Source organism: Aythya ferina (genome assembly GCF_964211825.1).
Source record: "Aythya ferina genome assembly, chromosome: 4".
NCBI lineage: Eukaryota > Metazoa > Chordata > Aves > Anseriformes > Anatidae > Aythya > Aythya ferina.
This window is the reverse complement of record NC_140300.1, coordinates 10,303,787-10,366,928: the sequence shown is the minus strand read 5'-3', so window position 1 is coordinate 10,366,928 and position 63,142 is coordinate 10,303,787. Positions and strand designations below refer to the sequence as shown.

At 38.5% G+C, this 63,142-nt stretch overlaps 2 protein-coding genes across 2 annotated transcripts; one reads left to right on the top strand and one right to left on the bottom strand.

The window, feature by feature from the left end:
- Positions 1-21,863: 21,863 nt before the first annotated feature.
- On the bottom strand, positions 21,864-26,822 carry ADRA2C (adrenoceptor alpha 2C). Its single transcript, XM_084517822.1, has one exon. The coding sequence runs from the start codon at positions 26,706-26,708 to the stop codon at positions 25,383-25,385; it is 1,326 nt and encodes a 441-aa protein (XP_084373948.1). The 5' UTR covers positions 26,709-26,822; the 3' UTR covers positions 21,864-25,382.
- On the top strand, positions 26,707-31,972 carry LOC311436758 (uncharacterized protein; the record flags this gene model as incomplete). The annotated part of the gene is made up of 2 exons (XM_084519219.1): positions 26,707-27,173; positions 29,095-31,972. The coding sequence occupies 2 exons, from the start codon at positions 26,707-26,709 to the stop codon at positions 29,126-29,128; spliced, it is 501 nt and encodes a 166-aa protein (XP_084375345.1). The 3' UTR covers positions 29,129-31,972.
- Positions 31,973-63,142: the final 31,170 nt, after the last annotated feature.

Genomic DNA, 63,142 nt, shown 5'->3' with positions numbered 1-63,142 from the left:
TAATTTTAAAGGTCTCGATAGATATTCCAGATTATATTTTTATGACAACATCAAAAGTACTCAATTTTAAGGCATAGCCCTAGTAGAATAAGCATTCCACAAACACGCAGATGGCATTTCAGCCCTGATACATATGTAATTGTCAGGTCAGATAAAAAATGGGGAGAAGGAAATAGCTGTTTTAAAATAAATGTAGGGAATAGAGATACAGTAATCATTTAAAAAGATAATTGTTCTGATGCAGCACCAATAAATGAACAGAGCTCCTGGTTTCCACTCAATCATAAGAAAATATTACTTCCTCTAGAAGTTAGATATGAGGCTAGGGAATGAATGTGTATCTTGATAAAACAAAGAAGAGCGGAGGTAGTGCCAAAGCAGGGCTGGCAGGACCTGTCTGTGATACTTAGTACACCTTTTTAAGGACTCTTGTTTCTGAATGATTTTATTTTTGTGATGGACAAAATAACATTTTTCCATTACTTCATTTTCTGAAATGATAGAAATACTGTAGTTTATATTTTCTAAAAATATACGTACACCACAGAAATCATGTATCTCAAAAGCAGAAATGTATCAATGTTATAAGCAACTGAAGCCAGGAATATTTAATCCAAGTTGTTGTGAACCCTCAAATAAGTGGTGTTACTAAGCCTACCTGTGATATGATCAAAGGATAACAATGTACAGAGATCAGGAGAGTGATGTCCCAGTCACATATAAAATACCTTGAAATTCAGAAACTTTTTAGAAGTCATGGTAAGTAAAAAAAAATAATTAAGTGATAGCATGCACAAATGCTGGTGATCCAATCCTGAGGATCAAAAGTTTATAATGACTCATTCTAGCTTCAAAAATACTGATACGTATTATTTTACAAACACTGCATGCAATGATTCTGTGGTGGTTTTAACCTGGCTGTCTGCCAGACACCCACCCAGCCACTCTTTCACTCTCCCTAATCAACAGGGAGAGGGGATAACGTAAGAAAAGAAATTTTATGGGTCAAGATAAAAACAGGGAGATCACTTACCAATTACTGTAGTGGAAAAAACAGACTTAAGTTGGGGAAAACTAATTTAATTTAATGCAAGTTTGATTGTTTTGGGTAGTGAGAAATGAAAGCAAAATTAAAACACCACTTTCCCCTCATCACCATTTTTTCCTAGGGTCAACTTTGTACCAGTGTGGGGGTTCTCCATGGGCTGCAGTGTGGATATCTGCTCTGGCATGGTCCTCTCCATGGACTTAAGGGGAGAAGCTTTAAGTCTTACCATGGTATTACCCTGGGCTGTAGGCAAATCTCTGCTCCAGCACCTGAAGCACCTCCTCCCACTCCTTCTTTCCTGACTTTCACATTTGCAGGGTTATTTCATACACTTTTTTCCTCATTCTTCTCTCTGTTATATAGCATCTTGCACTTTCTTAAATACATTTTCCAAGTGGAGCCTCCGGTTTGGTTGATGAGCTTAGCTGTGTCCTTTGATGGGTCCATTGCAAAACTGTCTGGAACTGTCTGTGTCTGGCATAGCACACCATCTAGTCTTTTCTCATAGAGGTGATCCCACAGACAACACTTCCCATGGACACCCAAACAAAACTCATTCCAGGTGTGCCCCTGTTTTACAAACAAATCAATGAGTCCTACTCAAGAAATGAGAGATTGTTACTATCTATACAGCGATTAGATCAAAAAAAATGGGAAAAAAAAAAAAAAAAAAAAAGAGTTACTCTCTGATCTTGAGTCATTGTGTCTCCTGTTGCACCTTAAATGGGACACAAGTACTCTCCCTTGGCACAGTTCTCTACCTGACTGTCTTCCATCACCAGTAGAACCGGATGGGTACAGAAGGAGCCATCTTCATGGGATTTGTAGTCTTGTAAGAAAGAGCAGACTTACGTTAGTGTAGTGATTTGCATAAAAGCCTATAGATACCTTAGTCATCTTGTCATCAGGCCCTGTATGACCTGATGTATAAGGTTGAACATAGGAAAAGACTTGATAATTTCAGAACCTAGCCACTAAATATGAAATACTCAATTATCTGAAATGGAAGGTTGCATTATGAGAATTATAGTGCAATGTATAGCAGAATCTCCTTGTGGTTGTTGGCATTTTCTAATCAAATCAAATCAGTGTGAATCACTTTTACTCCCAGATCATCTACTTCAGTGCACATATTTAAAGGCACAACAAAAGGAATAAGAAACTCTACCAGATGCCTCCAACCAATTGTTCTATCCTCCCAGTGTGGTGGCTTGAACAAACCATGGCATCCCAGCTCTTTTGATTTCACGTGGTGGCATTGACCTTTATAAACAAGATGCCCCCTCCTCCAGGGGTTAAAGATATGTAGGAGATGCTGGTAGAGGAAGTAATGTTGCATTGTACAGGCTTTGAACAGCATGGAGCATATTCTGAAGCGTCCTAGCTTCAGCTGGGATAGAGTTAATTTGCTTCCTATTAGCTGGTATTGTGCTGTGTTTTGGATTTATAATGAGAATAATGCTGGTAACACAGTTGTGTTTTAGTTCTTGCTGAGCAGTGCTTACACTAAGTCAAGGATGTTTCAGCTTATGCTGTCCTGCTTTTGAGGAGGCTGGGGGTACACAGAGAACTCAGAGGGGACAGAACCATGACAGCTGGCCCAGGCTGACCAAAAGGATGTCCCATACCATAGGACATCGTGTTCAACAATAGAACCAGGGGGACTTGGCCATTGGGTGCTACCATTGTTCAGTTGGCTGATGGTGAACAATTGTGTTGTGCATCACTTGTTTTGTGCAATATTTTTCCCCTTTTCTTTCCTATTGAACTGTCCTTATCTCAACCTACAAGTTTTACTTTTTTTTTCCTTCTGATTCTCTCCCCCATCCCTCTGCAGGGGGAGTGAGTGAATGGCTATGTGGTGCTTAGCTGCCTGCTGGACTAATACCACAACATGGGGTGAAATAGCTGCACTGCAGTATGACTTTGTTTCATTATTTATGTAATTGAAAGCTATGTTTCAAGGAAGCAGAAGGGAAGGTGCCTGATGTGTGATACCTCAGTTGCATTTAGTTTTTGTTTGTTTGTTTCCGAAATTTGAAATCTTATTTACAAATTAGAGTAGATTGCAACTCTTGTAAGATCTCAAAATCACCAGTCACAGCAGTCCAGCTTCCCATTCAAAAGAGAAACAATGAATCAGAGAGGTTTCTCAGATGAATGTGCATGTTTATGTGAAATGTTTTCCAGTCTTACTTGTTTGAACAGAAAGAGGATAGAGATCAATTGTCTTGCATGCCTGCTGGGAGGAACAAAGTGAAATAGATTTAATTTGGAACAGAGAAGATTCTGGCTGGAAACTGGGGAAAACTTTGTAACTGGTAGGGAGGAAAGAGTCCAAATCAGGACAAGGTGACATTGAGTGCTTTCAAGAAGAGGTTAGGCAAGCATCTGTGAGAGCTGATGCAGGAGCTATTATGCTGCACCAATTCAGAGATGTGGTCTAAACAATCTTTTGAAGTCTTTTTTCTTTCCTTGGTTTTATGGTTTTCTCTGTGCAAACCATAAATAGCTAGTGTTTAATGTACAAAAAAAGAGTGTTTTTTCCTGGTATGAATTCAATTATATATTTGGGAAAAAACAAAAACAAAAACAAAAACAAAACAAAACAAAACAAAAAAAAAACAAACAAAAAAAAAAAAAAAAAAAAAAAAAAAAAAAAAAAAAAAAAAAAAACAGAATTAACCCTCCAAAGCAAATTGTGTTAAATCAGAAAACAGCTCTGATTTTGACAAACCATTTGAACCTGGGCACTCATATCTCCTCAATGGGCCGCGTGACTTCTGAGCTGAGAAAGGATATTCTCTATGTGAATATAAAGCAGAAAACACTCTACCGTCAGTCAAGCTTCAAAGACTCCTTGTAAGACAGAAGTACTTGTGATGATACCAAGTTGCACGTGAAGCTGTGAGTTTCTCCTTTTCCTTTCTCAACAATATTACCATTTTATTGTCCCCCTTGCAGCACTTATGTGCATATCTCATGGATTTGAATTTCAGTGTTACAAGTCCCAGAAAACATAACAATACAATTGTCAACTCGGTACATTTACTGTGGCAATACCACTGATGTGCCCAAGTCCCCTAGATTTCTCTGCAACATGATTTTCTTTCAGACGACTGCAGAACATTATTAACCATCTTTTACAACCAATTGATAAAACAAGGTGACTCAGTGGTAAAGCCTACAGATGTGTGAAGTCAAGGAAGGCTGAGAACTTTTGCTTCTGAGTAGAACTGGCAATTTTCAATTTCATTAACTGAGATTTAAATTTTAATATTTTTAATCAAACAAAAACAAGTGTGAGACCTAAAAATAGAGCTGTGTCATTAAATATATTGTGATCTGACAAAAATTTTGTTCTGATAAAAATGGCCATCTGCTCTAGTCTCACTTTTCTTTCTTCTGGAAGAATTTTAGGTACATCTTAAAATAAGCTGAATTAGAGAATTGTAAGTTTCTACCCAAAGCAAATTGTGAAATAGAAATTTTCTGTGTAACAAGGAATATTCTCATCAGTTTTACAATTAGTAGAAAAAAAAAATAAAATAAAATAAAATAAAATAAAATAAAATAAAATAAAATAAAATAAAATAAAATAAAATAAAATAAAATAAATCATTCACTGTGAAAACCATTTAAAACTGCATTAAAATAGTAAAACAATGTTTATTCAAGTAACTTATTTTAGAGCTGGGTGAACTAGTCATAGAAAAGACTATTTTTATTGCTATTTATGTTTAATGTGAAAGAAACAAGACGCTTCCATATAGTTGGGACTTCATTGTTAGGCAAGATAAATATAGAAAATAATTCTTTGTTAAGGAAAAGAGGATAAAAAGAGATTTAATAGTATATATCCATGTGCATAAGGATAGTATAAGGTGATTAAAGGAACTGCTTGAAAGACTTTGGCACAAAGAGCCTTTTGGAATACATTACTAAAAAAATTCAAAACTATCAGGAATGACTCCGAGTGTGTCCTTCCATGTGGAGCTCTCTATAAATGTACAGTGTCTAAAAAATACAATTATAGACTGACACGGGGAAGACTGCTCTCTCTCTGCTAGCAAGTAACTTGAGAACCTGACTTGTGTAACTGGAGAACCAGACTTGTGCCACTCTTAACCTGGGGCAACTCATCAGGCTTCAGTAGAGTGATGCTGTGTGAAAAGTGTAGCAGTGAACAAAAAGGTCCTTGGCTTGTAACACCCAAGTTCATTAGTTTAACACCACTGGCCCTCAAATATTGTCACTAAACCAGACACTCACTCTGAGAAGTCTCATTTTTCTAGCAGAATGTGGTTGCTCTGATATAGCAGAGAAAGTTAAGTACAAATATCACTGGTGACTGAATCTGTATTTATGCTATCATATTTTACTTCACAAATTTAAGTTATGAACAACAACAACAAAAAATATTTTGCAGTATTTGCTTTTGTATGGTACAGCACAAATGCAACAGTTTTGCCTTTCTCCTGAGTGCTTGCACAGATTCACACACAGGATAAGGTTTTACTTCTCAAATGGAAATGGTTACAAGAGGAGGAGGCAAACATAAGGCTTAGAACAATAAGCGTGATAATGAGCAATCTGGATGCTGACCACACTCACTGCCAACAGCTTTTATGAGCATTATCAAGTCAAAGGGAAAATGTGCTAAGGGGAATAAGGATGAATCAATGCGTGGAAAACTGAGGGCAGTGTAACACATACTTTGATCCTATGGCAACTGAATTATTTAGATTTAAGATGGGAAAATGATCTGTCTGCATAATTAACTAGCAATCTCAAAACCAAAGAATGTTTCATTTCCTTACTTCATTACCTCATTCAATAGATAGAAACAGTAGCAGTAACATGATCACCATAAGTGATCATATATATATATACTTAATAAAGTTTCTTTTAATATACACAAGCAATCCCATTTGCAAGGTGAACAATATAGAGAGATGGAACTGGCAGTACAGCTTGATATTCTCAATAATATTATTTATATTATTGAGAATAATAATAATTTGGCTTATTTTATAATTATATTGGCTTATTTATAAAAGCAACAGTGGGACAAATCATTCAGAAAGGGTCTCTTGGACATGCCATCAGACTGCTGGTGAAATCCGCTGTGCAGTCTGTTCGGTCAAACAAGCTTTGCACTTTTCATGGTAAATTCAATCCAGTCAGATCTGGGGCCACAGTCATTATTCACAAAATGTATGGGAATATATTAATATCTCCCTCCTCCCACCCTCTCTTCAGGGCTGTGGATGATCACTCTTCTACCCTTGGAGTCTACCTGCTGCATGACTGACAGCCTTGCTAAAAGCTCTCCGCGTGTGTGTGTTCCTGCCTGCCTCTTATTTGTTTTTGTCAAAACTGTTCCCTGCTGAATAAAATTACATGCTTGTTGGGCCACAGAAAGTGTGGCTTTCTTCCTGCTTTAGCCTAAGTATTAAAGAGTGCAGGACTGAAGGTCAGGTTTCCCCTTTCTGTTTGTGAATGCTGTAACACTGGAGGTTCCGGGTTGCACTCACTCTTTACTCTGGACAAATTGGTATTTAAATTATTCCCCATATGGGGGGAGTTGGAATAAAAGAGTTACCACCTGTGAATGACAGAGACACTGTACTATCAGATTGCCCTGCAGAACCGTTGTCAGAGCAAAGTCATGAGAAATAGGGGTCAAACTACTGCAGTGAACCTGAGCAACCAGAAAAGAAAGCACAGTTTCTACCCCGAATTTATTTCATCACAGGAAATTGACCTTTCCTGTAAATACCAAGGAAAGAGAGGTGCTCTCCCGAAGCCCAATTAGCTGCTCAGTACCCTGAGAAAATGTCTTTCCACTCCCTGCTAAGGATTTTTCCAACAGCTTTGCATGTGCTTTTGCAGACCCCCATTTTCATTACATGTGCTCTTTGCTCTCATGGAATATGTAAGGGAGATGATGACTTGATGTGAGGGTTTATGAGTTACACTGGAGTTCAGCACAGTACAGATTGGAGTACTGTGATGCCAAGCCACTTCACAGAGCTGGCTGTCAATGAATGATGCCCCTGACTATATCCATGAGTGTTACTACTGCATCAGCATAAAAGTTTCCTGTTTTAAAATTTAAATCCTTAAGTTTATTTGTCTGTAGGATAATTTTGCTTACAGCTTTATATTTAGAGCATGATTGAGGGGTTTACTAGGATTATATATATGTCAGCATAAAAATAAATATTACTTAAGGACCATTTAAATGCACCAGAAGTGTATCCTTGATTGAATCTCACTTCATGGCCTAGGAGTGCATCTTCTGTGGGATTGATTATGCACTCTTGAACTAGCAGGAAACATGCACACAAGAGCACATGGCATAAATAAAACTCAGATGCAAAAAAGGTTCAGAACAGAGCTCTTGTTGGGGATATTTCCTACAGACAGCTCTTTGCATTGCCTTTGCTTAGAAAGGACACATGATCTTACAGAAAAAGAATTTACTTTCTAAGCACATTGTGTGCTTGGAAATGAAGAGAACTTTGTCTCTGGCATCTTTGATGGCTTGTCAAATATAAGTTGCTGTAAGCGTGTGAAATAATATTCAAAGAAATAACCTAAGTCTGCACCTTCTTTTCCTTTTATTAATGTGATAACCCCAAATTATCCCTCCTGCTCAAGTTTCCATTTCCTTTTGAGTCAAGATCAATTATCCCTGCAGCTTTTCAGCTGAATGCAACAATATTTCAGTGTACTACTCACCTATTTACACACTGTACTGCTCTGAAGCTCAAATGCACACACCTCTTGTCTGTCAATCAACAGTTCTTTAATAATTATGGTACACAAAGAAATGCTGCTGTCATATTCTACAGGACACATCTAAACCTACTTTGAAGCCTCTTCATGTCCTCTTGACCCTCAGAAAGCTAAAGCCGATTTTGATCCACTAATTGGGAAAGAAGTAAATTTGTCTTCAGCATATTCTTTATTTAATTTGCAAATATTAAAAAAAAAGTTTCCAAGACCTGTCTGGCTAGGAAAGGAGGTAGGATTACAAACCGTCTCTTCTTTCATTGCCACCAGCTACTCAAACAACGTTTTTTACAATGGCATAGTTGACAGCACACACCTGTTCCTACCAGCATAAGTACAATGCATCCCAACAGAAGGAGCAATGTCCCCGAAGCAGTTCAGTCTGTACATTATGACTGAGGACACATTTGCCCCATGCTGAGAACATGGTATGGAGATTCCTGATGTGCTCACAGGTTTGCTTCGATGTGGCAGGAGACAAACAGGCTCATGTCCTGCCACCATGGCTAGAACCAGGCTTCCTTCCTCAATCCAGCATGAGTGTGGACAGAGACAGTCCTCCACAGACATCATGTAGGCATACTTTGAAAGCCCCTTTTCATTTTCTGCTCCCTTTTCAAAGATCAACTTACCTCCCCAAGCAACCATCTCTGAAAATGCCAGAAAGCTGAAGGCTGCCCCATGGTCCCATCCAGTGCTTGCCCTTTTTCCATGGGAAGTGGTGACACGAGGAGGTGCAATGACCTCTTCAGTCATGGAAACTGCTTCCTTTGAAAGCCTTCACTTTCATTGCCAGGCCACAAGCCCCTTTCCAGTAGATCTCCTCAGTAGCCCAGGGGAAAAGTAGGTGTTGCTGCAGCAATGTGCAACTTGCTGCTTACTTGCAACGTGCTGGTAATTAGATTTGGCCAGGGTATAGATGCTAGTTTGTAAAATCTTTATAAAATGAGCCACCAGAAAAGGTATGGAGAAATGTAAGAATGTAAGATGCTGCAGTGAGAGTGGAATTTACTAGGTGAAATTTGTTACTAGTATAGCTCCAAAGAAATATCCCAGCAGGCCAACAGCCTTTTTTTTTTTTTTTTTTTTTTTTTTTTATACAAGACTTTCAGAAGCTTCTGGTGACAGAGAAAGGCAGTTAAAGGGAACAATTAAATAACAGTTGTCCTAAAGCCAACTGGAAATTGCCTTTGATATCAGAATCCATCTGTGCCAATAAGCAAAGCCTACTGGGGAGAAGATGAAACAGAAAGAAATAAAAGTGTCATGACTACTGGCGAACAAGTAGATGAAATTCAATTAGCTTAGCTTGAAACATGCATTCACTATTGTAAATGAAGTTTAACTTTCCTCCCCTTAATACAAGAAGGAAAACTGTTCTATACATCCTGCCCTGAGAACAAAATTTCTGCGGATTTTTTTTTTGGGGGGGGAGGGGACGACCTTTCCCCCTAAAACAAATATTTTATTATTATAGCTTGAAATCTCATAATGGATTTCAATATAAATCTATTTTCAGTAATAAATATTTCCATACCGACCAAGGCAAGGTGAAAGTATTTTGCATCATGTAGTAAATGTATGTACTAAATGTATATACTTTATTCAAGCAAAAGTACTCATTAATGTCTATACAGAACACAAGAAATCTGGAAATGTCAATTTTGTACAAGTTTCTAAACCAAATTTCTGAATATGTATCCTCGTGAATGCTTTATCCTCCACATCTAGCTCTGAATTTTGTGACCTGAAATGGTTGCTTTAATATTATGTAACAGGCATTCCCTCTTGAAGCTAATAAAAATGCCTCACTAGCTGTTACTGCCCCAAATCCTTCTGAAAAATAACATTCTCTTCTTAATAATGATCTTCTCAGCTGCTTTTTAGAAGATAAAAATATAAAACAATCTCTGCTTCAGTAATAATGATCTACTTATTTTCCATATCTCCTTTTTTAGTAAAATACTTTCACCCATGCATGTGATTAAAAATCAACTCCCTGATCAGTTGGTTTTAGAGCTGTCACAAATTTTTCATCAAGAAATGTACAGTAAATGAGCCTGAACAGAGTTTACACTGATTGAATGATAGTAAATGCTTTATTGATAGAACATATTATGAAAGCAAAAACTGTTGATGGCAGAGACTGAATAAAATAAAAAAAAAAAAAAAGTATTATTTTATGACAACAAAAGATTCCACAAAGTGATTTAACAGCTACAAAACCACAATAATAGAAATTGGTTATAATCCTAGCATGAAGATTTAATGTAGTGTTTTTTACTTGGAATCAGATGCAAGGAACCAAAATTTTAAAAAGTTGTCAAGAGTTATTTTCTTTACTCTAGATTGAAGATACCTGAATTCCAAACTTGAGTTTTCTGCCATGCTAATGGAGTGGCTCTTTCTAAAAATATTCAGTGCTCATAGTATGAACAAGCAACTGCTAAATTGTAGTCATGTTTGGGCAATCTTCCCCTTGGAACACTGCAGTTTATTTAGTTAACATTTATGAAATCTAGTTTCTGACAGAAGCATTACAAAATTTACTCTTAGAAAAGAATAAAACCAGAGGCAGAAATATGGCTATTGTCTACCCACATCATCTCCTACATGCTCAAATGGGAATCACAGTAGCATGGAAACTAATGATATCTTGGGGAAAAAAAAAAAAAAAAAAAAAAAAAAAAAAAAAAAAAAAAGCACACAAAAAACCATACCTCTGCAACAAGTGATTTATTACTCAGTAACTCATCTGAATTTTTCTCTGTTTCTCTTGTTTGGATTTTAAGAACTTATTCAAGAAAAAATAGTCTGAAATTCTATTTTTTTTTTTTTACATTTCTCCATCAAAAAATACAAAAATAAAATAAAATACAGAAGAATGAACACAGGTATAAAGGAATAAAAATTGAGGGGAAAAAAAGGGCTTTAAATCATATAACTTGGAAGAGTTTGTCCCAACCTCAGTGTTACCCATTTGAAAAATCTGAAAATGTTATAACACCAAAAAAAAATTGAAAGAAAGGCAAAATTACATTGAAAGCTAGCTCTAGTTCTGCTAGGTAGCTACTGGTATAAAAAGGGGTTCATATTCGCTAATTAGGTGCTTGGGCTTTTTTTAATTATTCAAATGTCTTTGAATACTTAATATAGCCTGTGGGGTGGCTTAGAGGAAAGTCTTACCCATTTGCTAGCACACAGATATACATAACCAAGTCAGTCCTAGGAGAGTAAAGGTTTCATAGCTCAGGGAAATATAGAAAAAGAACCCATACGCAATGCAAAGAACCTCATCCTTGACAACTTCAGGAGTAGCTGGTTTCTTTCCTTCCACTGACCAGACTAATAACACCATCCCCAACTCTCAAGTCTGCTCAAGATCCAGGTGTTGCAGTAGAAGCCTGTCTCTTATCTCAGGGGATGTCTTGCCTGGTCATGCCAGACAGCATCATTAGCTAATTTGTCTCAGCTGTGTTTTTTATTCAGCTGGGCAATATCTCAATGCAACCCACCCAGTCCTGTTCCTGTCCTTTGCAACAGCTTTCTGTATCTTTGAAATCTGCTACTACCTATCATGAAAGTCTGTGCATTCCCTTCTAGCAAAACCCTCTATCAGCTTTGGTGTTCTGCTCTCATGCAGAGGAGGCATCAGCTGTTAAGGCAGCTGAAGACATTAGTGAGCGTGTTAAAATAAACTCTGTGTTACCATACGGAGAAGAACTCCTTCCCTTTTCTCCCTCTGAGCCCCAGAATCCAAGTTCAAATATAATGATGGATTATTTCTAGAGGAATTATGAGTAGTTGGCCCTTTCAAGATAATTGCTCAGTGTCAGTTTATTTCCATTTCATGAATGAATGATACTTTCTCCTCCACAGTTCACAGGATTTACTAATCGATACTGTGAGGCTACTCTGTGGTAAAAGAAGGCTGGAGATATGAATTCTTCAGTATTTACCTATTTGATTTTATTTTGATATTTTATTTGATATATTTGTTTCTACTGGACAACATATACTGCAGTCATAATTCCAGCAACACCATAACACATAGATTCTAATAGCCCAGTAGACCTAGACACTAATTTTGTCATTTGTTCTGGGAGTTGAAATGTCACATACTGGTTTCCAGCACAGAACTAAAACTTCTCTAAAACACTAGAGGAAAACCCAAATCATCTGCAATAGAGCAATTCGCTTCGCTACTGATGAAATGATGTTTATTTAATGGGTTGGTTTCTCCTAGACACCATTCAGAAGATGAGGTCCATGGACTAGTAGCCACCTGTTGGACACTGCAGAATAGGTACCCCCTCTGCTCTTTCTAAAATGTTACTGAAAATTATTCCCAACTATACTTAAAAAAAAATAAAAATAAAAAATACAACAACAACAACAAAATCACTATTTTTCAATATTATAGGTCTCTGGACCTAAAAGATTACAAGACAGCAGAATCTTTTTTACCTCAGGGAGGTGTCGTTGTGAAAGATAGGAGAGAGCTTGCTTGATTTTCTGAGCTCTACCATCATTTAAAGCAATTGCACTGCAGGACCTTCTATTTGAAAATAGGAGTCTGTAAATGGCAGCTTACAGTCATTTTGTTGCTTTATTTTCTTGTATTCACTGCACTTTTGCAGCGGGGATGTGGAAAAGGGAAGAAACATAAGAAAGATGGAGGAAGAAAAAGAGAAAAGGACATTAAAAAGGTAAAAAAATAACTAATGGGTATTAAGGGGGAGCAGTCAGGGGCCTATAAAACCAATATCTCATTATTAAGGAAGGCAATTCAGTTACAGCCAGTGCATAGACAATTACATTCTTGCCAAGAAACCCTGAGGCTATTCATGGAACTATTTACCTGTGTATGTGTGCGTGTCATTGCTCCTTAAAAAAGGAACAAAAATTGAACTTTAAGACAAAAGCTTTAAAAACATATGGTAAATTTAGTTATACATTAAGTCAACCTAAGGGATCAACTTACATTTTTAAAATGCTAAATATATATAATATGTAGTATTTCTCCAAAATCCAATTATTTATTTTATTATTTGAGTTGAATTTTTAGCTAGCATATAAAGAAAGTGCTCAACATTTGTTTAGAGCTTTCACAGTTTAAAAATGGCTTATTTCTGATATTTTAATCTTGGGGCATATGTAGTTCTCATTGTAGGATGTGCAACTGCTTGGGAAATAGTTATAAAAATAACTTCAAAGAACACAAACAGAGCACACTGATTTAGAAACCTCATGAGTGCAGCTTTCTGGATATATGTAGACAAAACGTTGACATTTATCATTCCAGAGTTTTTTCCACATTCAGACAATTTGTCATTATTTGTATCCTGAGCAGGAATCATGCTTCCAGGCACCGAGCTTGCACATAAGAAACTCCAGAGCAAGAGCTGCCTTAGAAACATCAAAGTCTCAATGTATACATTGATCCCAGAATCACAGCTCCCCACGAGATTAATGCCTTCATCCCAGTGCTGTACCCCAGCCAGCAAGAGGATTTGTGCTGAGTATTTATGAATAATATTAACTTAAGCTAAGCAGGAAAATGTAAGGCAAGGTTTCCTTTAAAAATCTTTTTTTTGTTGTTTGTTTGTTTGTTTTTGTTTGTTTGTTTTTGTCCATTAGCTACATTAAATAATCAGTTTTGTAATACCTTCTGTAGATATGTAAAAGAACAACAAACTCAAAGTTCTTACAGTTACTTCAGTGTACAAGTTTGGGGAAGCTATGAAAGTTAGATATAAAAGTAGACACTGACTATGCATATTACAACATTTAATTTTCAAGCATTTAAAAGAGAAGCAGAGGACCAGCGAATTCCTTAACAAATAATACCTCAGTGACTACTCTCAAGTTTTTTATTACAGGTATTTCTAATAGTAATGGTCTAGGGCTTCTATAGCACATTTTTTGTCCATAACTTTCAGAGTTATTTATGAGCTAAGTAAAATTGTTCATATCCTATAACAATACAGATTATATGACAGTTTCAAAGTGCATAGCATACTAGGCTGGAGACCAGGAATGAAACTAAACATGAGTCCTTGTTCAGGCCTGAATAGTGCCTCTGCTGGTAACTTTTTATAAAACAGAATTTTAAGTTTTGGGTCTAAAACTGGCATTATTATTCTATCTGAGTAGTATCAAAACCTAAATAAAACTGTTGGCTTTTTAAAGTGTTTCTGAGGACAGAGGAGGACCTTCAATAGTTTTCTGAAGTTTCTGAACCTAGGCGGGGCCATGACTATTTCCAAGCACCCCTGAAACTATATAAATAATAGTAGAGGTGGGCAGAAAGAAGTGTTTGGGTTTGATAACTAAAAAGAACAGTACCATTGAACAACAGTAGCAATGGGACCTCTACCCTGTTGATCCCATAAAAGGGTCTAGTGAGGAACAGATGTCGTTCATGGATCATGTTTTTGTTGATTTCCCATTTCCTCACTCTGGTGGGCTTCAGCTGAAGGGGAGTCCATCAGCTAGGACTGCAGCAAGGCTCTCCTCTCCTCCTGCTGTAGATCTGACCCTGGGAATCCTATTATCCTATTTCTTTCTGGATTGGACACAGAGCAGATGGATACTTTATGTTGCATTCCTGTAAACTAAATCAAGGATTATAAATATTTATTAAGAACCTTTTTTAGCTTTGCAATATATTTAGTATCAGTCTCATAACTTATATGTAATATACAACTATGCTGCCATAACCTACAAGAGCATCTGCATTGTAACTGCAGGGAAACATGACTTATATTTTGAAAAGAATAAAAGGATTTACAATTCTGGATGTGAAAACGTATCCATGACTTCAGCAGCTAGCACGTGATCCTCTGAAATGCCACTTATGTCTGCAGTATGGTCAGTTACTTTCCATGAAGAAATGAATGAGAAATGAAGCAACAAATGCCATGATCAGAGATTCCCATTAGTCAGCATTTATGTCTTCAGTTGAGTATGGAAACATGGTTATCTCCTTGTTATTTTTCCTACTCATGACAGAAATTATATAAATCATGACGTGGTGCTTTATGATTTATATTCTACATCAATTCAGACAAAGTAGATCACAAAGACATATTTGACTTTCTGGACATAAACATAGTGTCTTGTATTTAGGAAAAAAATTTTTTTTTTGGTCTTGAGTTCTAATGAAAATACCTGTAAAATAGTTTTATATGTGTATGCGCTTCTACTCTGTTAAGGATTGATGCAGAGGTGGAAAAGGAAACATGCTATAGGTGTCAATAGTTATTAAATTAATTCTAAATAAATAAGAAAAGGTTTTGCCCTGGACCCACAAAAAAAAAAAAAAAAAAAAAAAAAAAAGTGTTAGATTTGCACAAAGTGTTCATTTGCACATGGCAGATACAAAGTTTTAGAGTCCTAAAGGTCCAAACAGCCTAAGGAAAAGATGAGCAAAGTTTGCCCACTTATAGCAACGCATGTGTGTCTTTCTATATATAGGCTATTATTTTGATGCTATCCAGTTATAAGTACTTTCCTTTTGTTTATTAGTGGGAGCACGTATTTCTTACAATCCTAGCTTTCCTACAATCCTAGTTCAGTTTGCAAGGGAACTCAGGGTGTCTCTAATTTATCATTGAGTTCATATTTATCATTGGGTTCATATCTCCTGATATGAACCCAAGCCAGGTTATGCAGGGCATTATCCAGTCAGGTCTTGAAAGCCTCTATGGACACAGGCAGCACAGCCTTTCTGGGCAACTGAGATTTTTTATTGTGACATATATAATAAGGGATAAGCAAGTGCATTGAGTTAATTGATTTGTGCTCGATTAATCACAGAATGAAATAGTTAATGTACGTTCACAAGTCCTAATGACTATGTTTACTATTTTTATTCCTAATGTTTATTTTCACATTGCCAAAATAGAAAGGGAACAGTTATTCTTGTCCTGTCTTTTTGTCTGTTTCTCCTCTGAAAAAAAGGGAGAGGAAGAAGAAAAAGAAAAAAAAAAAAAAAAAAAGTTGTTTCCATCAATAATAGTAACTGTTACCACAACAAAAATCTAGTTAATACACACAAAAGTTGTGACAATTTTTGAAAACATGGTAACCCAACGGCAGCCTTGACCTATGTGACTATCAGCTATCCCAAGCTGGAGATGGCAGAATTATGTAAGAATGAACAGCAGCTGAACTCTTTCTTCAGGAACAGACAGGTTTCTCCTCCTTCAGCATTTACCATGCATGACTACTTTTTAAAATTGCTTCTACCTACTTTGCTACTTTAATACCATATGTAGGGAAAACCCCTTCCCTTAGTTACAAAAAGTCTCCCACTGAGTTTGATGGAAATTGACTGGCTTTTCTGAGGGTGGTAAATACTGTCAGGAAGCCTTCTCAGTACAAAATGTTCAACTGGCATTCAAGGTCTCATGATTTCCCACTTTGGTGATCATTTTACCTGAAAAATATATGCAGAGTTTCTCAGTAGCCCAAAATATTAGTTCCCAAAAGGTATGTTGCCTGTTAGGGGGTCCATCCTGCCTAATGTTATAGTAATGTATGTTATTTCTTGACTCTATAATATTTATATTTCATTGGGCTGTAAGTAATTTTTGGCTTTCTGAAGACATAGGTTCAGTAATGTCAAGGGAATTGACTTTCAAAATATGAGAAAAGAATGATTCAGTGATCCATATTATATCCCAACACACCTGGCAGATCCCAAAACAAATGAGAGAGATGTAAGATGCCTGTCTCTCTCTCTGATTCACTGCCTCGGTTTGAGCCTTGACCCATAAATGAGTTTGGTTATTTCAGTGCCTAGCTTTTTGCCATTGTGGGTCAGATTTTTTTTCTTCTTTTCTTTTTTCTTTTCTTTTCTTTTCTTTTCTTTTCTTTTCTTTTCTTTTCTTTTCTTTTCTTTTCTTTTCTTTTCTTTTCTTTTCTTTTCTTTTCTTTTCTTTTCTTTTCTTTTCTTTTCTTTCCTTTCCTTTCCTTTCCTTTCCTTTCCTTTCCTTTCCTTTCCTTTCCTTTCCTTTCCTTTCCTTTCCTTTCCTTTCCTTTCCTTTCCTTTCCTTTCCTTTCCTTTCCTTTCCTTTCCTTTCCTTTCCTTTCCTTTCCTTTCCTTTCCTTTCCTTTCCTTTCCTTTCCTTTCCTTTCCTTTCCTTTCCTTTCCTTTCCTTTCTTTCCTTTCCTTTCCTTTCCTTTCCTTTCCTTTTCCTTTCCTTTCCTTTCCTTTCCTTTCCTTTCCTTTCCTTTCCTTTCCTTTCCTTTCCTTTTCTTTTCTTTTCTTTTCTTTTCTTTTCTTTTCTTTTCTTTTCTTTTCTTTTCTTTTCTTTTCTTTTCTTTTCTTTTCTTTTCTTTTCTTTTCTTTTCTTTTCTTTTTCTTTTCTTTTCTTTTCTTTTCTTTTCTTTTCTTTTTTTCAGTAGTACTTCTGGAATACAGAAAAGGTCCACCCCTTTTCAGTATAAATCATAGGTTGGAGTTATGCCCTGAGGGTACCTGTTCAATACACAGGAAAAATAGGCATCTCAAAGTGTGAGTATGAATCCAACATTTATGACTTCAAAAAAAAAAAAAAAAAAAAAAAAGTCCTTAGAAAAGAGTGATGCTAGTGTCTCCTCACAAATTAGTTTTTTTTCTTATTCTGTGAAAGCCAAATGGAATGGTCTGCCCCCAGATGGAGGCAAGCAAAGAGAGAAATACTTGGTTTGTGTATCCTAGCAAGATTCATGTGCAAGTTCTGTGGGCATGCAACATTCACAGAGCCAGAAGCAGATCTCTAAAGCACAGGCAGAACTTCATAAACGTTGGAGTTTTGCAGGGATCTGAGTCAATAGTGGATTCACAATGAAAGGTCCACATAAAGTAGAAGCTTGTTGAGATTTACCTACCTCGATGCCATTAATCTTTTGGTTTCTCATCAGCAAAAAGGGCATGGTAGTCCCTCTATTATGCATAAAGGCATTGACAGACTGAGCATAACAAAGGTTATGAAGTATTTAGATACAGTGATAATGGAGCTCAGCGCTGAGTGCCCAGCCTCCAGGAGCCTGGAAGTCTCGGCTTTCTGGCTCCTTCCCCAGCAGCCTGCCCAGGAGCTGGCCAGACAAGCCACCTAGCAGTCAGACCAGCAGGAGCTGATTCAAGATTCCTGGTTCCCATTTTATATGGGGCAAAACAGATACATTCTTTAAGGAAAGATCTGATTTCATCAGCCTGGTATTTTTCTGAAAAGAAAAAAAAAAAAAAAAAAAAAAAAGCCATTCAAGAATCTTTAATCTTTAATCTGTTGTTAACTGTGTTTTTAAAACAGCACATCATGCACCACTGACATACCATGTGGCAACTCAAAACTAGCAGTCTGATGGACTGACTTAAAGTCTCCCTTTAATCACTGAAAGAGATTGCAGCTAACATTAAAATAATATTAATATTGAAATATCAATACCTATCTTAGGGAATGCACATTTATGGACATGTCAGAACTTTGCACGCACACATTTATCAGGGATAAAACTCTCCAAGAATAATACAGTATGGCTTGCAGTCAAGGACTTTTAACATCACCCCTTGCATGCTTCCACTTGATGTACTTCCATACAGTGTAACACAGCATGGAAGCACCTCGCAGGTAGTCTGCTGGGGAATCCTCCCAGAAGACCTGGGAGGAGGGCAAGCACTAACTACCCTTTGTAGATCAGACACTGAGGCATACAAAGCAAAGGCTCAGCAAGAGTCTGCTGTGTATTGCACTCAGATTGCACACAGGGACTGCTTTAAAGGCTGCAAACAGGGAACAGAAAGATAAAGTGAGACTTCTCTCCTGCTATGTGTGAAGTGACTCAAGAGGCTCACATTTTACTATTCTAACCTTTGCTGGACACCTGAAATTGTGCCTCTCTGTTCCTTCAAGAGCTCCAGCTGAACAGCTCCACACCCTGCTTGCACCAAAATCCAGTGAGAGGCTCACCTGAGAAGCTCTCAGACAGGACATCCCCAACACAGACAAGATTAAGCCTTTTCCTTAATTCAGCTTTTGCCTTTTCTTTCATAATTTAGCTGGAGTGATGGGTTTCTTTTCAGGATGTCTCATATTCTTCCCAATGTTTGACATGTATTTGCTTTCCAGACAGAGAATGTCCTTGTGGAACGAGAGTGTTAGTCTACTGAGAAACAAAGAGCTGGATTAAATAAAACATTTATGTGCCTAAAGGAAAAGCATTTCAGCTGCATCACCTTTATAAATAGTCTGTTGGTGAAAGCACTTGGTAAGGAAGTGGGAGACCTCAGTATTAATTTCTTTCTCCAGTGGACTGAGTTGAAAGGGATGCTGTGCTGAAACTGTTCCCCCTTAGAAATCATCTTAGATTTTGGGTCAATGGCACCAAGAACAAAAAAAAAAAAAAAAAAAAAAAAAAAGGAAGCATGTCCCTACAACCTCAGGTTTGCCTCTGTATGAGTGTGCCATGCATTCCAGAACCAGGCAGGTTTTTATGGCCCATGCCATTTGCTAGACATCACACCAGAAAAATTACTTTTTGTGGCCTGCTTTTTAATTTATTAGAAATAATGTAACAGAGGTAATGGAGGGAAATATAAATCCTCATTTTTACCTGTTGCCAATAGTGTACAGCTTTCTCTGTCAGCAGAGAGCTATCAAGAAAAAGTATCACAGAAAATGAATGACTGCTGTTCTCAAAAATGCTGAAACACTTAAAACTAATTGATTTTGATGAAACAGGCAGCTACATTTGATTTGTGTACTTTACATTCAGGACCTTTCATAAAACATTTTTGTTAGAAGAGGTACATATAGACAAATTGAATTAAGTGCTGCTTTACTTTTCATTAGATTTTTCAGAGAAGCATAGTAAATTGCTTTATAGTAGAATGCCATTTATTGACAGAACAGCTCTTTTTTACTAGTAAAAACAGTACCATTAATGCAGTCAGTTAAAAACAAACTGCAGTTTTGCTTGAATTTGTTTTCCAGGAAAGAAAAAAAAATAAAAAGGATCAGGGGGGAAAAAAAGCAACCTAGGACTAGGAGACCAGGTTTCAGTTCCTAGTATCTTCCATAACTACACTTTTTTTTTTTCTTTTCTTTTCTATTTCTTTCTTTTTCTTTCTTTTTTTTTTTTTTTCTTTTTTCTGTAATATACTGGAAATCTTTCTTTACATTATTAACTGTTGTGCAGTTGAATTAAAAATCGTTTAAACATTTGGGATACTGTGGTGAAGGACATGACAGAGAAACTACTTATATTGTCTCCGGTAATATTCTTAAGGACGTAACTTAAAAAAAGGCAGTGCACCAACTACAGGTTTCACTTAAATTCAGACCAAGCATGACGGTCACTGTGAGCCCAAGATACCCCAGCCTTTCCTATTAAAAACAGTAACAGAGTTATCACCCTATGGGAGGATCTGGTAAATTCTCTGAGAGACCTGAACACTTTCTGCTTCCTTGAGAAGCAGTATTTCTGCTACTTCCATGTCATGTACCTCCTTAAGTCTTTCCTTGGAGTTCAAAGTGATTGGCAAGCTACAAAATTAAAGCCAGAACGTGACCTGGAGAAATTTCACAATGCACTCTTCAAACTGCTAATTACCCCTTTCTCACATGCCTTAAATGACAGACTCTTCGTTTGTGTCCCAAAGCAGAGGTATATAGTAAAAAACAATACTTTCTGTGAAAAGTAGACTGAATTCAGTACAGCATTATTATGATACATGGCCCTTGGGGTCCACATGCCAAGTTGTATTTTGACTTAGTTTCAAGGACAGAGGACAAACTTAAGCTAGGTTTTGAACACTAAAGTGAACAATCTCCTCCTCCTACAGCATCTTTTATATGGCCTAGTTGACCCACAGATCTGGAAGGTAAATGAGCACTGGCTAATGTGCGAAGAAAAAGCCTCCAGTGTGTTTGCCTAAGGTACAAAGAGGGTAAGCAAATACTAATTCCTCTGGTGCTCTGGGTATTTAATTACTCTAACACGTTGCACTCCAAAGTCTAGAGCCTCTAGCTGCCTTCTGCTCAACAAGATCACAATGAGTGATTGTGAAAACAAACTCGCAGATAGCATCTGCCTTCACTTTGCACAAATTGTAGGCAATCCTTCCTTGTCTGTAGTTATACATTAAAGCTAGAGTATTCTGGAGTGCATGATTTTACTGATATGCCCTAAAAAATCCTTCTACTTAATAGATGCTGGTCTAACTAATACCAACTTCCACAGACCATCAGTTTTCTTCTCTGAAAAACAGATGCAATCAGAAAAATACTCTCCATACAACTCATCCTGAACATACAGTATGGTTTGTTGCTCTGTTGTAATGAGAAATCCCGACCCACGCCATCAATGGATTTGAACAGTATGTGAAGCAGAGAGGACTGCTTTCCATCAGCTGTACATTTACAAACATATGTTTACTTATATTCCTCAGGCACATTTACTTGAAAAAAAGAGCAACGTCTAAGGAAGGAAGCTCCTAACATCGTTGCCCACACTGAGTAGTTCCCTCATTCACAAGTAAACTCTACTGAAGTTTCTGGGATTACTCACAAAGGGTGATAAAGCTCAGTGTGTGTAAAGCTGTTAGCATTGCAGTCTTTCATCTCAGTTTTACCTCCCAGAAACTGTCAATGTTCTTGGAGCAACATGACTCTTCTGAAGAGAGATCACACAGAACAACAAGGGCCTGATTCTTATTTTAAACAATAATTTAAAGCTGTGATCCTGTCATATCTCCTATATATAAGGAATCTTCCATCTGCCCCAAGCCTTGCTGATTCTGCAGGTCTTACTCATCCAAAACTCCCACAGAAGAGAGTTGAAAGACAGCAGCATTGAGATCTTACCCAAGCTAAGTTGTATTGTTCGATATTTCAATAACCAACCAATAGTGGTACTGTTCAGAAAATTGGTTTTGAAAATGAAACATTAGCTTCTCACTTGAGACTGACAGAAAATATTCTTCTTGGAGAAATACGCAAATGAACAGTTAAAGATCAGGTGCTTGTTAAAATCAATATGGCTTTATAGTAACATTTCGTTCTTCCACAATAGTAGAGAAAAAAGACTGAGTGTTTCAACCGGCTTATCAGATATGATCAGAGATACAATTGGACACATTCAGAACATAAAATATCTTCTCTTCTTTTCTTAGTAAATCCTTCATTGACTGTACTTTTCCTGGAAATGCTATTAGCCAACTTACAGTGGAAGCACAACCACAGTGTGAATTGCAGAGCTGATAACTTTTTATGAAATGTTAACAACACATGACATGTTACAAACAAATTCCAGTCTTCAGCTATTACAAGTAATAATAGAACACTAATTAAAAAAATAAATCAGCCCCATTTTACTTCCTTGAAGCATATTCAGTAGTTACATTAAAAACAATATTTATAGAAATCCTCTGTATTCACTAATTTGGAGGGAAATGCACTTAAAAGGGGTGTATACTGCACATCTTTATTGATGAATACTACTTTTTAACTAGCTCAGAAGAAATAAGATCCTCTGGAGGCATTGAATCATATGAGTAACTGTGACGAGAAACAAATTAAAACCACAGAAAATGCCCTGTTTTTAAGTACGCTGCTGTACATAGATGTTCAGTATCTGCATCAATCCCTTTTTAGGCATTTTGAAAGGCAAAAGAAAAATAGAAGCATTATTTCCTTTATGTTTATTATAATTACAGAATAATTTTATAGCAAAGAAATTACTTTTAAGGCACATCAGCCATTCCTTACACACTTCACCTCCTCTTAAATCTGTTGATTAAATTTCATTTCCATAGACTCCTTGATTTTTCTGAGGAAAAACAAAGGGGAAGGATTGTTCTTACAGGCAACAAATCGTATTTCAAAAGCAGTGCAACAGTGAAACTGTTGTGTGTCTGCAGACCGGGAAATCACTCTGAATGAGCTTTAAGTGACAAAAACAGACCCTTATCTCGGTAGGAATGGGTATCTCTAATGAAGCCGTCGAGTAGCTCAGAGGTAGTAGCTATGTACCATATGTTGCTTTGGTTGCTCTGGCAATTATATAGTTTATTCAGATTAGACAAACCTGAACTTTTTAGCTACGTCATTACTTACAAACAATCTGAGCTTGTCTCAGCTCTTCTTGATGTCAGATTAAAAAGAATTCTCCATTTTACAAAAGAGAAAATGGCTTATAGTTTCCTCCTCTCGGTCAGTCACTACTTTTTCTCATATTTGTCTGTTTCAGCTACATGCTTGTACCAAAACATTTGCAATTTACAAAGGGACACTGCTGAAAATAAGTTTTAATATGCCTTCTTTAAGTGCATATGTCTAAGCAAAGCTCAATTCCTTTTACAGCTCCAAGCCTTATTTCCAAGTATCCAATAAGTTATGGGTTTAAGACTCTGAAAGTGTCTGTTGTTTCTTTAGTGAAACCAAGCTAACTTCAGATGCATTTGGTGCATTCATCCTTACTTAGGCAGAACTCCCACTTGAGTTGGCCCTGAAGTTAAACTGTTTATTCAATTAACACCAGAATAGTAACCACCGACAACTTGCTTTTCCAGGTTTAAGTGAAATGAATGAAAAACTGATGAAACAAGCAAAGTGATTGCTCTATCATTTCCACTTCTGCCATAGAGATTTCAAGAGAAAAGAGGCTACAGACACTTTTCAGACAGAAGAGAGGGATTAAAGAAGGGTGTATATAATGATTCCCAGGTATAAATTTGATGTAGCTGTTTCAAGCAGCCTGCTGTATTAGATTAGATTTTGTTCTATTTTTCAAAGAGCTGTTTACCATGGAAAGGTTCTTTTGAGGCAGATGCCAAATTGTACTGCCTATGGAAGGAGTGATACACATAACAAAATGGAGCAGTATTTACCCCTGCAAACAGAATACACACCTTGCAGCAACACAGCTGGAGAAGGGATGTAAATGTTCAGCTGAGTCTTACACACTCAGTATGCATTCAGTGAGGAATATACAGACACCAGCCCCTGTCTCTCATTCTCTTCATTACAGTTTATGACATTTAATAAATCCCTGGGAAATGCAGCTTGCTTTAATAATAACTATTCAAACATTTTTCCACCCCTCATCCCCCAAAAAATGCAAACAGGAAAAGGGAGAAAAGGCAGAATTAATTTTAAAGGTTTGGAACAGCTGCACCTTCATTTTGAGATGTGTTCACACAAATCATTGACGATCTGCAATGTATGCTCCTCATTTATATATATATATCTGTGTGTGTGTGTATAAACGATTTAGTTGCTATAAGACCATAAATATGAAGGATTTAAAGACCTTTAAAGTGGTGTGGTGATTGCTCTTCCTCTGAAAATCTGCATAGCAGAGTGCCTCTGACTGCCTGTCTGAGAATGAGAGCAGCACCCATCCAGCCCCTGAGATCAGGCTTTTGAGGGCAGAAAGCTCCCCAGAGAACATGCAAGTTGAGCTAACTGGAAATTTGTCATTTTTCTTTTACCTCAGAAAATGTTAGTTCAGTTCACCAAAATGATTTTGTTTTAATGTAAGTTGGTTTAGGAAAGAATCCTTGTCTTAAACAAGCTACCTGCTGCAGGATAGTAAGGTGCTTAGTCCACTGATCTGAGACTGATGGAGTACAAATTTACTGCCTGGCAATCCAACAGGGGGAAATAAGGTCATGGGATGCATGTGCTCTTTTTCTTATTTCATGAAAATATACAAGACTCCCAGGTTTGTCCCAGTGACACATCAAAAATTAAAGGAAGATAGGAAAAACATTTCCCATCCCCAACTCTATATGAAAAGACCCCTCAGGAAAAAAAAAAAAAAAAAAAAAAAAAAAAAAAAAAAAAAGAAGAAAACAACAAAAAAAAAAGAAAACCCCATGCTTGACTTAAGCCCTGTGTAAAATCATCATTCAGAAGGTTTTAACAGTACAAAGGTTTATTTAGAAAAGAGTTTGGATTGTTCTTTAGGGTTTTTTGGCAAACATTTAAATCCTTTCATAACTGAAAAGACTGCCAGTGCCTGGTACCTAGCACTTTTCCCCAAATAAGCAGCAAAAGCCAATTTCTTAGTGGGACAAGTCCACCACAGGCCTCAGCTGCTCTGTTTATAAATACTCTGATCTGCTATTCCACCACTTAATCTTTTCCTCTTGATGCCTCTGCTTGTTTTCCCATATAAATCCAGAGCCCCTATAAGCTCAATGCCTGCCAAACTCAGTGTCTTAACCCATTTTCCTCTGTGGATTCCCTGTGCCTTCTGTTACGGCTCAAAGACAATCCCTCCCCGCTCTGCTTACCTATCTGCACCCCAGCACAGCTGCTCCAGCACCATGTCGCCGTTCCGCACCACCGTGAATGCACTCAGCCTCTCCAACACCATCCCCATACCCCACACCACCACTCTGCACCACCAAGGGGACGAACCCTCGTCCTACTCAATCTGCCCCATCCCCATGTCCTCTTCCCTCCCTTCTTTTTCAGCACAGAGCCTTTTCTTTCTCTTTTAACTCCACTTATGCTCAAGGCAAATCCATTCCTCCAGCTCAATGCCGGAAGTTCTTCTTCTTCTTCTTAAAGAGAATGTGTTTAAAGGACCTGCGGAAGTCCTGGTTGAAGATGGTGTAGATGACTGGGTTGAGGGAGCTATTGCAATACCCAATCCAGAAGAAGAACTTGAAGAGAGTCTCAGGGACCTCACATGCCTCCCGGCAAATACCATAGAGGCTGTAGCTGAAGAAGAAAGGGAACCAGCAAACTACAAAGACCCCCATGACCACGGCCAGCACAAAAGTGAAACGTTTCTCCCGGGCCTGGGTGACCTTCTTACGGCAGATGCTGCTACGCTTCCGGCGACGGCGGTATGAGAAGAATTCCATGGAGCGGTTGCTAGAGCGGGACAGACGGCTACTAGAGTGCTTGGAGGAATATGAGTAGGAGAAGGACTGGCTCTTGCTGCTTTTGCGGGGATGCTCCTCCCGGCTCCGCCTCCGCCTGCTCTCTGAGGTGCTGCTCTCCTCCAGCTCAATGTCCTCCAGCTCAGAGGCTTTACGCCAGTGGTGCACTGAATAATGTCCATTCTCTCCCAGCTGCATCCTCAGGGATGTGCAGCCCCCAGCAGCACGGCTCAAGCCATTCTCAGTCTGGGAGGACCCCTCTGGCATTGTACGCTTCTCAGAGAGGGTCCTGGTCCTTAGCTTGGCCACGCGGTAGATGCGGATATAGACCAACACCATGATGAGGCAGGGGGCAAAGAAAGAGCCAATGCAAGAAGAAAGGATGTACCATGTCTCATCATTGAGCTTGCACTGGGGAAAGACATCTCCTTCGGGGTCCCGGTACATGGAGATCAAAGGTGGGAAGGAGATGACAGCTGAAATGAGCCAGACAGTGAGGATGATGGCCTTGATCCGCCGGGGGGTCCGTTTGAGGTTGTACTCCACCGCCTGCGTGACCGACCAATACCTGTCGAGACTGATGGCGCACAGGTGGACGATGGAGGAGGTGCAGAACAGCACGTCCAGCGCCAGGTAAATGTTACACCAAGCCTTGCCGAAGTACCAGTAATTCATAAGCTCGTTGGCCAAGGAGAAAGGCATGACCAGAGTAGCCACCAGGATGTCCGCGCTGGCCAGGGACACCAGGAAGAGGTTCTGGGGGGCTCTCAGCGCCCGGCTGGTGAGCACGGCTATCACCACCAGCACGTTGCCCACGATGGTGAAGACGATGAGGAAGCCCACCACCGCCGCCAGGCTGGCCACGGCGGCGGGCGAGTAGGGGGACGGAGGCTTCAGGAGGGGCGACGAGGGGGCCGGCGCCAGGCTCTCGTTGGGGGAGCCCAGGCTCGTGTTCCCCACCGGCAGCAGATCCATGGTGGGTGTGCGGGGCGCCGGCGTCCTACAGAGCCCCGCCGAGCCCCCGCCCCGCCCCGCCGCCCCGCCGCCGCCGCCCCGCCGCCCTCCTCATCGCCCCCCAGCCGCGCGGCTCCCCCCGGCTGCACCTCCCCCGGACCCTTCAGGGCAGAGCCGGGCGGCGCCGCCCCGCCGAGGAGCGGAGCGCGGCCGCGCTGCCCCCGCCCGGTCCCCGCTGAGGGGACAGCGGGGCACGGCTCGGCCCCGCCGCCGCCCGCCCGCTCATGCCCGGCTCCGCGCAGCCCCCGGCTCCGCGGAAGGCGCCGCCCGGCCGAGGAGAGCCGCGGGCGGGCGCTGGATCCTGACGGGGAGCGGCGTCCGGAGCGGCGGCGGCGGCGGCATCAAGCCCGGCGAAGTCGCGGCTGCCCGGCGGCTCCGTCCTAGTCTTGCATCGCGCTCCCAATCGCGCATGCTCAGTCCCGACAGGTGAAGCCGCCTCGCCCGCGACACCACCCCGGCGAAGAGGGGAGGGAGGGGGGGGGGAATAAAACGCGATAAAACCGCCCCGAGCGCCCGGCCCCGCCGCGCTGCCGAGCCCCCCGCCGAGAAAAAAGTTGGCGGTGCCGTGAGGGGCGGCGGCGAGGCCGGGCTGGCGGCGGAGCGCCGCCTGCGGGGGGTGCTGCGGCCGCGAGGGGGCGGCCTCCGCCCGCCCGCTGCCGTTGGCGCCGCGCTGAGGGGAGCGCCCGGGGCGGGGGGTGTCGGGGGTAGGCGGCGGTCGGTGTGCTCGGGGTGTGCGGTGACACACCTAGCGAGGGGGTGTCGGGGTGTGGTTGTGGAGGTAGAGGAGTCTAGACGGGGTGGGAAAGAGGTTTGAGGTGGTAGCCCCTCATTTCGGGCTTTGTTACGGTGGCGGAGCGGCCGCAGAGTTTTGCTCAGACCGTCTCTGGAAGAGACAGGTGAGTGTTTTCAGTAGTCCGAGTGCACGAGGAGTGTGGATGTGTCGCTCTGCTTCTTCACGACAAAGGTGGGAAGGTGGGGAGTGGAGCCATGAACTTGCCTCACCCCCCTCTGCCCGTGGCGAGTAGCCAGCACGATATATCCTCAGACCTCTGCAGGCAGCCCTGTGACTACATTACCTTCATTTAGAAAGAAAATTTGAGGAATGACAACAAAAACTAAGTCAGTGCCACTTTAACGCTGCCTTCTCTAGCTGAACCTGCCCAAAAGAGGGTAGAAGTAGGTAATTCAGCATAACCTGTCTGTGATTTGTGCTGTGTGATCCTGAGAAAATTCTGCCTTGCTCTGGAAAATACATTCTCTCTTCCCACCCTCTTTTCCTCCATCCACTCTCCCTACATCTCTCATCCCCTAAAATCTGCTTTTGAGATTGCCTTTGTGAAGCCATTTGGACATGGTCCTGGTCAACCTCTGTAGGTGGCTGTGCTTCAGAAGTGAGGTTGGATGAGATGACCTGCAGAGGTCCCTTCCAATTTGTAGCATTCCATAATTTGTGGTTCTTTGCAACACTATGAGATTAGGATAACGTTAATGTAAAGATAACAGCAATATATGTGGTGTTCCTCTTCTGGGAGCCCTCCTTGGTGCCTGGATTTTAGATCACGAGTCTTCAAAGCAAGGGCTGTCCCACTGGTCTCTTTGCTTCTGTGCTTGCCTTTTTTAGTGCCATGCTGCAGAGAGCTTGTACTTGTATAAATCTGATAACAGTAGCATAACCCTACCCACAGGATTAGCTGTGCTCATTTAAGGTGAGACAGCGTATGAATTCATCCACAGCTAGTTACTTCAGTAGTTGCTTTTAATCCATAATAATATATGCCTTTTATGTTGTGTGGCAACGTTACCAGCTTGCACAAGATGGCCACATTTTCCTCTGTAAAAATGTGGTAAACGAGGTGGATATGTATGACAGGTCTTGCAGGGTCTTGTGGTACTGAAAACCACAGCCTTAGTGGATTCCGTGGCTACTACCTAATTTTGGAGTTGCCTAAAATCCTTCATCATCACCCTGCTGACTTCTAAGGAGAGGAATTTGATGTTGTGCCTATGGGTATTCCCAGTCTGAGCAGCTGTCTTATGCCTCCCTTCTGTGCCCCATCTGGACCCAGAAATGCAGTGTCCCTAGGAGTTGGGAAGGTCACAGTCTGGTGGAAACATTCTGTTTACTACTGCCATGATCATAGTCTTTATAATGCAAAAAGGTGAGTTTTAAGGGAACATAAACCTAGGAGAACTTATCCTTCATTGTATAACTCGGTGTTATAATTGTCCTCAACTTGAAATAGAACAGCCTTTGTCTTTGGGGAATGATAAGGGATTTTCTGATTCCAGTTACCTTTTTGGTGCAACAAGCACTGACTCCTTTTTTTCTTTCTCTTTGTTATTTTAGTTACGTGGACTGGATTATGAAGGGCTGGAACTGAATATGCTTGGCTCTGATGCGAAAGAAAAATCCTCTGAAGATTATGATCTAACAATCTATTTTATAAGCAATTTACTCTGAAGTTTTTTTGTTGTTTGAAAACTAACCAACAAACACCTTGTGACTGCGTCTAAAAGAGAAAAGACATCATGTTGAAGCTAAACTTTCTAATGCAACTGAAATGCAGAAGCAGTAATTACCTAAACAACTAAAGTGTAACACGCAGAACAAAATGAAATAGAAATCTGATATCCCCTCAAGTCCTCCTAAACAGACAAGCAATTTGATAAGGAGGGCCCTTTAAAAACATTTGCCAAGCCTCAGGAAGAATAAATGAATGGAATTTGAAGTTAGTAAAGTTCAAACGGGAAGTAAATTGCACATTTTTAACATGACAGCTGAATAACCACTGAAGTAAATTCCTAATATTTGTGGTCAGTTCTTCATATTTGAAAGCTTCATAATGGTGTTTATGAACTTAGAGGACAAGGTGCAGGAATTTAAAGTCTAACCTCTAATGTGACTGACATTAGGCAGGATGACATTAGCGAGAATGTTTATCAAACTGCTTCCATCTGGGCTTAAAATATCATAAATATAAACTGCAAAATCACATGAACACTTGGAATTCAAAACCTAACTGTTAGAAAAGGGATATATAAGCCCCATGATATTCAATTCCCTTAGGGTAATTAGGAAAGCAGACCGAGCTACATATCCTACTGAGTTTTATGAGCAAGTATATCTTGGAGTTGTATGAGCTTGAACTTGAAATAAACTTTCAGCTAATAACTCGGGGCTTCAGATTAAAAGAGCTTTTCAATAGAGATTTATCTTTGCTGAAATAATACCGAAGTTTCTTAACAAAAGGAATGAGACAAGTGAATGTCTGAGCAATTATTTGGCATTTCTAATGAGATGTCAATTGTAAAAGATATAGGAAAATTAAAAATAAATTGGGAGCAATAATATCCATTTTATGTTGTGATTTCTTTAACACCAGAGTTGTACTGTAACTGAAATAATTCAGTCACTAGTATGTGCTGACAGAGTGAGCCCTAGGCACACATTTATCATTTCAGTATAACTCCACTGGAGCCAGTGAAGTAACGTTTGGATTTTCATATATGTAAATGAGATCCAGTTTGGGTCCTCTGTGCCTAAATAGCAGTATATCACCATACAGAGAGGAATTAAAAATGTGCATAGATAAGAGAAATCTGCCCTCATGAAAATCTGCTTAGTCTACTGAGAGACAAAGATAGGAGCAGAGTGAAAAACAGTGGATAAATCAAATGTAGTCATGTTTTTGAAAATCAGTGATTTGATATAAAACATAAAGGATAAAGTTTCTAGAAACCTGGCAAGATAGGTGGGCACATTTCTACTCTTTATCCTTTCCTGCCCTTACGCTGATTCAAATGCATCTCTCCTTACAGTATTTTGTTCATTCTCAAAACTGGCTTTCCAATACTTAATAACTCCTAACTATTGGCCTGCATTGGAGCTCACAGTCCGTAGGTGATAATATATTCCCATGGGAAAAAAAAAAAAAGGTGGGGAGGAAGGGTTAGAGACTGGATGAGGCTCCTTTAGGCAGTGGATTGGACCTGGCTTAAGTTGATCCAAGCCCAGTTCTTCCTGAAGTAATCTGGTAGATATTGTGCCATACCCATCTACCCGCTGTATGGTGTGCAGCTTTGGTTCCCTCATCCACAACAAACTTTCCATCACAGAAGGCTGAGAAGATCCCATGGGAGCAGAACTACTTCTTATAGCTTTTTGTCTCTAATTCTTGTTCTTCTTTACTTGGGCTCTCTAGTTGGACTGACCTTTAATTCAGTTTGACTGACAAGAAGTCTGTATTGGTCAAAAAGACCCACCACCTGCACCTGGGTTTAAGTCTTGGGAAATCACAAAACCTGTCACTGGATAATCTTTGGCAGTGCTGACCAAAAGAAATCAAATCCACATTTTGGGGCAGTTATCAAACTGATATCCACCCAACCACTGAAGTCAATGGAAATAGTGCTACTGATACGCTTTAGGCTTCTGTTAGGTTGTATTTGGTTTGAATTCAACATCACCTGCCAGAAGTGTACACTGTGCTTCCATGTACATAGAATTAGGAGATAAAGCTTTTGCCAGTTGGAGATAAAGCTCTTCCAAACTTTGCCATGTTTTAAGACCTCAAGAAAGACTTGTATGCTTGAAAGCATGTCTGTTTTTTTCCTCCCACCTGTATCAGCTGAATTAAAGGCAAATACTACCTCTCCCTACAAACCTACCTCTTTATATATCTTTAAGTCATCATAATTGTAATCATTCTGTTAAAGAAATGCTCTTCAATGCCATTTTCTGCTTAAAAAACAACAAATTAATCCCTCCCTCTAGAAAAGAACAAAGTTTTCTTTCTTAATAGAGAAGGTGATTCCTGATTTTCAGTGAGAACTTTGTTCTTTATTCCGCCTTGTAACTTTGAAAATGTGTATTAGATAAATAGAAAGGTTTACAGGACAGCCTTATGTACTAAACATCTGGAAGTGCTTTTTAGTCTCTCAAACTAAGCTTTACATCAATCAAGAAAATTACACATTCTTATCAACTGTACAAGAAACTGCTAACAAAACATTCTGTACATCTGTATACTTTTAAAGACACATTTGCATTATAACTCTGCTCAGGATGTAATGATCAAGTAGAATGAGTTAGCTGGAATCTCTGTAAATAGTTAAAGAGAGAAGCTACAATAAATCCATGTAATAGCAAAATGGGATAAGAGGTAAATAGTAAGTAGTCTGTCCTGAATTTTGAAAGAAAGAAACTAAATGTAAGAAAATAGGGAGTTTTTCTTTAATAAATAAATAAATAAATAAATAAATAAATAAAGCAGTACAATGTCCAGAGAAAGACAAAATTTTGATTAAATTAATCCATCTTTTTGAAACCAATTCTTTATATGAAAGAATATTTCATTAACAATTTAGGGATCAAGACCAAATCAAAAACATTTTTTTTTTCCTTTTTTTTTTTATTTCCCTTGGTGAGGAACTAAATCACCATGCTGAAGTCAGTATTATGTTTGATCTGAAAGTGACAGAGAAATTTATCAGTTTGGCTCCATAATGCATTTTTTTCTCTGACATTCTGTCATATATTTGTGACCTTTTTCATGCTCTTATTAAGCAGTATCATTGCTGTTGGTTGTAAGAACATGCAACAGAAGTCAGATAATGTTAGTTAGGCATATCTTGGCTGGCTGGTTTCTGTAGTTTTTTTTGTTGGTGGTGTTGTTTTTTGTGTTTTTTTTTTGTTTGTTTGTTTTTTGCTTTTGCAACAAGATTGCTTCAGCCATAACTGTTGCCAAGAGTGCCATTGCTTCAACCCTTTGGAACCAAACCTGGGGCTACCACTGAAATATTTGTTAGATTCTCTCTATTACTGGAGAGTCATGAAAAATAGATCTATGTCCCCTATTCCTTTTTACTATTTGTACTGTTGCTGTTATCTGTACTCATTGTGAGGCTTCTTCATTTCTTATTTATTTAGTCAGACTTTAAATAGCCTTCCCAGACACCTGTACTGATAGCTGTGCCATTTGCACAGGATGAGTGTATTATTTTTTCTAGGACTCCGCACTGTATTTGAAGACTCTTTCACTTGATTTCAATGTGTTTTATAATCATACAAGACAGTAATATGTATATTATAGTAAGCACAGTAATATGTATAAGAAGGAATTAATTTATTTTTCTGAACTTATATAAAGAATGCATTTATTTGCATTTTGAATAAGGTTATGTAAATTTGTAAAAGCTTCAGCTTCTCAATAGAGAAAATTATGTATAGATAGTTTATCTGTGGGATTGCCTATCTCTGTTAATTGTACAGCCTGTTTGTTTGGCATCAGGGTAAGACAGCCATTTTTATCACATACTTTCAACTGATTTATTTATGAGATAGATTTTGACTACAAGACCTTACATCTCTACTCAGTTCATTTATATTTGAAGCCCTATTTCCACAGTAATGATCACATAGCAGAATCCATTCCAATGGATTTCAGTGAAGGTGAGGTAGACGATACAATTTTTGTTACCAAGGTTTATCACCTCCTAGCTGCATCCAATTCACAGCATGTTTATGCTTAATGTTTTGAATTGCCACATGAAAGACTTCCAGGGTTGGTACTACCTGCTATGACTATCCATTATCAAATCAAGCCACATCCAATTCAGGACAAGAGGCATCATCTTACACTGTTGTATGATGCTATTCAAGAGAAAGCTCTTGTATATACCAGATCAATTAGAGCAAATATTACTGTGTTTCCTAAGCCTGCAATGAATGGCAACTCTGAAGCTACTGCTTTGTAGTAATGTAATTGGCTTCAGTGTAGTTAGCTAGACTGAAGACTTTCCAAGGGAACAGGAGAAGATTCTATATTCCTGCTTTCATATCAAACCTTGGGGACATACACTAATATTGTGATGTCCTTTTCATTTCCTTATATCTGTTCTATAGTAATTTGAATTGTATTTGATAATTTATCTTTCTTCTGCCTCTCAGAGGCTACTTTAAGCTCATGCATATTAGAATTCTTCAAGATAGATATCAAATTTTGCCATTCCTTACTAGCAAATTGAAGCATTTTCTTGCAAAGTTTTTGAGATGTTCTGCCTTTCTGTTCCTTTGTTCCTCTAAAAGATATTTTTTCCTATTTATTTATTTTCTCCCTAGTCATTACTCCTTATTTCAATTTCCTCATTGTGGCTTAAGATCTCCATAAAGTCTTTAAACAGCTTGATGAATGTTCTCATGTCTCCCTTCAGTGCTGCTGTTTCTGCTTTCAGTGTCTGTCTATAAGCACAGCGCCTTTTATCCTGTTTTGGCTGATCTTTTTACTGCTTTATCTTTATCCCTATATTTCTTTTGTCTTTGTTTACTTTTTGGCCTTAATGTATTGAGTAGATTTAACTTATCCTGCCTTTTTTCTGTAATAGCATCCCATGTGGCATTACTAATCCAGTCTTCTTTTCTAGTTTTGATAAAGAACGATCTCTGCTGAATTAATGCAAAATTTACAAATGGTTTCCTATACTTTTTGTATAATGTCAAACAAAGTTTCTGCCATATCTGAAAGCTTTCTTGAATGTGTCAATTAAAAATCATTCTTTATGTATTCATTCTTCATTAAAGCTATTAATTTTTCTTGCAAACTTAATTCTCTTGTTTTGTTTTGTTTTCATTTTAATGGTGTGTATGTATAATTGATGTTCATATGGCCTTAGAGTCTGAATTTCATCATACACATTAAAAAACTACCTGATTTCTAGTAATGCAACCAGAAGAGATCCAGCATATTTTGTGTATTTTATTGTGGGGGAATAATATCCCTCTGCCAGAAAGGACAATTCAATCAGGAAGACACTTTTCACTATTGTCAAGTGGGTCTTGTGTGTACACTGTCAAGTCAACACATCACTGATGTCACCCTGGACTTTAGTAGTAAGGACTAGTAAAAACCCTATAAAGAATATTACTCTTTTCTTTATGACACTCATTTGTTCCAGCCTGGCTTTAGATGGTAGTCATTTTCACACTTGCACTTAAATTATTGTCAATAATTCTAGTATTCACTCTGTGCTATAATATTTCACTTCTTTGATAACTTGAGACTACTTCAAGCCTATATTACAAGTGATATAGTTGAGAAAGGAGCCCAAAATTGGGGATAATTTTGGAGTAGTGACTTGTTGTGGGCCTTCCCTGCTACAGCAGTATCTCTTGGTACATTTTATGCAATCCACTGGAGAATCACCCATGGGTCAAAGATACTCCTTTGACATTTTACTGTCTATTTTGGATTTGGTCTTAAGCATGTAAATCAAATTATGCATGTCTTTCTGTGTTTTGATGAATGAAGCCTTATATTTAGAAACGGCAAATCAGTAAATATCAGTAAACAAGTCATTTAAAGTGAAAACGTCTCATTGGAGGCATGTTACAAAGCAGAAAAGATGTAATAAAATTTATTCTCAATTCATGTTACACATTCTTACTCATGTTTGGAAGTAAGGATGAATCAAGGAAAAGAAAGAGAGAGAGAGCAAGCAAGAGAGAAAGGAGAGGAGGGAGGGAAGAAGCTGTTATTTTAATCTCCACAGAGCATCCAAAAAGTATGGACTCAAGTGCTGTGTTTTTTCTGATCTTATCCATTTACTTTGAACATCTGCAGTGTGCAGTAAACTATACTTTACATTTGTAGCTAGGTTAATGGCAATCTTTAAGAATATCGGGCAAAACATGTCAAAAATTGCAGTATACCTTTATGAACAAATTATCTACTAAATGTGGTGAACACAGGCTTTTCCAAATAAGAATAGTTTAACTCTCAAGAGATGCACAGCAGGAGTAGGAGCAAGTACCGTAGCCTGCTATTATCTGTCATGCAATGGAACTGTTGATTTCAAGTTCATAGAAAGTTCAGATCAAAAAGAGATAACTCAGTGAAATCATTGATTAGGAGTAGGAAGACCATAACGAATCAAAAAACTATGTTATCTGTTACCAGTCCTTGATTATTTAAGTTACTGCAGCTATTGGAAATCAGAGCCAGCTTAGCACTAGACAACATTCTTTTATTTGTATTCTACTTGCTTGTCATAGTTTTATAAGATTCAGCTAACTCTGACAATCAGTAGTCTTTAAAATGAAAATGCAGAAGACATACAAATTAACTCTAGGTCATACAAAGAAAAAATCGTAGTGAAGAAGTTTTATTAATTTCATGCAGAATCAAAAATGTAACTCAAACTCTTGTTTCAACAACAGTGCTTAAGAGTCATGAATGTCTGATTCAGACTTCAGCACAGAAAATGTCCCTACCTAAATGTGAGCGTTTATGTAAACATAATGTACCACCATAAACATTCAATACCAATGTACGTGCACTGTTATTATAAATGGACTAATATCTGTAACATCTACCAACTGTTCTTTTCCAACAGATTCGTAGAGAATTCCTGTTCAAATGCATTTTGGTGTCCGTTGCAGAGGGATATAAGACATGTCTGTCGCTTAATGTTGCCTTTCTTATGTTAGCCTTCCTGTAGGAGTACTCATAAGTTCCCAGGGAAATACAGAGCTGTAAGTAATGAAGCAGTGTACCAGGGCCAAGTGAAAGGATTTGGAGTGTAGATGTGGATCAGACAGATACACATTTTTATCACATCTATTTAAGATCCATTATTATTTAATAATTAAATTATTTGAGTAAATACTTTGCATAGTAAAGTAGGCAAATATGCTTAACAGTGCTGGGAGTATCCTGCAAGGAAATACCAATGCATCATAGCTCTTTCTTGATCTTTGATCATGAGCACCTCCTGTCAGATGTTCTGGTTCATGCTACTTATACTTGAGCAATTCCAGCAGGTGCAAATCTTGGATCCTATCCACCTCAATTAGAGCTAAGTTACAAGGAAGGAATTTACAAGTAAGGCCTTTCTGAAACACCTGTGAAAACACATTTAATCATTTATAAAGCATTTGTTGCTTACCATTACAAATTTAGTTATTTCCCTCTATTATCTTTCTCCGTCAAGAAAGCTATTGACAGATTAGCAATCTTGTTCCTTCTGGTACTTTGATCACTTTGCATTAATGACTTTGGCTAGGTAAAAGCATTGGCTTTTAAAAATGGAGTGAGATGCTTAACAGCTATCTTATTAGTGTTAATTTTCAGTATTCCATTAGAATGTGTGTTAAAAGGACAGGTAAAAGGTTCAAAGCTTCCCCTACCAGTGAATATCCCCTAATGCAGCATCAAAGAAACGTGTAGTGAATGACTGGTTGGGACAGATAGGCCTTAACAGTAGCAGTAACTTGTCCTTCAGGTGGCCTCAGCATTAGCCAGTCAAGCTTAATGAGTAAAAATGCTGAGCAATAAATTTAAGGATATAGAAAAATAGAATGGTTTGTGTTGGAAAAGACCTTAAAGATCACCAATCCCCCTGCCATGGGAAGAGACACATTCCATTAGACCAGGTTGTCCAATGTCCCATCCAACCTGGCCTAACAAAGGGCTGAGTTTCTAAAAGAGTAAAGGGGGTAGTTTCTCATGTGGAGTCATCCAGGATTACTCTGTAGATCCATAATAAAGACAGCTTTGTTTAACTCATTTAAAATTTTTAATATTCCAGTGGCTACTTTTTTTCAAAAATTTTACACATATCCTGTTGCAGGATGTTATTTTCAGCATCTCTTAGCAAGGCGTTTGCAGCAAATTCAGCAGTCTGACAGAGCTGCCTCCAGATGAATGGTCACTCACAATAACTAATAGTTTGGCTTTCATTTCAGTCAAATGATTTTGGGGTAGAAGGCCTGAGCAGTCTGCCTTCCCTCCTGCAGAGAATTCTCTGCTGTTCACTCCAGAGTTGTCCTCAATAACAGGACCACACTGATGCACTGTGCTCAACTCATAGCTTATGCAGCTCCACACAGAAAACAAGCCTGTAATTAAATTGTTCAAAATTTGAAGATCAGTGTGTTTTGCCATCCCTTCAGACCTAATTACTTGCCAAAACACACTGTGCACAGGGTGGGAATTAATATTAATTAGGAATCGTCTTGAACTGCAGATTACAGCCATTATAGGCAGAGGAAATGATTATGAGATTTATGCAACTCACATCTTTAAAAAAATATAATTACAACAACAAAGCCCTGTTTCTCAGTATACATAAAGAGGCTAGATAAAGACATTTGTTCCAGGTTAATGTCAGACTGAATTGACTACATTCCACAGGATTCATCCTGGTTTATACCACTGCAAGTGACAGGAGAGGGAAGCCCTTTGTGTGCTTCCGTGTAGTAATGGACTGGCTGGTAATGTTGCTGATGGTGATTTTCATCGGCCAGAGTTTTTCTGAAAACAGCCTGGGCCATTCTGCTATGATGTCCCATTTGCTATCACCCAGCTCCTCCTTCTCAAGGCATGTGTAGACATTCCACATGTCCCTCACAAGACAAGAGGCAGAGCTGGGCCATAGCACACTGCTTTTTATCAGCTGCAGAACATGTTTAGGGCAGTTTCATGGTCCCTAAGCAAGAGCAGAGTCCCTGGTATACCGCTGCTTGTTGGGGAGCTCTGCCTGGGGGTTAGTGGCCAGAAGTTAGTGCCTCATTTTCTTGTTTGGAGGCTGCAACTCCAAGCTTTTGCTCCATACACAGAAAACATTCCTGAATATGTGCCATTCCTCCTTAGTATAATGCTAGAGGTCAGTAATCTAGGCTGTATTCAGAGGACCTAAATAGTTCCTGTTGACTAAATAAGAAGGAGGCCTTCAGAAACACCTGGTAATGAGGAAACACCAGGCTCTGGAAATAGAATGAATTTTGATAGAATGGATAGAACACAAGGAGAACACTGAAAACTGGAAGACAGAAGTGCTTATGTCAGTTGGCTGTACTTTGTTTTTTAACTCGCAGAAAAGAACAGGATGATGGGGTGTGCAATGACTTGTCCAGTATCGGAGGCTCTCCCTTAACAATTGCTGCCATCAACAGAAGAAATTTTTAATTCAGGCTTTCCAATAACAGTATCTGTGACTGCCAAGAATGTTTAATGAGCCATATGTATATGAAAAAGAAGTGGCCTCTTTTGTGGTTTCTTGATTAAAAAGAAATTGTAAACCATCAGCAACTGACAAAATATATACTGGGATGTTATCTTCTTTTTTACCTTTGAGACTTAAAGGAACAGAATTTCAAGAACAAACTAAAAGGTCAGATTGGGTGATTGGGAGTATGGAAAAACTTTATAAGGACAGTATTGATAGTATTGCAGTCCTAATTTATTTTGGAAGCAAATAGAGTAGAAATATCAAAAATATACTGAAATGGAATATGAAAAGCATCAGTTGCTGTGCTTGAGGTGTTCAACTCTTGGAAAAGAAGCAATGTTTGTTTCCAAATGCTAATGATCCATGTCTGTATATTTATGAATTGATTACTACTGAAATGAACAACACTTAATACATATTTTACATTTTCTGTTCAAAGCAAGAGTCATATTTTGTTGTCATATCTCTTTTTGTTTCTAATATAGCATTCTTATTATAGGTAGTGCTGCTTTAATTTTGGCGTGCTGTCTTGAAGTAGTGTCAGTGCCTTAAAGTATCACAGAATCACAGAATTTCTAGGTTGGAAGAGACCTCAAGATCACATCGAGTCCAACCTCCAACCTAACGCTAGCAGTCCCCACTAAACCATATCCCTAAGCTCTACATCTAAACGTCTTTTGAAGACTTCCAGGGATGGTGACTCCACCACTTCCCTGGGCAGCCTGTTCCAATGCCTCACAACCCTTTCAGTAAAGAAGTTCTTCCTAACATCTAACCTAAAACTCCCCTGGCTCAACTTAAGCCCATTCCCCCTCGTCCTGTCACCAGGCACGTGGGAGAACAGACCAACCCCCACCTCGCTACAGCCTCCCTTGAGGTACCTATAGAGAGCGATAAGGTCGCCCCTGAGCCTCCTCTTCTCCAGGCTGAACAAGCCCAGCTCCCTCAGCCGCTCTTCGTAGGACTTGTTCTCCAGGCCCCTCACCAGCTTCGTCGCCCTTCTCTGCACCCGCTCAAGCACCTTGATGTCCTTCTTGTAGCGAGGGGCCCAAAACTGAACACAGTACTCGAGGTGCGGCCTCACCAGAGCTGAGTACAGGGGGACGATCACCTCCCTAGCCCTGCTGGTCACGCTGTTCCTGATACAAGCCAGGATGCCGTTGGCCTTCTTGGCCACCTGAGCACACTGCTGGCTCATATTCAGCTGACTATCCACCATCACTCCCAGGTCCTTCTCTGCCTGGCAGCTCTCCAACCATTCCTCTCCCAGCCTATAGCTCTGCTTGGGGTTATTGCGCCCCAGGTGCAGGACCCGGCACTTGGCCTTGTTAAACTTCATGCAGTTGACCTCAGCCCATCGGTGCAGCCTATCCAGATCCTTCTGCAGAGCTTTCCTACCCTCAAGCAGATCGACACATGTGCATAGCTTGGTGTCATCTGTAAACTTACTGAGGGTGCACTCAATGCCCTCGTCCAGATCATCGATGAAGATATTAAAGAGGACCGGCCCCAGCACCGAGCCCTGGGGGACACCACTAGTGACTGGCCTCCAACTGGACTTGGCTCCATTCACCACGACTCTTTGGGCCCAGCTATCCAGCCAGTTTCTAACCCAACGAAGCGTGCGCCAGTCCAAGCCAAGAGCAGCCAGTTTCTTGAGGAGAATGCTGTGGGAGACGGTGTCAAAAGCCTTGCTGAAGTCAAGGTAGACCACATCCACAGCCTTTCCCTCATCCACCCAGCGCGTCACTTTGTCATAGAAGGAGATCAGGTTCGTCAAGCAGGACCTGCCTTTCATAAACCCATGCTGACTGATCGCCTGCTTGCCCTGCAAGTGCTGCGTGATGACTCTCAGGAGGATCTGCTCCATGAGCTTCCCTGGCACTGAGGTCAAACTGACAGGCCTGTAGTTTCCCGGGTCAGTCCTCCGGCCCTTCTTGTAGATGGGCGTCACATTTGCTAGCCGCCAGTCAACTGGGACCTCCCCCGATAGCCAGGACTGCTGATAAATGATGGACAGTGGCTTGGCCAGCTCCTCTGCCAGTTCTCTCAGTACCCTTGGGTGGATCCCATCCGGCCCCATCGCCTTGTGCACATCTAAGTGCTGTAGCAGGTCACCAACCAGTTCTTCATGGATAGTGAGGGCCACATCCTGCTCCCCATCCCCTTCCACCAGCTCAGGGTACTGAGTATCCAGAGAACAACCGGTATTGCCGCTAAAGACTGAGGCAAAGAAGGCATTGAGCACCTCCGCCTTTTCCTCATCTCTTGTAACTAAGTTTCCCCCCGCATCCAGTAAAGGATGGAGATTCTCCTTAGTCCTCCTTTTTGTGTTGATGTATTTATAGAAACGTTTTTTGTTATCTTTAACAGCAGTAGCCAGATTGAGCTCCAGATGAGCTTTGGCCTTCCTAATTTTTTCCCTGCACAGCCTCGCTACATCCTTAAAGTCCTCCCTAGTGGCCTGCCCACTTTTCCAAAGCTTATAAACCCTCTTTTTTCTCCTAAGATCTCCTAAGTAGTCTCAAAGTAGTCTCAAGTAGTCTTAAAGTAGTCTCCAGTGCTTCTAATTGGTGACCAGTATGCAAAGATCTATATCCAATGTTAATAGGAATAAGACAAAATCTTTCTGCAATAGCCTTGGTAAGCTATTTAAGCATATAGGTGTGCATGTTTCAAGAAAATGCCTGTGAATTTTAGCTAAATGTGTCCCCCTGTCTTATTTTGAAAGTCCAAAGGAGAGCACTGAATGAACAAAACAATGAAAAAAAGCGAGCAGGCTGTCCTTTACCTGCTGATTCCAATGCCTTGATGAAAATAGAATGATATTCAAATATCTTCGGTATTTGAACCTGATAAAAGTTGAAGCAAACATTTGTTTTGTGAGTTTGCAGTACTCCTAGATTTGAAAATTCTGTCATGTTTGTAGAATTCATCAAATAATAAAATCTGAAGATTCAGGAGAACGAATATTGACCAGTGAAGAGAGTAATGTATTTCTAACCTGAATAAATTTAATCAATGCTGTGGAGGAATCCTATAATCATCAGCCTCCTTTACAGGGAGTTGTGAGTTATCTCAAAATAAAGCACCTCAAAACTGACAAGAGATACAAATAAGCACTGATAAGCTATTCCAGGAACTTTGGTGTTTCTTGGGGTAAAAAGTGAATCCTTTTTATGGATATTCTGCATTCATTTAAAAAATGAATATGAAATGAAAAACTATGTGAATTTATTGGGAATTAATTTTAAAACATTTTGAAGATAGAAAATAGCAAACCATCTTCATTCAAAATTTCATTCCTGCAGTGTTTAATTACTGGCACTTTAATGTCCCCTGCAAACTGCTGTGCATCCCTTTACGGCTGCAATTACTGGAAAAGATATTTTAAAAATGGAGTCGTTAGAAGAAAGATTTCTTTAAAATAATGTAGCTTTTTCATCACAGTCTACAACTTCCTCGTAAGGGGGTGTCGAGAGGCAGGAGACCTTTTCTCCATTAACGCCAGTGACAGGACCCGTGGGAACGGGGTTAAGCTGAGGCAGGGGAAATTTAGGCTTGACATCAGGAGGGGGTTCTTCACAGAGAGGGTGGTTGCACACTGGAACAGGCTCCCCAGGGAAGTGGTCACTGCACCGAGCCTGTCTGAATTTAAGAAGAGATTGGACTGTGCACTTAGTCACATGGTCTGAACTTTTGGGTAGACCTGTGCGGTGTCAAGAGTTGGACTTGATGATCCTTAAGGGTCCCTTCCAACTCAGGATATTCTATGATTCTATGATTTTTTACTTCTTCAAGAAAAATAGATCCGGTTACAATCATGTAATGTAGAACAATTAATAATAAGAGACATTTTCCTGCTGTGAACATACATATTTAATCCGGTCCTTACCATCGAAGCATCTTACTCAAAGAATATTATTTTTATTAATCTGTATCAGTTACAATGTTTTGGATCTCAGCTGAATTTGGTACAAATAAGCAAGCAAACAAACAAAAACACAATTACCTTACTAATGGCAAGTAATTTTATACAGGTGATGTAAATGTTGATTTCTTATGATGTTTTGAGATTTCTCAATTGTTGGTTTCATCCTTAAATGGAACAAGACAAAAAGGCCTGGTTCAGTGGTCTAAACCTAGATGTCCAGTATCAGTGCCATAACACGTCTTGCTTAACCTCCAGATTTCAACACTACCTTTAGTCTTATGTTGACAAAATGTAGGCAAATGAATCAAGCTTCAGATGAGATTTTATGCATCTCCTTTACAATATTCAAACATGTTTGTTTTAGTCATATGGAGATGTTTTATTTTAATGTTTTTCCTCAGAAAATGCTATAGGAATCAATATTTTCCTGCAAAATACTCTGATATTTTTGATTTTCTATCAGAAATACTTTAACTCTCTGCCTATGTATGAATGATGGTGGAATAACACCAGGAGTTGCAAATAATGATTGTTCTATTAGTTTATTTCTAGCTTGTTCTTCAAGGTTTGAGTTATCTGGTTGATATTGTGTCAGAGGATTCTTATTTCTTATTTATTTATTTATTTAGTATTTTCCTTAAGTAGATATTTTTATATCAGACTCTTAACCATTGTGTTTCCTGTCACTCGAAGAATAAATGCTATTTTGTGTTCTCTGTCATAAAGATGTTTATGTTTTTAGACATCTTTAATGGAAGAAGTGACATCCAGAATTCTTCTTCCTCTATGGCCTCCCCAGATATGAGTTCCTTAATTGTCTTTAGTCAAAATACTTTCTCCTCTCAAACAGAAAACTTTTGGAGGAGCTGTAAATCCCATTCCTTCCCTTTGCTCCTGTTCTGTCAGGTAGCGGTCTGTTTGGGGGGGAGGAGAGGTGGACTGGAACCTTCTCCAGACAGATGAGGAAATAGGTTTTAACAGCAATGAAACAACCATTTCCAATGAAGCAACCTTTCCTTTCTGAAGAGGAAAAATAAAAATAAATAAATAAATAAAGCAGACACAAGTCTGTGATCAATGTGTCAGTGTAATGTGTGAAAGCACATGCACTCAGGAAGAAGGTGGGTTCGTATCATCAGAGAAGAACGTATAGAAATAAAATGCATCAGTTTCTTAATTCTAACTGAAGCTGAAAACAGAAGAGGGAGATGTTTTCTTCTTTATGTAGTTTACCAAAACCTATCCAAAAAGGTTTTAGAAGTTATAGAACATTTTGAACATTTTAGAAGTTGTCAGTTAAAATGAGATCACACATGTTCATTATCTCAGAAATTATAGCTATTTCAGCAGGCATTCCACTACACAATAGTATGATTTTGACTGTGCACTTGAAATTGAGGGAAATTCATTAAATCAAGATCTTAAATGTGGTTAATTTGTAGTATTTTTTTTTAAATAGTTATCCTCCAGTAATGCATACTTAAGCCAACCTTTTAATCTACAGAAGCCATCAGAAATTGTTTTGACTTCCTCAGTACATTGTCCTTTTAAAGCTGTATATATAAATTGTTTTTTCCATACACTGAATAAATTGAAAGACCTATGTTTGCACTAAATCTGTTGACCAGCAACTCAGAGTGGAAACAGAGTTGACATACGTGTTCTGTTTGCCACCTCCCTGAACTACTGTCATCCAGACTCTCCCCTGAAAGTACTTTTATTTAATCATGTGGAAATCATAAAGATGAATAAATATATCAGGTGAAATGTATTTAATATTTGAATGTGGCTCAGTTGATTTTCATTCCAGCATTTCTCTGAATGATGACTAAAATTATTTAGTGAGAAGTGAGATGTATTGAACTAAATTATTTATCCTCATGTATATATATATGTATATAGTGCATAAAAAAGGGCTAGGGCTTTTATTCTTCTTCAGTCTACAAAGATTTATTAAGTAATTTTTTTAAGATGAAAAATCTTCACCTTCTTCCTCAAGGAATGTAGTGAGAGGTGGTGAACTTGTTCATTTTATCCTTCTTAGTGGTCAAGCCTTCAGTTAAAGAGAATAATTCTAGCAAATAGTTCCAGTAAAATAAAAGATTTTTAGGTTTGATTGATAGGAGTACCAAAACAATTGCTGAAAACAAAATATATTCAATGTGGCTTGATGATGAAGGGAATAACCAATCCCTCCCACATTAATGAACTGTTTTTATTCTTCTTGCAGCCTTTCACCCTCCCTCTGAACCACTGCACATTTTTACCCCAATAATTTATCGCCAGTCATTGCTGCAGCTCCTATCAGGGACGAACTTCACCCATGAAGAGGCCAACCCCACTGCTGAATAATGCCAGTTGTGGCAGCCATGGTATAGGTGTAGGATACACTTGTATCATGGAACATGTGCAACCATGTCCATCTCTCTTCCCACAGGGATGTGGGGCTGACCTCTGCTCCTGGAGGACCTGACTAGCACTTCCCTGAGAGGAAAATTAATGTATTGCTTGACAAAAGCCTTCAGTGGGCTTCCATTGGTCTGTGTTGCCATAGCTACTACTAAAGTCAACAATAAACTTTTCCATTTCAGTACTTTTAGAACAGGTCTTTGCAATCATGGCATACCCTAGAAACCTTACCTTTCTTTTACTCTAAAACATTTTCAGGTGAACTAGAAAGAACTGAATATGAACTGACTCAGGTACATCCCTTAATTTTAGGAAAAGAGAATCCATAAAAGGGATGTGGTGTCCCAGGTGAAAACCAGAGATATGTAACTCAAGCCATCATTCCTGACAACTACAATTCTCCACTCTATTCATCAGACACAGACTTTTACATGTATGTAGAGGGAATATGAATTGTCAGGCCAGAGATGAACAGTTCAGGGGCTGGGAAAAATGTCACTTTCCACATCTGAGAAAAACCTATGTAAGGTGTTATAAATGATAAAGAATGTCACGATGTTGCAAGACTAATGAAAAAAAAAAAAAAAAGCAGTTAGAAATGTAAACGGGTTATTTGCTAGCTTGTAGTCAATAGTACCTAATTTTTCAACTAATGAAGGGAATCTTGATGTGTTACAGAAAGATGCTTTAGCTATTTTGACATGGGGAAAATAAAAAAACTAATACTAAAAAAAAAAAAAGATATAATGAAAACAGACCAGATGATCAAACAGACCAAATGCAGTGGAAGAGCCTGCTATCAGAGGGGACCACTGTCCATGACTTGCATACTGACATGGTGCTGTCACTGGAGCACTGCTGAAGAGGACAGGAAATGAAGATAGGCAGTGAGATTTTGTAAGACTTTATTGCAATCACAGTGTGTTTGATTGGGATGTCAAAGTAGTTCTTTCTTTCTTTAGTTATAAAGGATTCTAAAATAACATTATTTATAAAACTGTTTATTTATCAATGGATTAGAAAAGAATTCAAAGTGGCAAAGAAATAACTGCATAAAAGTCCAACAATGATAAATATCCTCCTTTTCTTGTGATATGGAAGTTGATTGGGGAAGATCTATAGTTGTTTTGCCAGCATTAAAGACCTTCCAGTCATTTGATGAGCATGAGAGATTTACTTGGTAATTACTGCTTTTCTCTGATATCAGCTGGAACTCATAAAACTATGGGATTCAGCTTTTACACAGACATTTTCATTCTCTTTCAATCTTCCTCTTTTCAATTCTTTTTCTTATTTGTTTACTAAAATGATTTAGTTAAGATGTCAATTGGGAGTCAGATGGAAGGTTTTCCGGATGGTGCATTTTTCAGTTCATTCAATTTGGCCATTTAAAATGTTATTTCATTTCAGCTTTAGAACTTAGATCTGTTAAAATTAAGATTAGCATTTTCTGCAGCAACATAAAATGTCTTTTTGTTCTCTTAATCATTTTACCAGTCAGGCTCAGGAAGTTCTAACCAAATGTTAATCTCTGGCTTAGCATTTGGCTTTGATAAATGAGTTCAGATGCAACAACAACAACAACAAAAAAGGCAAGAAAACAAACGTTTCTGCAAGATCCAAGGAGTCTGTGGTATGTTGTTGTATGTCCAGCACAGGCAGCCCACAAGGCAGCCAAGAATTAAAATGAGCTATGTAAACAGCAGGAAAGATCTTCCAAAAAGTTGAAATAACTTTTTCAGGTTATTGTATTCCATTCACATCTATCACATAAAGGACAGAGCATTGAAAGTGGGAAAAGGTGATGAAAAGATAAAATGAATATTTGGGTTTTCAGAAGTGCACTAGGGGTAGTCTGATGGATTGGGAGACTAGAAGAAAAAGTCATAGTGAAAGAAGTTGAGGGAAGGAGAAATAGATGATGAAGGGAAAACAATGGTCTGAAGTGAAGGAAATACATCTGAGAATGTACATCTACAGCTCCCTCTATCACAAAGAATCCTATACAGATAAACAACAATACACTGCAAGCCATATACCCAACACTTTGGGAAGTTAAAACCAAATAACTTCAATTTAAAAGTGATGGGAGCAAATAAAAGATAAAATAATAATAATAAAGTAAAAAATAAATCAGCAGCAGCCATTGTATGGTCACTGCTAGAGCAGAATCCTGCTGCTCTTTTCTTTTGCTGTGTGCATTCCTCTGGGTTCGTTCTGAGGGCAAACACTTTAATTCTGCTCCAAATAGATGTGCTGAAAAATGCTGAAATAAATGTGAACAGGAGATGAGCACAGCAAGCAGCTGCATTGCTTGAACCACACGGCCTGGGCTACCTTACTCCCCCAAACAGGTAAATGAAGAGGAAGATTCTTTATTTTACAGAAACAGATGTACTTTAATGTCCATGAACAAAGTCCTGTTCAAATATCTATTGCTTAGTTTGAAGTGATCTTAAATGAAGTTTTATAAAATGTTCACAAAAATTAATGGAATTCTTTTCTTTTACTGAATTTCTGATTCTGTTCTAAGTACTGTTGCTCCTGACCCATTCACTGTCAAGTGAGTAATGTGTTTTTATAAGTGTGGCTTCGTGTGCTTGGACTTTTCTGAAAGTGTGCATAATATTTTTGTCCTCTGGCACTTTAGTATGTGTGCTTCCTATGAACTTTACCTTCTCTAATAAACATGAAATACAGTTTTGTGTCACTAGTGTAGAATTTTTAATTGGTCAGAATAATGTCTGTACAAAGTAAATGAGAATAATATACTGCTTTCACAATAACAGTGGTAAAGATGCACAAGTGTATTCTAACATAGCAAAAAGTTTAGATACCCAAATAAAACATAAGATAGAGGCACTTCTCAAGTTTTATTTAAAATCCGAAGATTTCTTAATGGGCTCTAATAATCTTATCTTCTCTGTTGAGTATGGCTTCTGAAGTATGCAGTTCCCAAATAAAAACAAATCCATTAAAGTTTTTATGACCATGACAAATGATGCATTAACCATACACATGTAGTATTAGTCTGGTCATTTTGCAAAAGCACCATGGCATTTATGTTTAGTGGTCAAGAAGAAGGCCTGTGGAAACAGGTTTCCTCAGACATTATTAAGTGTGCTGTGAATGAAAAGAATACATTGGGCAGGTTCTTTTCTGTTGTTTAAGAATGGAATCCATCATGTTTCCTGTTTAGGCTCTGAGCTCATAAATGTAATTTTAAAAGTTACAATAAGATGCATTTTTGAAGTCCTTTAATATAAGCCTACCAGATAAAGATAAAATAGAGCTTTCTCATCATCATGTTTGTACAGGGAAAAAAAAAAAAAAAAAAAAAAAAAAAAAGGCGGGAGGGGAAGGGGGTAGAGAATTAGCATGTGAAACTGCAAACCTCCAGCACAGACTGTTAGGTCTAGGCAGCAGGTGAGGATTTATCAGTAACATCTACATGGTCTGAGGCAGACAGCCACGTACTAATTCTGTCCAGTGTCTTGAGGCTATCTCCTGTTCAGAGCCATTTAGATAAACTTCTGATTGACTCAGCCAATAAGTCTCAACAGACTGGTGCAGGTTCATGCCTTCTATCTCAGAGCTCATACATCAACACCCCATGAGATTCAACATGTAGTTCAATATAGAATACAGACTGCTAGAGGCACCTTAGCAAAAGGGTCATTACTGATAATCTCAAAATTCCTTATATCCTCACCAGATGGCTTACCCCCCAGTAAATCCTACTGCTGTTTATGGACAAAATTATGAGATTGATTCTCTTTAGTAGATCATATTATAAATGATTGTAAACATTGATGTAAATGTTTTTGTAGGTTTTTTCACCTGAACAGGGTGTCAGGAAGCACATTTTATCCAATCAATTCTAGGCCAAATTGATTTGTGCTACAAGAAAATGTGAGCCAAGATCTGTAAATAGCTAACATTGGATTTTTTAATATATATATATATTTATTTTTTTTTTCTTGGCTCCATAAGGTCCTGGATTGGGTTGGCAACATTGAAACTGCTCTTGAATTTCAGTCTGTTAATTTAGTTTAAATCAAAGCCATAGGTACCAATTAATCTTAACAAAAAAATAATAATAAAAAAAAAAATCCATCACTTCCCCCATCTTATTTTCCATATTTGATAGAGACATAAAGTTTGGTTTTCTTTCTGCAAACTAAAATATGGACTCTTATTGATGTTGAGTGGATAAAGATTTACAATAAGAACAATATGGATGCAGCAGAACATCCTGAACACTAGAATATGTCTGTATATATCTTCAATTTAAAAACAGTACTTCCTCTAAGGATTTATATATGATTGAATATTTCTTTGCAACTTAGCATAAAGACTGTTTTGCATAAACTTAGTCACATGTGTATTTGCAGGATCAAGGCCATAGAGAATAACCCAAATCAGTGCATCGTTTTTAATTATACTGTACTACATAAATGAACCCTCACTAGTCATCATTAATTTTCAGTGAAGTAAAATATTATTTAAAATAAAAACCTCAACTACACTTGTTGCTCTGGAGTTGTTTTTCAATTAAGAAAATATTTGAACCATTAAAATGAATGGTATTTATGATATGGATATTATAAATGCACAGTATTATGTTCCAAAATACTTGCAGAAAATGAAAGCTTTCTTTCAAATCCAATGGTGTAACAAATGACGTATTACCAATTTACTTGATATTGATTATAAATTTCCTTCAAATGTAAAGTATGTTTGTTTCCTACAGTGGAAATTCAACTATGTATTTCTGCTGAAGATACTGTATGTGCTCTTCTGTAAAAATAAATCTCCATGCTCCAATCCTCTGATAAAATTCTTTCTCTCCTTACATCCACTTCCCTAAAGACATATGCACATAATAAGGCTGTGACAAATTGCAACACACTCTTTCATACCCAGATCTCTTTCTAGCGTGAAGGAGAGGCATTATTTCACATCACTGAGATACTTCTTTAAGCTATGCTGGATATCGTACAGTGTACACACATGCATTTCACATATATACTCTTCACTAAATGTATCTAGTACCCTGCAATTCTCTGTTGAACTGTTCTTTTCATTGAGGACAAAATGCAAAATGGGCAGACCTGCAGAAAACCATCTTCAGTTCTTATATGAGAAGCCAAAGCAGTTAAAAGGAACCTTGTGGTATCCTTTACAATTTCACTTGTGTTCCTTCATATTTTCTCATAGTTTTCTGGGAATCTGTCTTTATGAACTGATCATGCTACTATCAGAATTAAAGTATTTGATCACATTCCTCATAACAAAGACCTCAAAAGAGTAGATTTGAGATCTACCTGATGTACTTGGTCTGGCTGGGACGTTAACATTCCCTGCAGCAGCCCATACAGGGCTGTGCTCTGCACTTATAGCTAGAACAGCAGTGGTATCACACCAGTGTTGTGTCTGCTGCTGAGCAGTGCTGGCACAGCATCAGGACTCTCTCTAACACCTCCTAGGTGGGCAAAAAATGTGAGAAAAGAAACATCATCAGGGCAGCTGACCTAGACCAGCCAAAGGGATATTCCATACCATATGATGTCACACTCAGCAATAAAAGGTGGAAAAAGGAAGAGGGTGGGCTCTTATTGTGAAAACATCAGGCCTCCTCCCGAACACTGGCTACGTGCACTGAGGCTCTGCTTCAAGGACGTGGTCAAGCATCGCTCATTTGTGCGAAGTAGAGAGTAATTATTTCTTTCCTCTGCACTTCCGCATAGCCTTTATTTGTCTTGTTTTGTTTTTTCCCTCTCCCCCTCCCTTTTCCCCTTTCCTTTTTTTTTTTTTTTTTTTGCCTTTAGTTAAATTGTTTAGTTAATAATAATCTTTCCTTAATAATTATTTCTTCTTTTTTTCTTTAATTAAATTATCCTTATCTCAACCTGTGAGTTGTTCTTTCCTTTACTTCTTCCCCTCCTCATCTAAGGAGGGGGAGTGAGAGAGCGGTTGTGGTGTTTAGCTGCCTAGCACGGTAAAACCACCAGACCTGGTTTAAGCCTTATAAAACCATAGACTGATATAATTTGGAAGGAACTTATGCATATGTATATCATGTAGTTCAAACTCCTGCTCAAAGCAAAGCCATCTTCAGACATGGAAAGGGTTGCTCTGGGCCTTTTTCAGCTAAGTTTTAAAAGTCTCCAAGGATGGAGAGTCCACCTGGCCATTAAGGTCTGTGAATAAAAATAACACAACTTTCTAGAGACAAATAATATCTTTTATAAGACCAGCAGATAGCGGCCTCTTTTATAAGACCAGCTGAAATAAACAGGAAAACTCTATAAGCCTCTTCAGAACTTTGTGGATAAATCAGCATTTAGAGTTGATCCAGCACTGATAATGACATCAAAGGCATCATTAGCAACAGCATCAACATTAAAGCAAACTGTTGCCTTCAAATGAAAATTAACATTTCAAGGATCAAAGCATGATGCTGCAGGAAGCAATACTGTTCTTCGTGCTTAGACCTCAAGGAGTTTGGCATGCCACCAAAAGGAGGTTCATGAAAGACTTTAGAGACCAATGAAGGCTAGAGTTTCAGTATTGGACTATTTACAAGCAGACTCCATCCAAGGGCGGTAAGTCTTCGTTTCCCCTCCGGGGCACCGTCTTCTATTAGTGAAGACCATCATCTTAGTTGCCATCACATGGAGTGTTGTAATTCAAAGGAAACCAATTTGTAAAACTAACTGAACAATGGTCTACTCTGCATGAACAACCTGTGCACATTCAAACAGGATCTACATTCTCTGCAATGCTCTCAATAGCCTTGATCATTCATATCCAAGTGGCTATCCCTTAATTTTCACAGAATCACAGAATTCTCTAGGTTGGAAGAGACCTCAAGATCACCAAGTCCAACCTCTGACCTAACACTAACAAGTCCTCCACTAAACCACATCACTAAGTTCAACATCAAAACGTCTTTGAAAGACCTCCAGGGATAGTGACTCCACCACTATCTTGGGCAGCCTCACAACCCCCTCAGTAAAGAAGTTCTTCCTAATATCCAACCTAAAACACCCCTGGCACAACTTTAGCCCATTCCCCCTTGTCCTGTCACCAGGCACGTGGGAGAATAGACCAACCCCCACCTCGTTACAGCCTCCTTTAAGGTACCTATAGAGAGCAATAAGGTTGCCCCTGAGCCTCCTCTTCTCCAGGCTGAACAAGCCCAGCTCCCTCAGCCACTCCTCGTAGGACTTGTTCTCCAGACCCCTCATCAGCTTCGTCACCCTTCTCTGGACTCTTTCGAGCACCTCCATGTCCTTCTTGTAGCGAGGTAGTGAGGGGCCCAAAACTGAACACAGTACTTGAGGTGCGACCCCACCAGAGCCGAGTACAGGGGGACAATCACTTCCATAGACCTGCTGGCCACACTGCTTCTTATGCAAGCCAGGATGCCGTTGGCCTTCTTGGCCACCTGAGCACACTGCTGGCTCATATTCAGCTGACTATCTACCAGTACTCCCAGGTCCTTCTCTGCCAGGCAGCTTTCCAACCACTGATCTCCCAGCCTGTAGCTCTGCTTGGGGTTATTGTGCTGCAGGTGCAGGACCCGGCACTTGGCCTTGTTGAACTTCATACAGTCGACCTCAGCCCATCAGTCCAGCCTATCCAGATCCTTCTGCAGAGCCTTCCTACCCTCGAGCAGATCGACACACGCACCTAACTTGGTGTCATCTGTAAACTTACTGAGGGTGCACTCGATCTCCTCATCCAGATCATCGATAAAGATATTGAAGAGGACTGGCCTCAGTACCGAGCCCTGGGGAATGCCACTAGTGACTGGCCTCCAAATTTTACCATTTTAATACACTATTATGCAGCATTATCGTAATATTATAATGAGACATGCTAGGAACACACAGAATTTTGACTGTAGTAAGTAGTACAGAGCCTGGCAGACTTTCTGAACATGTCTGAACTCTATTGTCAGTCTTACTAAATTATTTCTCACAGGGAGTGAGAAATTTTTAATTTTTTTTAGCTAAAAAGCTAAATTGTAATCATAAATACCCCTCAAATGTTCTGATTTCTAAATCTCATGTTTTCTGGAAAGGGAATTTGCTGGTTTACAGAAGAACAATTAGGAAAAAATAATCACTCAAAATTAAACATGCTCCCAAGAACATATCAATATATGTCCAAGGCAGTTTAATTAAGAATGAAACAATTTGAAGGTGTTCTTTAATATAACATAAATGCTGGCAAAATGGTTTGGGTAGTTAGTCAGACAAGACGGAGACTCTCAGTCTGGTTTAAGTTTTTTAGCTGTTTTGCAAAGACAGTGGGATGGCTGATGTGCAACTCTGTGATTATTCAGGGTTGCAGAGGGTGTTGTATTGAGAGACCTGAAGCTAAAAGACCCATGGTCAGGCCAGAGTATCAGTATAATATTAAATTATTTAGGGCATGTAGTAATAACACTAGATTTATCCCATGGTTTATTTTAACTTTTTGATTTATCTATCAGATTGCTTGCGTACAGGACTCAGCTAGATCAGGGACCCAAGCTGTGAACACACTGGGGCTTGCTTTCATTATATACTTCCATATGCCCAGATAAGGGCTTAGTCTCAGCCATTGCCTTTAAAAGTTAGTTTAATCTGATTAAGTGTAGATGTCTGCAGACTTCCCAGCAGTCTTAGGCACTTCTTTCAGTCAGTGTGCAGTATCAGTTGCTCTTAGAATATGATTCATCTCATCCTAAAATAGTCACATATATTTGGTACAATAAATTTCCCTCCATTGGCTAGCAGTTGGACTTTAGGATGACTCAGGCACAGATGTCTATGTCACAGATGTCTTAAGTTAAAAGAACTGACTCCCCTCAAGTGTTTATGTTATGTAAGTGTTTATGTTTTATATTAATGCAAATGATAGCTGATTTGGGTAGTGATTGAACAGTCTAAGTCAGGACTAGAAGTCAGTTTTACTGTCCCAGTGCCAAAATGTTATAAGATCAAATTCAGGCTGATAATGTTCAACCTGGGCTAAGACACTTAAGAAAGTATGAAAAGAAGAACCTAACTTCTATTAAAAATCAAGGTTAAAGCTACTATCTGCAAAATAACATAAAATAATAATAATAAAAGGCAAACTGATATATGCCTTTTAAAATATATTCTAAGCCATATCTCAAGTAGAAGAAAGATGGCTTTGATGCTGGTCTGATGGATGAAGCAATATTTCTCCAGTGGAGATCAAACAGAATGAATTGATTCCTCCACATTTAATAACTTTGATTCAAGCTATCAGTGTTAAAAATGCTCAATAACACTGTCTTCTGACAGGAAAAAAATAAAATAAAATAAAATAAAATAAAATAAAATAAAATAAAATAAAATAAAATAAAATAAAATAAAATAAAATAAAATAAAATAAAATAAAATAAAATAAAATAAAATAAAATAAAATAAAATAAAATAAAATAAAATAAAATAAAATCCCTCAGCAGGAACTCTGAATAGAGACCTGAATCTAGAACTTCCAGGCAAATGCCCTGATCCCAAGGCTTTGGTTATTTTGTGACAAACCTTTCTCATTTGATTAGGAGAAGCTACAAAGCATGTCATATTTCTTCCTCTGAGAAAACAATGAAAAGTTTTTGACACCTGAGTATTTCTGGTAAAACAATGTATTTTTCCCAGCTAGCTTCAGTTTAAATTTCTTATATCTATTATTATTATCAATTATTCATAGCCCAACCTCAAAGCCTGATGTCACTGCAAGCTGACTTTCTGTCACAGAGATCCTAGAATCACATCTTAGACAGATCTATTTAGGTCAAGGTACTACTGCCAAACAGTGGATGTCTTCCAGATAGGAAATTCTTTCAGTTCCTGCATGGAGATCCAAATTTCTAACCCATTTAAATGATACTGGTCTAGTTTCAGGCAGGGTCTGTATAGCACTTGTGAAAATAAGCACTGCTTTGATCGTTTCTTTCTGTTCCCTTTCCAATTCCATTTACATGCCTTGATATTTGAAATTTTTTTATTTATCTTCTCTACCAGGTATCAGTCTCATGGGCAAACAATAGTTGGGGAATGATTATGAACCAATGTATTATGAACTTTCCTGGAGGTTTATTAGAGAAATTGTTTCCCAAGGAATTCCCCCCCAAATAATCTAATTTTACCATTTTACTGTTTTGTTACACTCTGATGACTCCCTCTGACCCCTGTAGAAGTCTGTTGGCCACACAGATGTCGGGAGGACAGTGGTTACTGGATTATTACGCATTACACTATGTTGCATAATACTATGCAATAGTTAAGCAGCCTACCCCAGAGTTTTACTAACTTTATAAATGGACAGTTTTTCCTGAGATCCAATCTGAACTTTTATTGCCAGAATTTCAGCCTGCTACATCCTATTAACCACAGAGGTGAAGATCAAATTCTTCCATTATTCCTGGCAGCAACTTTTTGCAAATCTGAAAATCATTGTCTTGTTTCCCCTCAATATTCTCCAAGTGGTACAAGGCTCTGAAATCTTCTCATAAATTGCATTTTTTCTGAGTTCATTTGTTCCTTTTGTTCTCCTATGAACTGTTCCATATCTCAACATTATGTATGGAATTACAGAACATAAAAATGCATGTTCTGATCCTTATTGAAGAGGAAGGACTGCCTTCTCTATCTTGCAGGTTGTGTTCTGAGTTTCCAGTTTAGCCTTATGCAATGTGGTATCTCTTCTTCTTGCCATGAAGAACCGCCAAGTAGATCTCAACCTGTATTTCCACAGCTAATTAATTCCCAATTGTAAAAACCTAATCTAGATCAAGAACAACACATTACAAAATCCCAGTCAGTATGTCTATTTCTTCTGAAAATGGGACGTTGATAATTATTCCTACTGAATACATAAATTTGGACTAGATGATCTTAGAGATCCTTTCCAGTCTAGATGATTCTATTCTATGATAACCAGTGTTACATCCACCATACAGGAGGGTAACCTCTCTGCCTTATCATGTGAAACAGTTCCAGAAATGAGTTAAGATGTGATTTAGTACTACTACTATTGCCTCATGATGCCAACCATGTTATTACAAAGAGAAATTCTAGCATTTTGACATGATTTTGCCATTTTTAAGTTATCCTATGGCTTCTTACAGATTCATTTTGGTTTTGTTCCAGAACTTTTTGAAAAGCCTGAGCTATATTTCTCTTAGAGTACCTTACCCTCCCATCTGAAAGTTCTCTGAGAAAATCCCAAATGGCATTGAGATTTCTTCAGTCCCAAATGGCATTGAGATTTCTTTAACTGTCTTGAATGAAATCCATCAGAGCCAGCCATTATGAAAAGATTCAACTTGTCAAAGAGCAATGATACGTATTCTTTTTCTATTCTGTGCTGGTGTTTTATTTCTCTTTGTGATACTGAATGTTCTAACCACCTAACTGAATTTGATCTGTATAGAAGAGATTGATGCAGAAAAATACTAAATACCTCTGCCTTTTTTTTTTTGTCTTTTTTTTTTTCAGTGAGGTTGCATTTCACACTCACAAAAGAAGCAATAAAAATGATTTCAGCTTTAATGAAGGTACATCATATAGAGCATTAGTATCTCAGCAAAGAAAATCAAGAGTTTAGTTGCAAGCACCTTGTATTTACAATAGCTTGTGGCCTGAATGCAATAACCTTATGTGAGCTAAGGCAGCAGAATTCTGACTCAATTATCCAGTTGTAATAATAGAAATTACAACAGTAGTTTTCAAATTCTAAGCATGTTGTGCATTCTTTATTCAGAAATTGCTAAAATAGCTTCCTTTTGAGTCAGTGAAAGTATGTGTATGGGCTACTGATCAAGAGAAATAATTAAAGCAGGTTTTAAATCAGTTTAATGCAGACACTCTATACAGCAAAAACGTACAAATATACTGTTATTTTGTGCATTTGCATTAATTAATACTTTTAAATGAACTAAAATGAATGGAAAAGATTGCACTTAGCACACAGCTGTTAGTTCTAAGTTTATGAAGTTTATTTCTTTAATATGTTGAATATATTAATATTTTAGGAGGTACTTCAGTTGAAATGCATTCATTTAGCAATAACCAAGAACTCCATATTTATTGGTTAGCTACCTCAATAAAATTAAAATGTACTACTTCACTTATCTACTTTTTTTTTTCCAAAACTGCTGAAAGGTCCAGAGTTCTATCCAGAAATAACTGATTTCATTCTACAAACAGACTACGTGTGTGGGAGTTTCCAGATGAATTTGAAGAAACACAAGTTTTTAAGACAGAAACATATATGTTGGTTTTGGCAATCTAGAAATCTGTTGCATGAGATTATCTCTCTAGATTAGCATGGAAGTCTCCCTCTAAAATAAAAATAAAAAATAATGCCACAATACTAATACGCAAAATCTAGACGGGGCAGTCACAGCCTGCCCATATGCAAAAGATGGCAATAGAAATAAAACCCTGGAACATAGTGGCATTTTCAGTTTTAGTGGTTTAGTCTCTTGTTACATTCTTTGGTTTATTGGATTACTTGGATTACTTTAGCTTCTTTTATTTTTTATTATTCCGTATGTTTGGTAATGTTCAGGTGCATTTAGAGAAAGGAAAATTTTGCAGTGCACACAGAAGGAAGTCAGGCCTTGTTTCAGCTTTCTATGTATGGTCACTTCTTTTCTATCTTATGGCCACTCTATACCCTGCTGAGGACACTCTTGGTGTCATGAGCTTCCTCCAGCTATGCATTCTCTTATGTGTGCATAACACATTCTGAAATGACAACAAGTAAAAAAATAAAATTCCATGAATATATAGAATCAAAATCAGGAATGCACCTGAAAACCTGCCAACACCTGTCTTTCACTTCTTTGACTACTATGAAAATCAAAGTCTGAGTCCCGAGCATTGAATTAGTGTTAGAAATTACTGGGGAAATCACAGTTCATGAATTTAATGTTTAACTGTTCAGTGGTGTCAGGTGTTCCCTGTAAAGTAGGTTTGATTTAAACATTTCTAAGGATCAAGAACATACCTCAGCAACAAAGAGAACCAATGGCTTTAATGCATCTTTTTCATCTCATCTGATTTATGTAACCTTAGCTTCCAGCCAGTGTATCTTATTATGTCTCAGTCTGCTGTACTGAAGGACACCATTATGAGACTTCTGTTCTCTTGTAGGTGCTTACAAGCCTACATGAATTCATCCCCTTAATCTTCTCTGCATAAATCTAAGCCAGCTGAGAATGTCTTTGATTCTATCACTATCAAGATTTTTTTTCAATCTTTTCATCCTTTCTCTGTGCATGTTTGGTACTGTCTGCTGTTTAACAAAACCCTTCTTGAAAGAACCTTCTTGTTTTCTCATGCATGGTGCCACACTAGTGCACTGTTCAGTGGATAATTCACCCTAAGTTCTAATACTTCAGGTCTTTGTTGATGAGACAAAATGCCACAGAAAAGTAATAGAATGAACTCATCTTAATGTCTCTACCTGCCATGACCCCCAGGTCCTCTTCAGCCATGGTGCATATGGCAAACATTATACTTCCTGGAATCTTTTTGCCAGACTTCCTGTGGGACATGCTATCTTTATGGGTTATGACCTTTATATGATCTGTCAATCCTTTCAGTAGATTGTAAATAAAAATGTCAAATAATATCATGTTCATTTGCTGATTGTATTTAGAAATTCATGCACTGAGCTTCAGATTCAGGTTTGAAACATACCCAATTAATGTGCATTTTGTTTATTTTGTAATATTTTAATTTCTATGATCATATGGTCTAAAATAGTGGAGAAAGCTCTGTGCTTGTATCAACACTATTACTTTTTCAAGAATATGTATGACCTCATTGAGAGGATATGTCAAGTTAACTAGCACTACCTAATGTTATTGAGTCTTTGACAATAAGAAACAATCAAGTCCACCCTTGCTTTGGCCATTCTTTGGAACTGTCAGGCCCAGTAAGCTGAACAGGTTCCTCACTTTACCTTTTTTTCAGATATTCTTACAGAATTGGGATTCTTTTCATTTTTTTTTTTCTTTTTCTGAAACTAGCTTCTGTTTCAAGTTTTATTGGAAAACAATGTTTTTCATTAATGTTTTTCATTTTATTGAAAAACGTTTTCATAAGAATCCAGAGATTCTTAACAGATATTTTTACACAAACAGCATTTTAAAATTCTCAAATGCAAGCTATCCAAACATGCTGCTTAAAAAAATACCCAACTTCTATAGTTACTTTTTAACCTTTCTTTGAGTTACTGTCAGAACAGAAAGCACACCATCATCATCATCAGTAAATGATGTGCTGCTATAACAGCATATTGACTATTCTTCAAAGCCCAAATATATAAAGAATCTGGTCTTTTCTACCATATTGTAGACAAATCCATAGATGTCATATACTGCTTCAAAAAGCAACACACCTTTATATATTCTTTTGTTCCAAATTTGCTTTCAGAGACTCCTTTTCATCCACAGTTTTGCTGACCATGTAGTTTTCATTGTGCCTTTACTAGCTCTTATAGGTTTATGACCTAATTTATATTCTTCAATATCCATACTTTCTCTCTTTTCTTTATGATTTATGTAATACAAGTGGTACATTAATTAACATCATTATTATTACCATCATCTCATTTTAACTCTTCGGTCTGGCCTTTTGGCTGCAGTGATTTTCATTTTCAGCTTCAAGTTCAGGTTTTTTTAGCATTATTTTTATTTGTTCTTTTTTATTGCGATTTCTACTTCTGGCTGATGTGGTCAAAGCTGTTCTCAGCTCTGTGACACTGTGAAACTGTTCATACAAAGGACAGAGCCCCGAGAAGCAGAGCAACACAGTGCCATTCCATTATTAGTTTACTCTGAACAAGCCAGTAACATAAGACTGATAGTGTGGCGATTTGGAATAGTATTTCCTATGTTCCTATCTCAATAACGGACATTAACTTTTTAAGCATCGCCCATGGTATGAACAGCTAGAGCCGCAAGACTTCTTCGGGAGTCAATGTCAAATATTTTGGCAAGATGCAAAATGATCTGGCTCAGGTGCAATTGCTTTACATAGAGGCAAACACTAAAGACTGAGGGGGTAACACTGAAAATACTTTTATTATTCTGCCATCATTTACCAACTGCAGAGGCTCAAGAGTAAGATTGGGTGCACAGCTTGCAAGTACCCAAACATTTTACTTATTGTTTATCTAAATCAATGGGCTGGAACTAGCCATTATAAGCCTGATCGTTAACATGCTCACATCTCACTGCTGGACGCTGCATGAGTCTGTGCTGGCCGTCAATATATTGCTCTTTGAAATGGGAAGATCCTTGATACTGCTGTCTCTTAAACCTTCTGTCAAGGTTTATTCCTTCTATCAGCATTTATATAGCTTGTCATGTAAGTACCTTTTTTTTCCTCTGAATATTGGTTGACTCTTTTCTTTGCTTGAACTATTACTAATGAATATCAGCCCTACAATATCACCTCAGTGTTCTCCCCTTGTTTCTAGTCCTTCATTTTGCATGGTTCAGTAACCTACATGCTTTGTTGCTCACAGACAAAGGTGAGAGCTCATTGTTAACTTTCTTCAGTCAAGGAAGGAAGCTGGGTTCTGGATTAGATGGAAGCTTGCTCTTCTGTGCCTGCAGGAGCGGAGACAATCTTCCTCAATACAGAAACAATAGTGTACTCTCACACTTTCCTACCTGAAAAAAATCACTAACTCTGAGAATCCTGCCTCACAAACAAAAGATACTTCTGATCTGCTGATCAGCAGTGCCTGACCATGGTGAAAGACAGTAGATCACAGTTTTCTTACACCCTCAACTCTGTGAAAAGGAAAATAGCGTGACTCAGTGGTAAGAGGAGCTGGGGGTTGAAACTCTATGAAAGCATGGTCCTCCCACCTCCCACACCCACTCACACCAAGTACTGCATTACAGCTGTGTTAGTAGAGCCCAACTATACCAAGAAGCAAGTCATATCAGCCCAATGATTTTCAGCCCCCAAAGCCAGTTATTTCCTGGGCTGTATCAAAAAAAGTGTAGTTAGCATGCTGAAGACGGTTATTCTGCCCCTCTGCTCTGTTCTTGTGAGAACCCACCTGGAGCCCTGGGTTCAGCTCTTGGGCGTCAAGCACAAGAAGGACATCAATGTATTAGAATGAGAGCCATCAAGGAGGATCAAAGGGCTGGAACACATCTTTTATGAGGACAGGCTGAGGGAGTTGGGATTATTCAGACTGGAGAAGAGAAGGCTCTGGGAAGACCTTACAGTGGCCTTCCAGAATCTGAAGGGGGCCTACAGGAAAGCTGGGACTCTTTGTCAGGGGGTGCAGTGATAGAACAAGGGTTAATGGCTTTAAACAAAAGGAAAATAGATTTAGATTAGATAAGGAAGAAATTCTTTACTCTGAGGGTGGTGAACAGGTTGCCCAGAGAAGCTGTGGGTGACCCATCCCTGGAGGTCTTCAGGTCTACGCTGGATAGGGCCCTGGGCACCTGGTCTAGCAGGAGGTGTCCCTGCCTCTAGCAGGGGGTTGGAACTGGGTGATTTTTAAGATCCCTTCCAACCCAAACCATTCTATGATGTACCACGGAGGTAATATGATCACTCTGCCTCTCTGGGCAGAGCCCAAACTCAAATCCACAGAGCTGTGGTCACAATTCCTATGACTTCTGAGCTGTGTGATCAATTCCAGTCAAGCTGTCAAAATGGCATCTGATGTTAAATTCTATTGTGACAGAGACAATATTTTTGAGTTAAGGATTATCTTCTACAGAGTTTAGACATATTGAGGATATTTGACAGAATTAAACTGTTGAAGTATATCACTCAGACTGAAGTTGTCCATGATAACAGACATTTTCTCTTGAACTTTATAAGTAAATATTTATAGAGCCCATCAGCTTGTCCCCAGGTTTGTGGTCTTTGGCACTATGTATCTGTTAGGATATTGTCCTGTAAGATCCATGAAATATTTGCTTCTGAGCTGGCAGTAATTCAGACAAATATCATTTCTGACATAGAATTCCACTTTACCTCCCATTTAGTCTATTCACCCCTTCCTAAACAGGTAATAGGAAAATACTTTCATATTCCAGTCATGCAGATCTCACCAGGCTTCCTTCTTTCCCACAAGGCTGAATTTATGCTCATAAATACATTCCAATTCCTGTTATTACACAGGTCACTAACTTTGGTGTGTAGGAAATTAGCAAATTTCTCTCCTCTTATCCCTGTGTGCCTTGATTAATTTTGTTCTTGACATCTTGATTTTATGTTAAATTAGTGCTTATTTATTCTCTTCTCTTTTATTAATTGAGTACCTTCCTAATTTTCTTCCTTGTCTGTCCCCATTGAGCAGTGAGCTGCTCAATGGTTACCAAAAAAAGTTTCTAAGGGGAGACTGGTCTTCTACAAAATCTTGCTTTCACAACAACCCCCCATTTAACCCACTTTTGTTCTCAGCAGTTCACTTCCCCAGTTTCCACACTGCTTCTTTCAGAGGATAGCAAAAGTTGGTCTTTGCATGTGGTACTTGCACGCTCTTCTCATTCATTATCTTTCTGGGTTCTTTGTAAATCATATGTAGTCTCTGAAGCCACCCATGATCTTAGAGTGCTACGTGCATTGTCACGTATGTCTGATGCATAATAGGGGATCTCTGAAAGTTTTCCTTAAGGGCAGTGTCAAACAACACTTCACAGGTGCAGCATGAGGTATGTAGCTGCTTTCAGCCTTGTTGCTCTGTAGACATAATTTCTGTATTTTCTTTCAATACCTGGTAATGGTGAGGTGTGGTGGAGAAATTCTCATGTCCTCTTCACACTGTTAGTCACAGTCCAGCCGTTTTCATGTTGTTCCTCTCCTTGTCAGATGCTATCCTACCCTCATGTCTCTCAGTATTACTGAATGCCAAGCTTCCTCTTGTACGGATCCCCTTTTCCATTCCTGACCAGTCTGTTTTCTGCTAACCTAATAACATTTCCAAAATCTTAGCATCAATTTTTATGATCATCTCCACAGACTGT

What these genes read in the sequence shown, in the direction of transcription:
- ADRA2C (XM_084517822.1), bottom strand. Translation starts at nt 26,708, where the DNA reads ATGGATCTGCTGCCGGTGGGGAACACGAGCCTGGGCTCCCCCAACGAG.